The 72,089-nt window shown below is 42.4% G+C and overlaps 2 protein-coding genes across 7 annotated transcripts; one reads left to right on the top strand and one right to left on the bottom strand.

The window, feature by feature from the left end:
* The first annotated feature begins 9,909 nt into the window (after positions 1 to 9,909).
* On the top strand, positions 9,910 to 11,496 carry LOC147604151 (uncharacterized). The gene has a single exon (XM_086795384.1). The coding sequence runs from the start codon at positions 9,911 to 9,913 to the stop codon at positions 11,273 to 11,275; it is 1,365 nt and encodes a 454-aa protein (XP_086651510.1). The 5' UTR covers position 9,910; the 3' UTR covers positions 11,276 to 11,496.
* A 43,804-nt stretch (positions 11,497 to 55,300) lies between these two features.
* On the bottom strand, positions 55,301 to 68,059 carry LOC147604150 (uncharacterized). Of its 6 annotated transcripts, none has more exons than XR_015265470.1 (4): positions 65,770 to 68,053; positions 64,859 to 64,972; positions 56,047 to 58,522; positions 55,301 to 55,949 (listed from the first exon to the last, which is right to left on the bottom strand). XR_015265470.1 is itself a non-coding variant. In XM_086795627.1 (3 exons), exons 1-3 carry the CDS (start codon positions 67,306 to 67,308, stop codon positions 56,138 to 56,140), a joined length of 4,038 nt encoding a protein of 1,345 aa, XP_086651753.1. In that variant the 5' UTR covers positions 67,309 to 68,059; the 3' UTR covers positions 55,301 to 56,137. The 6 variants fall into 6 exon arrangements, 2 of the variants coding, with proteins under 2 accessions (XP_086651753.1, XP_086651754.1); XR_015265469.1 differs by having other exon boundaries at positions 56,063 to 58,522; XR_015265471.1 differs by having other exon boundaries at positions 56,047 to 58,504.
* Positions 68,060 to 72,089: the final 4,030 nt, after the last annotated feature.

The raw sequence follows: 72,089 nt of genomic DNA, 5'->3' as shown, positions 1-72,089 counted from the left end.
AAATGTAATATTCTAGGTACACTTGTGAAGTTTAGTTTTTAGGGAGTCTTTTGACATTGCATGGACTAGTTATAGTCCAAGTACCATCATTTATAAATCCATTCACTTAATTAGTTTTTATCACTAGATATTTGTATTTCTTTACCACTACTCGTTCTTCCTAAACCTTCTGCTAATCCTTGTGAGATGAAGGACCTTCAACCAAGGTCTCAATGTTGGTTATGTGTGTATGATTTGGCTTCCTTAAAGTTTTGAGCTTTTATAAGAGAACTAAATTGTGATTTTTCTCCCACAAGGTTGAAAACCAAGTAAGCATTAATGCATGTATTAATAGGGTAGATATTTACTTTTGGCAGAGCTAGGCATTTGGATTTAGGGTATATTAGTCTTCTTCTTGTTCAAGGAAGAAGAATAATGTGATCATGATGATGATAAAAATGGCAGTGTATCTTCCCAAGGAAAAAGTGTATCTTCCCAAGGGTCAACAACCATTCACCCTCGCATGGAGCACACCATGGCTACATCCACATGGACTATATCCAACATGTGAGGTACCTTCATAGGTTGCCACAACAACTATAAGATCCCTCCTCTTATGCCAAAAATTTAAATGAGGTATTTTTTTTTTCTCTAAGATGCACATTCTAGTGAGATAATGTGTTTTTTTTAAGAAGGTGTTTGAGATAATAAAAGAATACACGGTATGTAGACAAAGCTTATAAATTAGATGATCCTAAGGCAAGGAAGTTACGTGATGTGGTGTTAATGGAATAACCACTCTATTAGTAGAAAGTGTGGATAGCTTCTACCAACTACCTCATGTTGAAGAGTCTACACCCCTTCCATAATCACAACGGAGGCCTAGCATAAAGAACCTCTACGTCGCCTATCACTTTTCATGTTCCCTGACAATATGTGTGTGACCGGGGCCTACCCAAAGCTTCTACCACTTTGCACTGCATATGGTTTGCAGATTGGTCCCAAACTATACCACTTGACCTCGGCCACCACCAATTTCATGGTGTACCCTAGACCATCCAAACCTTCCACTATGACAACAACTTCACCACCGAACGGGTGATGCGAGGATGATGCATTCATTGTTAAAAAGGGGATTATATAGGTAAATATGGTTTTACTTGCCTAACCTACCATAAGGCGCTATGTCATCTTACCTACTCAAACGGGCACTTATCCTTTGTAATACGACACTGAAACATATAAAGTGGCCTTACCATGATGTCAAATAGGGAAAGTCTAAAGACTTACTGTACATATTGGCTTAAAACTAGTAATAGAGGCCATACCATCTTTAAGTTTGGCCAACCTACCATTAAAAACTAGTCATTTGTATGTAAGTCCTTTTTTTTTTAAATGAGCTCCTCTTATTCCCTCTTCTTCCTTGTTTTCATACTATTGGATTCTTATATGTTTGTTTGAATAGGTGTAATTTTAGGTTGTGAATATAGGTTTCCCTCTTCCCTTACCTTCTTCATTCCCCACCTTTTGTGAGAGACAACCATCATGAAGGACCATCTCTTCTTGCCTCCATCTAGGCATTGAGAGCTCTACCTTTACCCCATTGGCAAAGGAGAATTCCGATGAGTGAGGATGCAATGGTGGATGAGCTAGCGCACCCACATTGGGAAGTTACATTTGCGGCTCTAAGGCAAGACCTAATGACACATGCTTCGACATGGCTAAGGTAAGAACTTGACTTGAACATGGCCCAAGAAGAACAAGAACAAGCTTACGACTTCATGTAAACTAAAGCACTAGCGCCTCAATTGGAAAGGAGGAGGACCTTATCGATGGTGGGACCCATTGTACAAAATTACTGGGGCAATTCTCGAAATTCTTCTCCACCAAGAAGCTAGTCAAAATAGTTATCTGTCACAACCCAAACTCAAGGCCAACATCCCCTCTATGCAACAAAGATATTGGATTATAAGATGCAAAGGCTTCATAAATTAGAAAGAGCAAAAATTGATTTTAAAAAAAACAAGGGTAAGAAAAGTGGAAAAGAAGAGGTTATAGATGTAGAGTGTTCAAGGCTAGAGACTTGAGTAGACAACCCTTTCTCCCAATCATCAAAGCATGTAAGATGATGCATCTATCATCCTTCCATGGTAGATTGGACTAGATTTATTGCTAAAAAAGATGTTCCAAAACTATCACAAATAAAATAATATTGGAATATTTCTTGGTAATTATTTTAAAGTGTGTCAAACAAGCATTCAAGTTATCTTTAGTACATATTCACCTAGACTACTATCTTGGGCATTATTTAATATCTGCTAAATGAATGCATTAATTAATACCTAAGGTTGAGTCTTAGGTAAATATGTAGCTCGTAATGTACCTTTGAAAAAGGTACCTCTTCCACATGTCCTGAGCCGCCTCACTCTCCTAGAGCAACCACCAATGCTACCCATGCACCCCCTAACATCTCCTCTACCTTATCTCTTGCCCCTTCTTGCACCTTTAACCTCACCTCCATATATTTTTTTTCCCTTGACAACCACAAGTGCCCCATACTTGCTGCCAAAACACATGCACAAAAGGGAAATGTCAATAAATAGAGAGGTCATCCACCCCTACATAACATAAATTACACATACGCATAGCCAAAAATACATGTGGCACAAAGAGAGTGAGAGGGGTACATGCTCAACCAAGCATGTAAGAGTCTGACAATCTCCTCAATCGATGTGTGTGTGTGTGTGTGTGTGTGTGAGAGAGAGAGAGAGAGAGAGAGAGAGAGAGAGAGAGAGAGAGAGATGGTGGTGTGGCCACATAAATAAACAGACCCTTTGCAATACCTTTAACCTAGTTGCAAAAGAGAGGGAAAAAGAGATGGATTTTGTATACCTTTAAGCAACATGATCATGTATGAAGAGAGAGAGGGAGAGAGAGAGAACTCTTCTTTGTGATGGTGCCGACCCCACAGATAAAAGAAACATGGTTGAGGGTGTATAACCTTTTGTTAACCAATCCATTGGTTAACATGGTTTTGCTCGCTCGATCTATTGTAAGGTGGTTTACCATCTTACCCGCACCACGAATAGGCACATAACTTTTGTAAGACGATGATCAAACATATAAAGCAACCTTACCACCATGAGCTTAATGTCAAACAGGGAAAGTCTACGGATTTAGTGTACATAGTTGCTTAAGACTAGTAATAGGGCAGACCATTTTTAGGTTTGGCCGGCCTAGTATGAAAACTAGTCACTTGTATATAAGTCATTTTTTCCAATAAGCAATACACAATCATTCCCTTGCAATAGTTTGCCTATGAGCTCTCCTTCTTCCCTCTTCTTGCTTTCTTGTATGTTTTTGAATTCATGCTTGCTTGATGGATGCATGCTTGAGTAGGTTTAATTGTAGAGAGCTCTCCTTCCTCCCTCTTCCATTAGCTTCTTCTTCTCATGCTTTCTGTGAGAGAGAACCATCATCAAGGATCATCTCTTCTTGCCTCCATCTAGGCATTGAGATCTCTCCCTTCACACACATGGTAAAGAGCATTCCAATGTGACAACAACGAAGTGAGCTAACACGCCCTAGAAAGTTGCAATTGTGTCTCTAAGAAGGCAAAACCTAACGACACATGCTTCGGCAATACTAAGGTAATCTCTTGACTTGAACATATTTGGCATTGCTATGTCGGAGACTAGCCTGGGGTTTAGCTTTGTTTTTCATTTATTCCAAGCTATTGGGATTACCCAATATTGCCCGATGTTGATTAGAAGGTCACACTCCAAAAAACATACGGTTTTGGAGCCTTGGATGTGTTTGTTTGTTGTATTTAATTTTAATTTTAATTTTATTTTACATTAGGGCATTCTATTTCATCTATTGGTAGGCAAAACCCTAGTTTTTTGTTGGTGATGCATAAAATTAGAGCCCAAGAGGCTTAGATTTCATTGTTTTTTTATCTAAGAATTAGCTTAGCAATTATGATTAGGAGTGGATTCCACTCCAAAAGCATAAGCATTGAGCTCCATTAGTTTGAATTAGAGTGAAATTGTCATTTTTAATTCATGCATTTTGTATTTTTTCATATAATTGGTTTATGCATTGTTGGAATCAGTAGAGTAGAAGCATGCTAAGCCATAAAAAACAATCAAAAAACACTTAATTAGTTGCATATTATAACCAGTAACTAGCTTTAGGACACTTAATCTCACCCCATCAAGTCCAAAGAATCACAAAAAGCACCAAAAACTAGGCCAAACACCAACTCTCGAGAGTAGGGGAGACGAGCCCATACTCTCGCGCGCAATGAGACGTGAGCCTATATATATGAGCCATGAGCTGTGAGCCTAAACACATGAACCTACAGACATGAGGCAAATGTGAGCCTAGAGGTAGGTATAATATAGTGTGGATCAATTATTATAGCCATAAAGAACCGTACGGACACCTATACCCATGTCCTTAAAAGATATTCTTTTAAAAAAGTTTATGTTTATTGACCTGGCACTTACTGCATTTCAGCACATAAGTCTGGACGTCCTTAAACAAACTAGGCCAATAACTGTCTTTTTACTAGTGCATAGGTCTTCTGAATCCCAGGATGACCCTTACTTGGACTATCATGACTTTCTTTAAGAATTTGGGCCCGAAAGTCACCAATAGTTGGTACACATATTCTACCCTTGTACAGTAAGTACCCCATCAATGGAGTAATTAGCATATTTCTCCCCCCGACGAAGTTTATCACTCCCCTTTGAAGTCGTGGTAGCAGTCAAAGGTGATGAAGGGCCTACGTCAGAACTCTCCGGCTCCAAACTATACCCAGAAGACACGGCTAGTCGCTCCGGACTAACTCTCGCTTCGCTTCTCGTTGCACCTTCGGCCAGTCTCTCCGGACTAGTAATACGTGCCAACGAGGGAGGTGGTCGTGTTTGTGAAGAAGTGCGTATGCGTACAGCGCGCCAGACCTCTGTAAAAGATGGATCGTGCTCACATAAACCACGTAGTGACTCCAAGAAATCATTCTTGAAGACTGTGAAACTAAGTTCATTAATCTGTGGCATGAGACTAAGTGCATCTGCCACTATGTTATACTTACCTTTTTGGTAAAGTATCTGAAGGTCAAACTCCTGTAGAATCTCCGCCCACCGAGCTTTTCTACCCTTCAGTTCATTTTGACTTGAAAGCCATTTCAGACTTTCATGGTCCGTCCAGACCTCAAAAGTAGTACCATATAAATAGTGTCTCCACTTTTTCAGTGCATGAACTATCGCTAGTAACTCTCGCTCATAAGCCGAGTAGTTACGCTGCGCACGATCTAACTTTTTACTCTCAAATGCAATTGGACGTCCCCTTTGCATAAGTACGGCCCCAATGGCCTCATTACTAGCATCTATTTCCAAAACAAACGGCTCATTTGGATCGACAATAGTCAAAATAGGTGCAACTGCTATACGGTCACCTTGAGCTTATCAAAGCTCTTCTGTTGGGCTTCCCCCCAACTAATGTTTTTAGTCTTTGACCGTAACTGGTCAGTCAATGGGACTGCAATCTTTGCATAGTCCTTTACATACTGTCGGTAGAACCCCGACATGCCAAGAAAAATCTACAGTTCCTCGAGATTCTTCGGCGCTGGCCATTTAAGAATAGCCTCTACTTTTTCTGGCTCCATCCGCGTACCATCGGCGGATATAATATGGCCAAGGTAGTGAATTTCTGTTTCAAAAATTCACATTTGCTCTTCTTTGCAAATAGTTTATGCTTTCGCAACAACTCGAACATTAGACGCAAATGCTCTATATGTTCTTTCTGTGTCTTACTGTACACAAGAATATCATCTAGGAAAACTACTACAAATTTTCCCAGATATGGACGTAAAATGCTGTCCATCAGCGTCATAAACGTCGCAAGAGCATTGGTTAGCCCAAATGGCATAACCAAAAACTTAAAATGCCCGAAACAGGTCCTAAATGCTGTCTTCGCAACATCTTCTTGTTTAATTCTAACCTGATGATACCCAGATCTCAGGTCTATTTTTGTGAAGTATCTCGATCCATAGAGTTGTTGAAACAACTCATCCATGCGTGGAATTGGATACTTATTCTTAATCGTTATCTGATTAAGAGCCCTATAGTCTATGCACATCCGCATAGACCCGTCTTTCTTCTTTACCAGAAGAATAGGCGATGCCCACGGACTTGAACTAGGACGAATGAAGCCTTTGTTCAAATATTCCGTTAATTGTTTTCCCACCTCCTGTGCCTCGGAGTGGCTTAATCTATAAGCAGGTTTACTTATAGGTTTTGATCCTGGCCTAACTTCGATGCCATGGGCTACTTCTCTAGATGGTGGTAAACCATTTGGTAAATCATCAGGAAAAACATCCTGAAATTCCTCTAATAAATTCATTAAAGTATCTACGTACTTTTTCTTTAATGTCTCATTCACCCTGGATTTTTTCTTGTTTGAATCACATGCATGCCAAACAGGGTTTTCAAACAGTGGGTCTCGTCCAAGGTTATTTTGTTTTCCTTGTTTGTCTACGCAAACATCATTTATCGTTTCATCTACGGAAATAGAATTCAAAAGAGGGTAACAAGCATATACCTCTGCTATCTGGTCTCTGCGGACCGCTGTACACAGCTCCATGGAGGAAATAAGTGGTGTGGCAGGGACAATACGGTCGCCCTGCAGGGTAATGACTCTACCTCCGTGCTCAAAACATAGCGTATTATGTAAGTAATTCCGAGCTAGACTAGGGCCCAAGCCATACAGCCACTCCCTGCCTAGATATACGTCTGCTCTAGCTAAGTGCATGACCTGAAAGTCAAGCGGAGCCTCGTAGTCCTGCATAGATAATGGGACCCCCAATACTACGGTATTCCATACGGTTTTATCATATCCGTTGGCTAGGCCAACAGTATACTCATGATGATCACTCTGGGTCTCAGTCAACCCCAACTTCTTGACTAACGAGTAGTTCAAGAAGTTGTGGGTAGCTCCATCATCAATAAAAACTGTGACTCTACGGCCACCTATGGTGCCATACATGCGCACCATGTCATGCGGACCTACCTACAGTAGGCTGCCACATCGCTGGTGTCACTGAACAAGCGTGATGCTCATCACAATGACACACTGTCACCTCTCTGAACTCTGTGGAACTGAGAGGGAGTCTCTGTACTGTATGTAACTGCCTAGAAGATTTACCATCTTTTTTGGGCTCGTTGCCACTCGTGCTGGCTTTAGGCTTTGGACACTCAGCCTTTGCCCTACTTCATTACAATTAAAGCAGCGATTTTCCTTTCGCGCTTTAATATACTGCTCTTTCTTTTGGATTTCGCTGTCTCTTTTCTTCTTGGATGGTCGCGGTTTTTTAGACCAATGACCACCCTGTCCTTCCTGGTCCGTCCTATCCCCTTGTTTATCACTGCGGAACCCTTTTCTTTTGAGGCCTGACCTCCTCTTTTCACTACCCTCGGCCTTGCTCGAACCACCACGCGCACTACGGCGCTTGATGTCATCAAATATTTGCGCATACTTAATTGCCTCTGCTAAGTCTTTAGGTTGTAAGGGCTCTACGTACTCAAGGTAATCATCTTTGAGGCCTCTCTTAAAGCCTCGCAATGTCTGGAATGCATCGATTCCCTTTAGCTTGAGTACTATCTCCCTATAGTCTGAGATGTACTGAGTTAGGGATTTGTTCTCCATCGAGCACTTGTCCCATAACTCCCAGCTTCTCTCTGCCTCATTAACAGGCAAAAATTCTTTTTGAAACATCATTTCAAACTCCGTCCAAGTGGCAGGATGAGTTGTCAAACTCATCCACCACTTGTACGCTTTGCCGGTTAACGAGAGGCTAGCCTCTACGGGCTGTATATGGCTAGGCTGCTATCGCAACACGTGCAAATCTGACCACTTCGCTAGAAACATATTGACCGAGTCCTTGTTTCTCTCCTTCTCCTCGCCACCAAAACTAGGCGGCTTTAAGTCTTTTAATAACGACGAAGCTGTCTCGCTACGGACGGCCCCGCAGGTGCATCGGGTTGTACTCCTGCAACCGCTGGCGAGGCTACGCTCACCCGTGCCGCAGGAGCTCGGCTACCACGAGGAGTCGGAGTACTAGTCGAGGCGGCTGTCAGTGCATCTAACCGTGTGGAGATGCTCTGTAGCATCGTGACTAAATCAGCCTGGACTTTACCCATATTATTTAGTTTTGGCATTAAGATATTTAAACAGTCCACTAGAGAGCTCCGTCTCTGTCAGGACATCAGCAGGGTCCAATAGGTCATAATCGTCGTCGTCATAATCCAAGAGGTCCTCCTCGGTCCCCTCGGCGATGTTGGTGTTCATATCCTCTGGCTCGTCGGCCAGAAAGGGGTCATCTGCCAATGTGGCCGCTCTGCGGGCTCGCTAGGTCCTAAAGCGGGGTCAATAGACGAGGAGGGCGCTGGCGGATCACGCGTGATCGACGAGCGCGCTCCGGACCGAACAACGGTCGGGCATGTACGGCCTGACAATTCGGTTGGGGTCAAACCCGCGACCCGACTGAGGACAAGAGATCGGAAAAACCTAGAGAAGTAAAAGGCGGTGGGGACACACTACGCATAGCAGACATCTTTAATTCTTGCAAAAAATAATGCGAGAACTCAAAAATTACAAAAAAGAACGCTAATAAAATGAGCAGTGGTGGAGAGAGAATAGTCACCCCCCTTTACGGTCGCCTGTCGATTTGTGTTGCGCTGCAAGCCTCCAGACAGCGCCGCTTCTCCAGGATGCTCTGATCCGAGAGAAAAAAATGCCTGCAACTCATAACAAAAATAAATTTTGTTCGGGAAGTTGTGCCTGAAACACTCGGATTATCCCTTGCCGGGATTATCCCTCCTCCCCAGCCGAGAGAGAGGATCCGTTTGAATTTATTTCATTTTTAATAAATTAAAAATGAACAATTAAAATATATAAAAAAATAAATGTTTTTTTCTCCTCTCGTGGCTGTTTGCTGCGTTGGTCGGCCAGCTGCTCTGGTGGCTGCCGCCTGGCTGGCCGTTTTGTTGGCTGGCCGCCGCCGCCCCGGGCTGGCCGTCCCTAGTTGGCCGCCTGGCTGGCCACGCAGGCCGGGTATGGCCTGGCTGGCCACGTAGGCCGGGTATGGCCTAGCTGGCCACGTAGGCCGGGTCTGGCCTGGCTGGCCACGCAGGCCGGGTATGGCCTGGCTGGCCACGTAGGCCGGGTCTGGCCTGGCCGCCCGCAGTCATGTCTCAGTATGCCGTCGCAGCCCTGTCTCAGTATAACGTAGGTCTGGCGCACATAATGGCTCATGCTATCAAGCATGTGTATTGGCATCTCTGTCATCCCATTTAGTTTGCTCCTCTTCAACATAGGAGGGGGTGGGAGATCGACCGTTAAAGTGGAGCTAGTATCACTCTCTGAAACACATGTAGCAGCTACTGGTGTGTTGGCAAAGCCCAATCACCTTTGTGAGAGGCTTCTTTTATATTGATTGATTAAAGCATCTATCTCGTTCTTGATAATTACGCGTGAAATTCTAACATATTTGTTTTTGTGTTGATGCGAGCAATTATAATCTATTTTTCTTACTGTGGTCTTATGGTGTTTCAAATATATTTACTGTATGTTTTATGAATATGGATTGACTAACAAAGGCTTATGTGATTTTCAAACGTAAAGTGAAAATAGTGAAGCTTTATTTCTTCAATATGTAGGTCGTTGTGCATCAATAAATACGCTACCGTAATCTACATCTCCCATATACTACATGTTTTATATCTACACGAGAAACCATAAGCAAGTTGCCTGAGCATTCTAGTTGACTGAATAATACCTAGATCACTCTTGCTTGCTTGGGCACTCTTTCTCGAATATTAAGGGCCATGACGCGGATGTGACTTGTCCGCCCTCGCGTTCTTTCTGTATGAAAGCACTGCAGAACAAAAAAGGTTTTCAGAAGGGTTTAGGCGGTGCATTTCTCTCACGCATACTCTCAGCTCTCGCGATGGCGCTCCAAGCCGTAGTGCGGGCTCGCCCAGCCCTAAGGCCCGCATCATCTTCTCTGTATCAAAGATTAGGGCTAGGATTTCGCGCCATATCCAGCTCTGAGGCAAAGCTGTGGGACTACTTGCGTTACTCGACGGCGGCATCTCCATCGCCAGCCGCCCCTGCTTCGGACTACATCGCGGGTCGGGCGGACGCTGCCGGAACGGCGAAATATGCCCAGAAGATCGGCACGGGGGCAGCGCCGGGCCACTTCCGGAGTCTGAGGGTGGGCGGTAGCGTGGGTGACCTGGTGCTGTCGTCGATAGGTATGGGCACCTTTGGGGGCTCCGACTCTGACAGTGTGGACCGGGAGTACATCGAGTCCATCACCAGAGGCTTGGGAATGGGCATCAATCTCATCGACTGTGCATCCAACTATCGCAACATGCGTAGCGAGCTCGCTGTCGGTAAGTGCCTCTCCATGGCCATCAAGCAGGGCATCATTAACCGAAATGAGGTGGTTGTCTGCTCCAAAGCTGGTTTCCTCTCCTTCGATTACCGTGAGGATATTGACCCTTACACTTACGTTGATAATACATACATTAACACTAACCTCTTCACCCGAGATGAGTTTGTTGGAGGATGCCATTGCCTCTCCCCTAACTTTCTCAAGAACCAGGTGGATATCAGTAGAAGGAACTTTGGGCTGGACACCATTGATATCTACTTTGTGCACAACCCTGAAACTCAGCTGAATGTTGTCCCCAGAAATACTGTCCTCAGCAGAATCAAAGCTGCATTTAATGCCATGGAGGAATGCTGTTCAGCGGGGAAAATCACAGCATACGGCGTCGCCACGTGGAATGCATTTCGCGTCAACCCAAGTGGAAAGCAGCACCTGCCACTTGAAGAGCTTGTATCATACGCCAAGGAGATTGCAGGGGAAAATCACCATTTCAAGGTAGTACAGGCTCCATATAATGGGAAGCTTCAAGAAGTTGCTAATCAAGCAACCCAGGTTGTTAGGGGCAAAAAGCTACCTTTGCTGCATGCTGCGCATCATCTTGGCCTTTCTGTGGTTGCATCATCTAGCTTGGATCAGGGACATCTCTGCAAGAATCTGAACCCGGACATTCGCAACAAGTGCCCTGAGGTCGGGGAGCAGCGTACTGATGCACAGTCGGCACTTCAATTTGTGCGAACAACGCCTGGAGTAATGTCAGCATTGGTAGGCATGCGCAGTGTGATGCACCTTGAGGAGAACGGAGCTCTTATCAGGGTTCCTGCAAATGCTCGCAGCTGATGCATCATTAGCTGAGCATGCATTCAGACTTGGTTTCTATTTTTGCACTCTTGTGGGCCGTGGCTGTGCATGCACTCCTCCTCGTCATGCATTATCAATAGCTTTTCTGTGAAGCCTCATAGCTGAGCTTGTAAAACTCCCTGCTCATATAGAAGCCGCCTAGGATGTCTCTAGCTAAAGCAACTCATTCATCTATGAGAACAGTGTTACGTTATCATCTTTCTTCTTATGCCATGTTTGTTAATTTTTGTGAGTTACCTTGTCGATTATGTTGCAGGCTGCTTGTGTGTGTTTAATGCTTTAAAGCTGTGTACTGCAGGTGCCTTCTGGATGTTAAGTCTGAGCATAATTATTGATGCCAAGTTTGAGCTAAATTTTGAACTTTTTTGAAACATCATTGCTGCCTATAGGTGGAGTTTACAAGAGGCTAAATCTCTGCAAATTTCCAACTAGCAACATTTGAAGCTTTCTACTCGGCAGAAGCATTGGATGTTGTGTGGCTTAATGGTGTGCTTCTTATTATGAATGCTTTGGACATCAGCAACAATCTTAATTTTTGGGATATACAGCATGCTTGTGTGTGGAATATTTGTGAAAACATGACCCTAGAACACTGAGAATGCTTGATGGATCACCATACTTTATTTGAGTTTCTAGGAGAAGAGTACATTAGAGAGCAGCCTTTTCTTTTTCCTCTTCTTTTAGGGGGTTCTGGAGGTCGAGCTCGATGGTGAGTTCACTACCTAAGGTATACCCTATTTGCACTCACGGATCTTGCCGGTCGAGCTCGGTGGTGAGCTCACTACCTAAGGTATAACCTATTTGCTGGTTGAGCTCGGTGATGAGCGCACTATCTAAGGTATACCCTATGTGCACTCTAGAGTAACTTCTGCACATTTCTAAGTTCTAACTGAAGGAAGCATGGGCTCAGTTAGCAAGTGTAGAGCTCCTAGTGTTGTGATTGTGTTAACAAAGATAGAAGTACAATTGAAGACGAGTAAACACAAAGCACACACTACTAGAAACCCTAATGCTAGTCCTTGTATTATGTCAATGAATGAAAATACAACCAAATGTTTTTCAAGTATAAAAGCTGATCAAATTCCTGATCTCTGATAATCCTTAGCCCAAGGAGGGTGTAGCATGCAATAGGTTGATCGTTGTAATGCGCAACAAAGAGAAGAGAGAGTCAACACAGTATTGGCTCCCCATTGTTAGCACATTCATCCCCAGTTTTTGCTCATTTTTGGTTCCCATTTGGTCCCTTTTGTATGGCCCTTATTGTGGTCTGGCCACCCCTTTTTCTCCCATTTTTCTGGGATTTTTCCCAGCCTTTTTGGTATTTTACTAGTCGGCCAGCATACATGCTCCAGTCGGCTAGTATTAGCATCCCCAGTTGGCCAGCATACCTCACCTATAAATAGGAGGTGCTGGCCTCTCACTATTCATTCAGTCTTGTACATATTTGCTCCCTCACTTATGAGACTTCTAGTGTCTCTTGCTTGGGACTGTTTTGCTTCAGTATATTCAGCATAGTTTGCTCCATCTCTCTCTCTCTCTCTCTTGCACTCTTTATTCAGCACACTCTAGTGCTCCTTTGCTTCTGCTCTGTACACTCTTTCATGGTATCATCGCTCCCGGTTTAGCAATCTCTTTGCTGCCCTAGATTCAGCCCTGTTTTCAGCACCCTCTTCTTTGCGTTTTTTCTCAGATTTGCAGCCCCTTTGCTGCTACGTTTTCTGGACAGCACCTGTTGGTCTCCTACAGATTGGCTTCATCGACACAGCCATCAGGTACTCTTTGATCAGCGTTTTCTTTTTCCACGTGGAGTTTGGACACCAGGTGGCCTGTTTTTTCAGGACAGCAGTCTTTTTTGTGCTGCGTTTTCCTCTCCAGTGGTCTTTTCCCTCTGCAGAGGGGGTCTGTGGTGTTTCGGGCTTTGGTGGCACTCTTGGTACCTATGGAGGACACTTCTTCTTCTGAGTTTGTGCATATTTCTTAAGATTGAGCCCAAGCTTTTGTGATGGCTGCACCGTCTTCTCTTCATATGTTCTTTGAGTCTGCAAAGTTGGATGGTTCCAACTACACCCTATGGAAGGTGACGGGCATGGATCTTTGGGATTGGCTTGTTACATTGGCCAATGCCACCCCTTCCACCCTTGCTTTGGGTGGTGCGACTCAGGCATAGATTGATCTTTGGCAGTTGAATGATCGAGGTGTTTTTTCCTTTCTGATGTTGAACTGTCAGGATTCTGTTCTCTCATGTGCGTACCGTAGATGCTGCACATGAAGTTTGAAGGCTTTTGCAGATCTCTACGAGATTAAGTCTCCGGGTCGGATTTTGGCGTTGGAAAAGCAACTTATGAACTTATCAGTTTCTGCCTTTCCATCTTTATCTGCTTTCATCTCGAAGATGAAAGATCTTTGGGACGAGCTTGTTGTTTGTGGCAAGGACATCTCTACAGAGGACATAGGACATGACTATTTGGCTTCTCTCCAAGCTTCCCGAGTGGTTTGATGCATACTTTCAGTCTCTTGTTTCTTCTCCTCGTCCTGTTCCAGTTACTTGGGAGGAAGTTCTCCCCTCTGTTATGCAGATTGAGTCTCACTTTGAGGAGCGGATTGGCCCCTCTGGTGGCCCTGATATGGAGCTTTGGCAGCGCGAGACAAAGGGAAGAATCAACAAAAGAAAGGGAAAGGGAGTTCTTGTCCAAAGGGAGTTCTGACAAGAACTCCAAGGATTCCGACAAGGATAAAGACAACAACAAATCTTCAAAGAATAAGAACATTGAATGTCATTATTGTGGCAAGAAGGGTCACAAGTCACCCTAATGTCACAAGAAGAAGCGTGATGAAGCAACAAAGAACTCTTCGTCTATGGCGGTGTTTCAACCCAAGAATGATGATGGCATCCTTCTCTTAGCAGGTACTCGGTGTATACTTGCTCTTGTGACTTCTCATTCACGGTCTTGGATTGTGGATAGCGGTGCTACTGCTTATATGTGTCACGTGCATCCCGCACTTGGATGCCACGTAGACATTTCTGTACAGAAGGTGCAGGACCTGGGATGGTGAAGTGGTCCCATGTGAGCCCAGTCCGGGACGAGTCAGCCAGGGATCCATCTCAGTTGGCGGAGGTCAGGTGTGCATTGTCCTGCACATGCGTCCAAGGTCAGGTGTGCACTGTCCTGCACATGAAGCATTGCCAGTCCGCGCTGTGAGTCTCCCTCTGGAATGATGTCAGATGTGGATCTGGTTTGCAACTGGATGTCAGGCCTCTGTAGGCATGTAGGTTTGCATGTAGAGATGGGGCCAGCCCACAGGGCTACCCCATTGCGAAGTTTTGCACTTGCATTCTTAGTATGGGCATGGGGGAGGTGTAGAACCACCCCCAAGGGGCCAGGAGGGCCCAAGCTTTGCCCACCAGCCAAGGCATGGGCTGGAGGGGCTGTCAGCCAGCTGTACTGCTGCTGGACAGGCAGCCAACTGGGTCTAATACCCTACCCAGCTAGTCGGCCAGGTGTAGGGAGCAGTCCCACACCCATGCGTTGATTGCCCAGCAGCCAGGATGCTGCTCCAGAAGCATGCGTAGGCTGGACAGCAGGGTGGCATAGTGTGAAAGCATTTATTATTAGTGTTCAAGCATTTTATTGGAAAATATCTAGTCGTGGGGCTTCATGAAACAGGCCGACTGGATGCTATGTGGGGTATAAAAGCCCAGCTAAGATCTCAATGATCTCATCTCATAATTCACCAAGTGCTCCAAGCAAACAAGGGCCAGGACAGCCAAGAACATTGCTAAAGCAAAGGGGTGAAGGACTGAAGGTCAAGGGCAGGTTTTCCAGCCAAGAAAAGGTCAAGTACTTTGTATTTGTTTTCAGATTTACATCATTCTAATAAAGCAAATACACCATCCGTGGTGGGGGCCCTACAGAGGGTAATTGGGACCCAATACTGTGTCCTCTCCATCTTCCCCTTCTCTCTCTATTTTTCTGCACATCGTCTTTCAGTTTTGTGCGTTAATTCCGTCGCGAAAAGAGTGCTGATTTCTGAGTTTTGAAGTACCGATCCTTCTTCGAAGCTTCCGCATATTACAATGGTATCAGAGCTCACTTCAAGGACAAAGATTCGGCAAAGAAAACCAGAAAATTTTTTCGCTCGTGTGGTTGGTTTTTAGACGCCGGTGGACAACCCCTTTCGGAGTGACTCCTGTCCCTCGAAGGACGGTTGGTTTTTAGCCTCCGGAAGCCTCCAGAAGTCTCCCACACAGATAGTGGATGGTCAGATTGCGTTCCAGAAAGGAATTACATTTTCCCGCTATGGCGAACTTCGGCGATGAGAGAGAACCAGAACCATGGGACCAGAGTGCACCAGGGAGCCCAGCCAGGGCACCCGGCTTGAGTGTCACAGACATGTTCCAGCAGATGATGCGAGCAATTGCAGACCAGACAACCAAGTTGCGGCTTTTGGCTTTGGAGGAGCGTTCTCGCTCTCCAGCGTCGCGTTTTCCATCTCCTCCTCCCTCTCCTTTCGTATCCCAGATACCAGATCCTTGTCACAGGGACCCTCTCGCGGGGTCACAGCCGCAGCCAAGCTCCTTGCTTGAGATGCAGATGCGTGCATTGGAGATTCGACAACGAGAAGACGACGCCATGCGACAAGTGGAACACGAGCGTTACCTCAGAGCTTTGGATGCCAGATTGACACCGGCGGCGCCCTCGAATCATTTTCCCGAGAAAATGAATTTCAGTAAGTATAATGGTAAACTCGATCCCACTACTCTGTATTCATGGTTACATCAATTTGAAGCTTACTTTGCCGCAGTTAGGAAAACAGATATTGACAAAGTGATCTTAGCTAGTTGGTATTTGGAAGGTGAGGCCATTCCTTGGTGGACTCAGTGGGCTCATGCCCACACCAGAGCAGGTATGGCAGCTTATGGGTGGGACGAGTTCGTCCGTGACCTTAAGCAGCGGTTTCTACCGCCCCACTACCTTGAGCGACTCGAAGACGAGTTCAGGGGAGCGCGTCAGAATGCGCAACCAGTCCTTCAGTTTGCCAATAGAATTTCGACCTTGTGTCTACAATTAGGCTTATCTGATTTGGACAAGAAAGGGCAGTTTTTGTATGGCGTGGACACGCAAATCCAATGGGAGGTGCGTATGTTTAGGCCAGCCACCTTTGAGGACGCACTCTCGCTTGCGCAGAGTGCAGAAATGAAACACAATGGTGGCAAGCCCAAGACTTCCCAGCCGGCTTCTCCCAAGGCTAACGCCTCGGGGGGCAAAAGCCAGAACCAGACGGGGTCTTCCCCAGGACAGAGCCCGGGAGCCTCTGGCTCCAAGAACTCGAACAATGCGTCTAAGCTTACTCTAGACCAGAAAGCGGAGGCAGGCAAGACAGGTGGCAAGTTGAGTGCTGAGGAGCTTGCTCAGTACAGGAAGGAGGGTAGATGTTACTTTTGTCACACAAAAGGACATACTTCTCGGGATTGTCCGAAGAAGCCTCCAAAGGCCGCCGCCGCCTCCACAGCTTCCGTGGTGAGCACAGCTCCCACACAGACCCCAGCGGCTACCCCTAGTTCTTCAACCCCCAGTGCTTCAGTTGGAGCAATTATTAGCCGGGAGCTCGAAGATAAGCAGAAGGGCGTCCATGACCAGGAGTATGAGCGCAACGAATTGCTGAAGTCCTTTGGCTACATAGGTGGCCAGAGAGTCGTTGTCTTGTTTGACAGCGGCAGTACGGAGGATGTGATCACGGAAGAGGCTGCTAGGCGTGCCCGTTTCGAGCTAACTCCGGTGGACAAACAAGTTGAGGGTTTTAGCACAGGTATGACAACGAGCGTCAAGTATGAAGCTCTAGGTGCTAAGTTAGTAATTCAGGGCATAGAGTTTGTGCGTGACTTTATGGTTGCCCCTCTTGTAGAAGCAGACATAATTTTGGGTATCCAGTGGTTTCACAAGTTTCTTCCTGATGTCAAGTGGGACAAGCACACGTTCCAGATTGATCGGAATGTGTCAAACACCCCGGTGACCATTAAGTGTGAGCCAGGTATTCCAAACTTTCCGCTCATAAGCCACTTGCAGGCTAAGCGAGCAGTCAAGAAAGGCGCACAGTGTGCGATGATTTACATCCAGACAGCCCAGACGGTGGCCAGTGCTTCCGAGAAGTACTCGGTTCTCCATGAAAAGTTCCAGAAGATTTTTCTTCGGGACAGTCTCCCTCCCTAGCTTCCCCCGTCCAGACCGGAGGATCACAAGATTGACCTCCTCCTTGGCTCGGAACCCCCGAGCAAGTTTCCGTATCGCCTTTCTAAGGCAATGGAATCGGAATTGGACCGCCAACTCCAAGAATTGTTGCAAGCTGGCTTCATCCGCCCCAGCGTGTCGCCATTTGCAGCACCGATCTTATTTGTCAAGAAGAAAGATGGGTCTTCTCGGTTGTGTGTCGATTATCGTGCACTCAACAAGCTGACTATCAAGAGCAGATTCCCGATGCCTCGAATTGACTATATTCTCGAGAGGTTGAATGGAGCTAAGGTGTTCTCCAAACTGGATTTAAAGAGTGGGTACCACCAGGTTCGGATTGTTGAGGGGGACATTCCCAAGACAGCTTTCCGTATAGAACGGGCCCACTATGAATTTGTGGTCATGCCATTTGGTTTGACGAACGCCCCAGCTACAATTAACCGCATGATGATGCGTATTTTCCGGGAGTTGATTGGAGTGTGTGTTCATATTTCTGGACGACATACTTATATTTTCAGCTACAGTTGAGCAGCATGACATTGATGTGGAGAAAGTCCTTAAGTTGCTGGAAAGCAACGAGCTCTATGTCAATGAAAAAAAGTCAGAATTTTATCTGTTCCAGGTACATTACTTGGGATATATAATCAGTGCCGAAGGCATTCGACTTGATCCGGCTAAAGTGGCCGAGATTGTTAACTGGGAAGTACCTCAGACTGCTTATGACATTAGATCATTTGTAGGTATATGCCAGGCATATTCCACCCACATTGACAAGTTTTCTGATCTCTCGGCAGACCTCACCGATCTGCTAAAGGGAGTGAAAACAAGGAGGCAAAAGATTCGAATGACTCCACGAGCGTTGGAGGCATTCCAAAATCTCAAGGTGGCTTTGTCAGAAGCGCCTTGTTTAGCCCTTGCCTCGTGGGACGAACCATTTCAAGTGATCACCGATGCGAGTAACATCGCAATTGGAGGTGTATTGCGACAGAATGGTCATCCAGTAGCTTACATGTCTCGTAAGTTACTGCCTGCCGAAAAGAACTACTCAGTCTATGATCGTGAACTCCCAGGAGTTATACAGGCCTTGAAACATTGGAAACATTTCCTGTATGGCCGTGACTTCGAGGTCCGCACTGACCATCAGACATTGCGCTGGATTCAGACGATGCCAAGTGCACAGTGGAGTGATCGACAACACCGCTGGAGTCAGATATTCCAGCAGTTCGGTGGCATGATTGAGTACCTTCCAGGAAAGGCCAACCCAGTGGCCGATGCTTTGAGCAGGAAGGGACAAGTATCTGCGATTCAGACCACTAGACTTGACCTTGTTGGTATAGGACTAGAAGACATGAAGCACATGTACGCGGATTCCGAGGAATTCGGTACACAGTGGGAACAGGCATTGGATACCACAGGACCATGCCATTTTCTGATACGCGATGGTTGGCTTTTCTACAAAGGCCGACTATGTGTCATGAAGTCATTCCGGGCATCTCTTCTCCATGATGCCCATGACGCCATTACAGGTGGTCATAGGGGCATGAATTCGACTCTGGAGAAATTAGAACGGCAATACTATTGGCCAAAGATGAGGCGTGATGTGTTTACATATGTACAACGCTGTGACATTTGTCAAAAGGTGAAAGCTCCTCGTGAAAAGAAGATAGGGTTGTTACAGCCTTTGCCAATTCCTGAGGGTCCTTTCCAAGACATTTCGATGGACTTTGTCACGAATCTGCCTCCCAGTCCGAGTAAGCGTAATACACAGTGTTTAACTATTGTTGACAGGTTCAGCAAATTTGTGATGCTTATTCCTTGCAGGGCCAATGTGACCGCCGAGGATGTTGCCCAGCTATTCATTCGGCATTGGTACCCGATTGGTGGGATTCCTAGGACCATAGTGTCAGACCGAGATGCCAAGTTTACCAGTCATTTTTGGAGGGCATTGTTTGATAATTTTGGTACTAAGTTGAATTTTTCCAGTGCATTCCACCCACAGACAGATGGCCAGACAGAGATATACAACCAGTTAGCCTTTGATGTGCTGAAGTGTTATGTCCACGATCAGCAAGGTAAGTGGGAATCGTTTTTGCCTTTAGTTCAAGCTGTTTTGAATGACTTTTTTTCTTCAGCTATTGGCAGGACTCCATATGAGGCAGCGTTTGGAAGGCCTTTCCAGTCGTTGTTAACCAGGACTTCGTCTTCAGTACCGGAGGCGAACAGAGTGACGGAGACTTACCAGGAGATCATAGAGTCCGTTAAAGACAGATTGGCTAAAGCGCAAGAGGCCTATACACTCGACAGGCCAATAAAGACCGAAGGGACATGAAGTTTTCGGAAGGAGATTGGGTGTATCTTCGGATAATGAAGCAAAGATTGAAGCAGGTGGGCAAGCGATGCCCAAAGTTGTCTTTCAGGAGCTTCGGACCATTTCCCATCCGGAAAAAGATTAATGAGGTGTCTATGCAGTTAAAGCTACCTCCGAGTTGGACTATGCACGATGTATTCCATGTCAGTTGGTTAAAGCCATATGCAGGTCCACCCCCTTCAGAGGTCAAAGACGAAGCGGAACCAGACATCATGGATGAAGCAGAAGTAATGGTTCCAGAACAGATCCTTCTGCACCGTTTCAAACATGGCTCAGGCCGAAGACTACGACAGTTTCTCACAAAGTTTCAGGACCGAGGAACTCATGAAGCGGTATGGCTCGACAAAGAATTTTTCGAAGACTATCCGGCATTATTGACGGATTATTTGGAGGCTATGCAGCTTCCGTCAAGTTAAGCAGAAGGGGATGTCACGTGCATCCCGCACTTGGATGCCACGTAGACATTTCTGTACAGAAGGTGCAGGACCTGGGATGGTGAACTGGTCCCATGTGAGCCCTGTCCGGGACGAGTCAGCCAGGGATCCATCTCAGTTGTCCGAGGTCAGGTGTGCATTGTCCTGCACATGCGTCCAAGGTCAGGTGTGCACTGTCCTGCACATGAAGCAGTGCCAGTCCGCGTTGTGAGTCTCCCTCTGGAATGATGTCAGATGTTCTGTGGATCTGGTTTGCAACTGGATGTCAGGCCTCTGTAGGCATGTAGGTTTGCATGTAGAGATGGGGCCAGCCCATAGGGCTACCCCAGTGCGAAGTTTTGCACTTGCATTCTTAGTATGGGCATGGGGGAGGTGTAGAACCACCCCCAAGGGGCTAGGAGGGCCCAAGCTTTGCCCACTAGCCAAGGCATGGGCTGTACTGGCTGTCGGCCAGCTGTACTGCTGCTGGACAGGCAGCCGACTGGGTCTAATACCCTACCCAGCTAGTCGGCCAGGTGTAGGGAGCAGTCCCACACCCATGCGTTGATTGCCCAGCAGCCAGGATGCTGCCCCAGAAGCATGCGCAGGCTGGACAGCAGGATGGCATAGTGTGAAAGCATTTATTATTAGTGTGCAAGCTTTTTATTGGAAAATATCTAGTCGTGGGGCTTCACGAAACAGGCCGACTGGATGCTATGTGGGGTATAAAAGCCCAGCCAAGATCTCAATGATCTCATCTCATAATTCACCAAGTGCTCCAAGCAAACAAGGGCCAGGACAGCCAAGAACATTGCTAAAGCAAAGGGGTGAAGGACTGAAGGTCAAGGGCAGGTTTTCCAGCCAAGAAAAGGTCAAGTACTTTGTATTTGTTTTCAGATTTACATCATTCTAATAAAGCAAATACACCATCCGTGGTGGGGGCCCTACAGAGGGTAATTGGGACCCAATACTGTGTCCTCTCCATCTTCCCCTTCTCTCTCTATTTTTCTGCACATCGTCTTTCAGTTTTGTGCGTTAATTCCGTCGCGAAAAGAGTGCTGATTTCTGAGTTTTGAAGTACCGATCCTTCTCCGAAGCTTCCGCATATTACAATATGACACCCCATCGAGATTGGTTCGAGGACTTCACTGCCAAGTCAGGCGAGATCACTCTGGGTGATTCTTCTTCCGTGCTAGTGCATGGTCATGGCACCATCCCCATCTTCCACTCCGAGGACAAGAGGTACCTCTCTGACATTCTGTATATTCCAGATTTGGCTTTTAACCTTTTGTCAGTGAGTGCTCTTATAGCTCAGGGTGCGGAGGTGATCTTTTCTCGTTATGAGATTACCATTCGTGATAAGGTGATTGGTAGCATCTTGGCTCAGGGAGTACACGATAGTGGTCTCTACAAGTTGACCGCTCTGCTTTCTTCTGGTGCTTCTTCTGCTCTTTGGCATGCTCGGTTTGGCCATTTGAGTTATCAGCTTTTGCAGCGAGCTTCGAAGGATGGGTTGGTTGAGGGATTATTGATCATCAAGGCTTCGTCTTTTGCTTGTTCCTCTTGTTTATAGGGGAAGCAACACCGAGCCGCCTTTTCGAAGGAGGCGACACAGAGATCTTCGACATCACTTGCTCTCATTCATGCAGACTTATGTGGTACTGCGTCTTTGAGTAAGGCGTTGTACATGCTCGTGAAGGTGGATGATTTTTCCAGATATACTTGGGTTTTCTTTTTGAAGACTAAGGATGAGGCTTTTCAGCACTTCTGTGATTGGAGAGCTTAGGTGGAAAAAGAGAGCTTACTACATCATATACTCCATCACAGAATGGAGTCGTCGAGAGGAAGAATAGGGCCATTATAGAGATGGCTCGTGCTATGCTTGAGCATTCTTCATTACCTCGACGTTTTTGGGCTGAGGCGGCTTCCACTGTTGTCTACATTCAAAACAGGTCTCCTACTACTGCTCTTCCAGATAAGCCTCCATATGAGGCTTTCCATGGTGAGAAGCCCTCCGTTGTTCATTTCCGGATATTTGGGTGTGTGGCGTATGTTCATGTGCCTAAGGAGCATCGCTCCAAGTTGGACTTGAAGTCTTAGCGCATGACTTTTCTTGGATACAGCATTGTGTCCAAGGCATGTCGTCTTTATGATCCTTGGGCTGGCAAAGTTGTTGTGAGCCGTGATGTGGTGTTCGACGAGACTCCTACATCTTCAGAGGGGGGTGGGGAGCTTCTTCTTCCTCCACCTCTGTCTCCGCTACCTTCTCCTACTCCTCCTCCCGCTGCTTCTGTTTCGCCTTCAGCTGTGGATTCTTAGTCAGATGATGATGACTCTGCTCCTCCTCCACAGCGAGTTCGAGCAGATCTGTGCCTGGATGGTATTATTAGACAGTTCGGGATTCTGGGTTACATGAGCTTTCTTCTACTCCTTCGCTTGGTTCTCTCCGACGTTCTTCCAGAGTTACAGGGAAACAAATTCATGAGGACAACATGTTTGTTAACTATGCTCTTATGTCCTCTATCATTAATGGTCCTTTTGATCCCACTTTTGTGGACGAGGCTCTTTCACATGAGCCTTGGTGTTGTGCTATGCAGGCAGAGCTGGATGCTATCGAACGGAATGGCACTTGGATTTTGGTGCCTCGGCCACTGCAGCGTAAGGTGATTGGTGTGCGTTGGATCTTCAAATGGAAGTTCCGAGCTGATTGCAGCTTGGACAAGCACAAGGCGAGGTTGGTGGCTAAGAGTTATTCTCAGCGCCTTGGAGTCGACTTCGATGAGACCTTGGCTCTGACGGCCCGGATGACCATCATTCGCATTGTTCTTGCTCTCGCAGGTTATCATAGATGGCCCATTTTCTAGATGGACGTCAAGTCAGCTTTCCTTAATGGAGAGCTTACACAGGAGGTTTATGTTGATCAGCTGCCGAGATTTGTTGTTCCAGGCAAACAGGATCATGGGTACCGGTTGAAGAAGGCTTTATATGGTCTGAAGCAGGCTTGGTACCAGCGGATTGATGAGTTCTTTCAGAAGCTCGGCCTGCACTGTTCTCATGTAGATTCAAACCTCTATATCCTCCTTGAGAGGGGGTTGATTATTATCATTGTGGTCTATGTTGATGACCTCATCTTTATAGGTTCTTATTCTATGAGGATTCGTTCTGTTATGGATGCTTTGGAGATTGAGTTTGAGATGACGGATGTTGGCCTCTTGCATTATTTTCTCGGCTTTGAGATTTGGCAGACCTCGAAGGGCATTTTCTTCTCTCAACAAAAGTACACACGGGAGATTATCGACAGATTTCATATGACTGGGTGCAGACCAGTGTTGTTCCGGCCTTTCGACCGTTGGCTAGTGAAGGCCTCCGAACCTCCGTCGTGAGGAGGGTTCGTGAAACGTTCCTCCTCGTCCAAGACCATGGGCACAAGCTCCTCCCAGGTAATGGTGCTGAGCCTACCACTCGTAATCAAAGAGGAGTAGAAAGCGGAATACTGAGCAGGCAAGTGGGACCGCAAAGTAATGGCCATGTCTTCACATGATATCTTCTTCCCAGCCTGGAGGACTTCCTGCTGAAGGTCCTGCAGCTTGTTAATGTGTTCCCGCATTGTTGATGACTTTGCAGGGTTCATAACCCGCATCTGCACTTCCAAGGAGATCCTCTTCATGGGTGATACCCTGTTATAAAGAGAAGCCAAGTGTTGCCATATGCCTCTGGCCAGCGTCATGTGCTTTACGTGATTGATTACTTGTGGTAGGAAAATAAATGACCGGACCCTGGCGTTGACACGATCCCACATTTGTGCCTGTGCCTCTCGGTCCTTCTTCATCGACAGTAACTCCCCTTCCTCTGCTTCCGGCCGTGGAACCCCGATGACGATGAAATCAGCAAGGTCATATGACTCCACAGACTCCATCATAACCTTCCAGATGCCGTAATTGTTCCCGTCCAACTGACGGTCCACTGGGAACGTGGGGAGAGTCGGGATCTTCACATGCTTCTCAGCCATCTCTAACAAATCTGCCATCGTGGCGATGTAACTGAAAAGGGTTGGGTGGGTGGGAAAAAAAAACTTTAAACCTGCAAGTGGCTGTCCAGCAACTTAGCCCGCCTTCCTCTTGCAACTTCTCTTCCTGACCAGTCCAAACAGTCCACCAATCAGCAACGTAACTATCCCCCTCTTGCTCAGAAAACTCTCGGTTCTTGTAAAATAACCAACCATCTTGGATGGTATAGTGACCCGGTTTTGATTGAAGGGCCAATCTTTATTGAGCCCGAATTCCAAAGAATCCTCGTACTATGTCTTCATATTGTCGAGATCTTTTCCCCGCGCAGCGGACTCTTGTAAATTTTGGATGGTGCCTTTATGACGTAGAGCATCGGCAGCGGGGTTATTCTTGCCAAGAATGTATTCAATCATACCTCCAAATTGTTGGAAGATTGGAGACTAGCTATAATTAGGATTAGGGTTTCTGTGCTTTTTGTTTGCTTGTTTTCCATTGTTCTTCTTGCTCTGTTAACACAATTACAGCACTAGGAGCTTTGCAGTTGGTATCAGAGCATGTAAGTCTATCAAGATGGAGTTGATGATTCGAAGCCTTGTGAATAGACTCTCATGGAGTCAAGATCCCATGTAAGTCTATCAAGATGGAGTTGATGATTCAAAGCTTTGTGAATAGACTCTCATGGAGTCAAGATCCCACTTTGGTTTTTGTTAAGTTGGGCAAATAACTTGAACTTTTTATTGGTGTATCTTTTTTCTGTATTAGTGGACATGTAGATTTCTTTTGAAGTCTTTGTCCCAGTTGCAGCCTGCTGGTTTGTAGTAAATCTTTCTATCAAAAGTTGTGCAATTTGCCCAACCAGCAACTGTGTGTGTGTGTGCAATTTGCCCAATCAGAAACTGTACTATTGGTTGCTGATGGCATGAGTGGGGATGTCATAGCACTCAGTCTATGCTATGCATGGTCGTCTTGAGTGACTTTACCTTGGTTGTGGTTCAGCCTATAGGTGGTGGGAACTTGAGTGACTTTACCTTGGGCTTGGTTCAGGTTGGAAGGTGGAAATTGGTGTGACAACATCTTGTAGTGATTTTTGAAGGCACTACTGGGAACCATTCGTTATGATGATTGCTACTCCTCATCAATTTGATCATTATTTGATGTGAGGTGTCTCCGACTCCTGTATGTCATTGTACTGCCTGTTTTTTATTTACTTACCTTGCCCTTGGGTTGTGTGCAATGGTGTGTAAAATTCTTTAAGGCCTTGCATGAGGTGCTTCCCTTCATTTTCCACCATCATTTGTCGGATCGATTCGCCCTTGAAATATAAGTAGTAAGGTGTGTGTTTTACCACTATATAGAAAGACATGTAATAGTTCATTTGATTGTAATCTTTATGCCATCAATGATTAATCTTTGTTTTCCATATAATCCTCTTAAGTCCTTTCTAAAACTCTTTGAGGCGTAGAATTTCAAGTTCTTGTGGATTTTGCAAGCATATTGGGATTTTCAGAGCTGTGTCAAATTTGTTAATTTTTTTTCAGGACTATAGTCTATCTCAAGGTTGGGCAGATGTATGTGGCTTAAGGAGTAAAGAGTTTCATATTGTTAACTTTCCTTGAAATAAAAATGGTGTTGTGGTTTGTATTGTATACATAATGCCATGTGGAGTTGGGTGAAAGTTTTCATTCTGTTGAAGGCAATCTTTTTTCTCAATAGTAGTAAGTTTTCATTCTCTCGAAGGCAATCTTTATTTTCAATAGTAGTTTTTCAAGTACTTGTCTTTATTGTATTGCGCCTAATAAATTGTATTTATCATTTAAAAAAGTCACTAGCTTGGTAGTGTATGTTGCTACATATTAGAAACATCTTTCAGCCTATCTGGACATCTTGTATACTTTGTTATTAAGTCTTCAAAAAAGAAGATTTTATTGATTTTGGGTGTAGTTTTCCAAGGGTATGTCTTTGCTTTAGGATAGTGCAGACAATTGCATGGACAATTTTTTTTTTGGTCATTCTTGGGTGGTTGAGTTATTATTGATCGAGTAAATAATTTGCTTATGAAATGCTAATGTCAACTCCAGTTATGTAAGCTCTACAAAAACTTGTTTCTCTACATGGATTCAATATAAATATTATATTTGTATTAGTACCCAGTAACGTCGATAAATTTGTATTGAATTTTCTTGTGAATAGGTGATCCCCTGTGAAAGAGTCATTGAACAATCACCACAATACACTCCAGTCATGTAAGCTCTACAAAAACTTCTTTCTCTACATGGATTCAATATACGTATTATATTGTGTATAGTACCCAGCAACTTTGATAAATTTTCTCGTGAATTGGTGATCCCCTGATAAATTTGGATTGAATTTTCTTATGAATAGGTGATCCCCTGTGAAAGAGTCGTTGAACTATCACCACAATCCTTGCACATTACATAATTTTTTGGATTTTCAAGGATGATGAGATGCCTTCATAGACTTTTTGGGTCTCCTCTGGTACTTCATCTTCACTGCGGTTGGGCACCTGGTAGAAACTATGAAATCCATGCAATTGGATCTTTATTTGCCATAGGAATTGGAAGAACTGATTGTGTTGCAACCTTTCTTGATGGCAAGGCTGGTCACAGTCAAATTTGGTAGTGAGAGAGGTGCTTTCAATATGGGATGCCCAAATTACTGGAAGGCTCAATAGCAACGTTGTTCGTGCTAAAATGATAATGAGAGGTGGTGTCAACATGGGATACTCAATCACTAGAAGAGGCTTCTGCAAAGTTGGTAGAGGCTAGAGTAGTGATCACCATTGTGGGAGAAACAAAGGTCACTATGTGAGCATTTGTGGTTTGGGAAATCAGCTATGCCATGTAGGGAACCTGTAAGAGGTAGTGAGACATTCACCAAGGTAGGAAACCTCGGTTGCACTCTCACAAGACATGATAAATTAACTGAGTAAGCGCCATGCCTGATGAAGTCATAGATGGTAGCTTTGCCAAGATCTGATGGGTCTATTCATAGGTGTGAGGCACGCAATCGGTTCTCATCGGGTTGTCCTGTTGCCAAGAAGTTCAGGAGTAACATGACACCAAGGTCTTTCACAGTAAAGATGATTGGCTGAATCGATAGCGTTTGGCAACTGTGGGTCAGCAATCTCTTGGATGTTGATGCCGGTTGAGGGAATGGTCTTTGTCTTCAATCAAGCATGTAAATTCTATACGAGTTGGACCATACATGCACAGCTATTTGGCAAGCGAAAAGGTGTGGGATACCAGCTCCTTTTTGGAGACATTGATCTCCTACAAGTTTGAAATTATTACTATTGGGAGCATTGTTCTAACATCATATGTTTTGAAACGTTGCTCACACTCTGCGTATCATATTTCACATGGCAAGGGTTGGATATTTTCCCAAAGCCATGATGATTAACAACTTGAAGCACATCCTGATGCTTTTAAGAGTTGGAAAATTTCATGCACAGAGATTTGCTTATGCCAGATTTCCTCTTGTGCATGAAGCTTCACCTCTTGTAGCTTGTTCGTGCATTTATTCTTCTTGAAGCACCTGTAATTGCTTTCAATTGAAGCTCGTGCAGGTATGCACCATGCTATACACAATGCAACCCTAAACCTTAATTTGTTATGATCAACTTGTAGCTCTATGAAAGGGCTACAATTTTTCTTTATACAGCAATGAAACCCGAGGTCCTAGGCAGAAGCCATGAAGCTCAATGTTCCCTTTTCCCTTTGCCTTGGACACTGCAAGATATAGGCTCCTCGAGGTTAGTATTGTAGTTTGCTATAGTTTTACCAAGGGTGTTGGTTTCCCAAGAATTTGGTCCTTGGCCACCTCTTCCCCTATGGAATCATGACCACCACCCGGGAGGGGTTATGGGATCCCCACCTCAGCATACATCTTTACCACATCATGCAAGGTGGGGTTAGGCCACATCAACACATAAGCAAGTATCACATCAACACACATAAGCACCACCTCAATGCTCGCATGCCTCTCCACGAGCAAATGGCATGGCAGGGTTCTCCTTAGCATATAGCTCTACAAATGTCATGCAAGGGAGGGTCAAACCATATCAACATTGAGCAAGTACCATGACATAAAGTTACATAGGAAAAACTAATGACATGGTAGGGAAGCAAATGGTATGGTAGGGTTCTCTAACATTTCAAGGTTGCTAGCAACCCTTGAGATAATCTTTGCCAATTTATGGCTCGTTGGCCATACTTTTGCCCCTTATTTTGGATTTATATGTCTAACCTCCACAACTTGGCCTAGCCTTCAGTCCTAATTGCATCTTCAAGTTGCCCCCAACATGATGTTATCATGTTTAAGCTTTTCTACTCTTCTTCTATCTATTCTCTTGTGTTTGCTTGGACTTTGCCATGGGTAACTCTCCCTTTGTTTGGGGATGCGACATCGTCCATTCGGCCAAAAAGTGATGTAAAAAAACAAAATTGAGTTTTTCCCTAAAATGATTTGTTCACCCTTACAAAAGTTCTCTCATACCCCTCCCTATGACAAAAAATCCCTTTCTACACCTGTACAAATTTTAAACTTCCTAATCTCCTACCAAGCCTCCATTTGGTCCTAAGCTTCTGCCCTCCTTGGCTTCTCCAATCTCTTTTTCTTCAAGTTCTCCCTCCATAGCATTCCCTTGGAGTTCTACTCGAAGGAGGGGGAGATTTATTCCTTGCAAGCTTATAACCCTTCTCATAGTCCAACTAGTCCATTGCAACCTTGTCGTTACTCTTTCTAGGGCTCCGTATCTTTATTTAGTAAGGAAATCCAAGTGTAAATATTTTGGTAAGGAAATCCATTATTTAGGTCATATTGTCTCCATAGAAGGTACACGGATGGATCCTGACAAGGTGGATGCTATTGTCAGATGGCTTGAACCTAGAAATCTCAAGGAATTATAGATTTTTCTAGGTATGTTGGGGTTCTATCAATAGTATATAAAGGACTACGTGAAGATCCCAATCTTGTTAATCGATGAGTTGAGGAAAAAAGATAAAACTATTTGTTGGGAGAATCCTCAACGAAGAAGTTTTGAGAAGCTCAAGGTGGCCATCGCGACGACACCAGTATTGAGTATCGTGGATCCACCTCAACCCTACGGGTGAGAGAAGCTTAGGGAAGAGAAGAATAACAGAATCCATATTAGATTCATGGTGAAATGGTTATGTTAGTTTATTCGTGGGAGAGTATTGCTATGGCATAAACGGCATTCTCTCAAAGCTCTTGGACTATTAGGAATCAAGATTTGTTAGTGTTCTTATGGCTCTTGGGATTTTATTAAAAAATCCATGGATCCTTAGATCTTGATTTGGTTTGAATTTCCTAGCATGAGATTTGATTTATATCCATTTTTGAAGACCATAAACTTGACTAGCCTAAACCATAGGGAAGGTGGAGTGGTGTGAGTCGAAATATTTCATCTCTTAAACCCTAGCTAGAAATTATCATTTCTTTCATCAAGATTGATTTTCACAAATGATATGATAGGGTGGAGTGGAAAATTTTCACCCACAAAGATGCAACTTTTGACTCCAATTTCATACAATTGGTTAGTTTCCTCCTTTATGGAGTAACAATCAAAGTGCAAGTGAATTGGAATCTAGCTCAAGCTTTATTTCAAATTATGTGATTAGACAAGGTTATCCTTAGTCTCCCTTGATTTTTATTGTTTTGGGAGACTCTTTGGGATGGTTTGTATTAGAACATGTTGGCTTAGGCGTGAGGGTATGTGAATGGTTGGTACAAGAACCAATTGGCTTGTGCATCATTGAGGATATTCTTATATTTATTTTGAGGAAAGAAGACTCTAATAGACAAGCCCACCTTAGATTTTGGGATTCTTCTTTATGTAGGAGCTCATGACAACATGCATAGGAAGAGAATAAAGCTAAGACTGATGATGAAAGTGGTAAATGAACTTTATGTAGGAGCGCATGAAGGAAAGAAAAAGCTAAGAGGATAATGAAGGTGTATATTCTAGGATGGTGATGAGCTTTATAGAGTCAAATATAAGTAAGAAGTATCTTACATGACAAAGGCTCTCTTGTTTTTAATTTATGCACTATTTCACTATGAACATGAGGCAATAATTTGCTTGTTCTCTTAAACTATGTTTCTTTTAAATATTTTTAACCATGTAATAATATAGTTTAAGAGAGGCCAAATCTAGGTTTACATATTAATTAAAGATTGATATGAGAATCTATCTAGGTTTATAGAGTTGAATTAGATCTTGGTATGATAATCTTTCTACTAGTGAGTTAAAAGTGAAAGAGATCTCAATCATGGAAGTGAATCAAAGCTTGGTATGAGAATCTATCTAGGTTTATAGAGATGAATAGAGCTTGTTATTAGAGTTTATATTTCTACTAGTGAGTTAGAAGTCAAATGAGAGATCTCGATCTTGGAAGTGAATTTTAGCAAACCGCTTTTGGTGAATATGTGGACATTAGAACTGTAGTTGGTAAAGTTTAGTTATAATGGGACAATTGGTTAAGGAAATGGTACTATAGCAATGCCATTTTGTACAACTCTCTATTATGAGAGCGCTTACTTTTAGCTTTGGCATTTAAGTTCTTTGGACTATTGCTAAACTTGCAAATTATTTTAAAGTATCACCTTCTCTACTTCAGTTATATGAGGGAGTTATTCTTATTAAATAATAATTCTACATAAACCATTTGCTTTAGAATATTAGAGATGATTTTGTGTGGATAATTTAGAGGGGTAGATGTTTTTGTATTAAGAAAGAAACACTATAATTGTCTTTTTAGTTATAGTAGTTATTTTGTTACCAACCAAGGTAATAACGACTATTAGGCTAAAATCTTTTCATGAGAATATTTCTTCGTTTGGGTTTATGAGGAATTAGTTTCACAAACATCCCCTCCTTTAGAAGCAAAGAGTGTATGTAAATAGATAGATTTGCAATAGTTTTCATGCTTTATTTGTGGAAGCATATACTTCAAATTGACCTATCCATATTTTGCAAGATCACAGAGAAAATGAATTCAACATGCTAAGTCTTGCATGGTGGCAATGATTTCTTGTTGATGTTATGAAAGGTTGGTTGTGTTAATTAAGAGGGTGAAAGGTATAGGTATATAAATGTAAGTTAAGTCATCTCTAAACCATCCATGGTGTCTAAACTAGACACTATCTAGAGCAAAAGCATAGTCAAACACAAAGCGAATTCCTCTCATAAAGGGGGCTTTACAATAAAGAGCAAGCCATTGCCACAATGATGAGGGTGGAGCATTGATTTCCACCCCCCCAACACTCAATGTCCATGTGCACGTGAAATACCTCCTCATTCTCCCATGTCAAGTTGGTGAAGATCTTGCTCTTTAATAAATCTCTCCCGATAGCCTTTGTGAAGATATTCTCTTTGTGGTCAATGAGCACGATGACCAATAGACTAACTCAACCTCTTCATCCATGATGACCAATGAGAAATAGACTAGCTTAACTTCTCCATCCATGATGAGAACGATGAGAAATAGACTTGCCCAACCTCTCCATACATGATCCTGCTCCAATAAATTTCCTTGAGAGCCATTGTGAAGATATTCTCTTTGTGGGTCGATGCACGATGAGCAATAGACTAGCTGAACCTCTCCAGTAATGAAACAAAGTGATACTGAATCTCAATGTGCTTTATACAAGCATAGAACACTAGGTTCTTTGTAATTGTCATGCAGCTTTGGTTATCACACAATTAACACCATATTAGAGGATTTGAAAAAATCCCAATTTCCATTTTGCAAGATTGTAAAAAAGGGACCATGGAGAACCTCTTTAAGTTTTTGTCAAAAGCCCCTCAGGTGACATATCATTGGAAAGAGCTTAAAGAGTAGGTTCTAAATGCACATTCTTCGACAAATTTCAAGTTTATATGCATAAGACACACCAAAAAGTAGATTGAAAAGAAAACTCCTTTCAAAAATTATCCTCAAATAAACTGCTTCACTAGGTTCTTTGTAATTTTCATATCAATAGACACATAACTGAGGGCAATTTCAATCCAAGCAAGAGGGAATGTTACATATAACATGTACTCTCTCTCTCTCTCTCTCTCTCTCTCTCTCTCTCTCTCTCTATGGTGCATTGGGGATGCCTAGTGTGTTATGTTGAGAAACATGAGTACCATGTGCATGGCTATAGTGATGAAGGTGAGTTATGCTAAGGTGGGTGAAGCCTAAGTGCACACATGATGATGAGAAATTGAATAAATTAAGATTTAAAATCAAGTTCAGTGTTAGGTTACAAGATTGAGACTTGTACTTGTAGCAAGACTTGAGAGCTTGCTTGATTTGATTGTGGTGGGTATATCTTTGTTACCATATTATAGTAGTGATGTGTGTGAACACACTTAGGACCGCCGGGGCACTTTTTCCCTCACTAGGAGGTTTTTTCCCCCGTGCATTGTATATACGCCCATTATCTTCTAGGGCTTGTTATCTTTCATTTTTGGCACTCATAACACACTACTGTGTTGTGCTCAAGCTTCCTCATCTTCTTGAAGTTGTGTGTGCATTCCTGCAACCCTAATTCCAACAATTGGTATCAGAGCAGGCTTCCTCCTCCCGGGCAGCATCACCGGCACCTGCCGCTTCATCTCCTCCGATTGCGACGAGGTTTCACGAGCTGCAGGCAAAATCGTCCTACTGTGCAGATTTTCTGTCAAGATTAAAATTTGCAGGACAGGTGCCCATTCGTCTGTTTTGGGCTGTGCTACATAGCACAGGTCGATTTTATACAGGTTTACCTCTTACAGACAGCATTTACATCTAGTAGTACAGTCATTGGCCATGGCTGACAACAATGATGTATTCCGCATGTTGGCTGCTGAGGATAAGTTGGATGGCACCAACTATCCATTGTGGGCATATATGATGCGACATGTATTGGTAGCAAAGGGGTTATGGAACATTGTGCAGGGTATTGATGCACGTCCTATTGTGGCTGGGAATGCTGCAAACACATCAGAAACAGGTACTGTTGATGATGGTGCAGGCACAAGTGCTGTAGCAGCTGTTCGAGAACCACCACTTTCAGCAGAGCAGATTCGTTGGGATGGTAGAGATGCACAGGCTCATGCCTTGATTGCGCTGTCTGTCAAACGTACCATTATCCCACATATTCGCTCCTGCAGGACTTCTAAGGATGCTTGGGATGTACTTGCCACATTGTATCAGGCAAGAAATGAGGCTCGTGTTGCTTACCTCCGAAAACAGTTGGAGAGTGAGCATATGAACGAAGGTGATTCTATGGATAGCTTTTTGACAAAGATCAAGGATTTCAAAGAGCAGCTCATTTCTGCAGATGAAATCCTGTCAGACAGTTCACTTGTGCAGACTGTTTTGAATGGTCTACCAGATTCTTATCAGGGTTTTGCTTCCACTCTTCGCTTGATGATGAAAGGCAATCCCAATGCCTTATCATTTGAGGAGTTAGTTTCTGTTTTGCTGCAAGAAGACCAGTCAAGGCAAAACAGGAATATTATGCGTGTCGCAGATCAAGCTTTCGTTGCTAGTCAGAGAAGCGGGAAAGGTAAAGCTGGCTTTTCTTCTAGTAAGCAGAAATCTGCAAATGCTGCGCAACCAAAGAAGGAAGACAAAGATGAGAAGAAGGGTGACAAACAGAAGACATTTTGCAAGTACTGTAAGGGAAATGATCATGTCATCAAAGCGTGTCCTAAGCTGGCTACGAAAGAGGCTAAGAAGAAAGAGGCTGGTATGGCTGTTGTTGCAGATGCCTCTCCTTCTAACAATGAATCTGCTAATGTTGTTCAAGATACAGAATGGGCATTCAATGCGCAGTGCAGTTATGACCCATCTTTGCATGACACATGTATGTCTGCAGTAGATTCAGATGTATGGTACTTTGACAGTGGTGCCACTAAGCATATCACCTCGCAGCGCAGTTTATTCACTTTCCTTGAGTCTGCTCCCACAGGGAATACTGTCACTTGTGCCAATAACTCCTCTTATCCCGTTGAAGGAGTTGGACAGATTATGCTGAATGTTGCAAATTGCAACACCTTTACACTTTTTGATGCATTGTATGTGCCAGGGATCAAAAAGAATCTGCTGTCAGTCTCCGCATTTGCCAAAACAGGTTTGGTTGTAAAATTTGTGGATGACAGATGTACTGTTCATGATCTCTCTTGTGGTGACATCATTGTAGCATCTGGTTCACTATGTCGAGGGCTGTATAAGCTCAATATGGATGGCAAATGTGTAGAGGATTCAGCATGTGCTATTATGGATACGCAGGCTATTTCAAATGCAAAACTGTGGCATGCACGTTTTGGTCATCTGAATTTTGCAAGTTTGCTGCGCCTGCAGAAATCTGAAATGGTGTCTTCTTTGCCTAAGCTTGAGGCACCTGTCAAGCATGTTTGTGAGGGCTGCATATTGGGTAAAATGCAGCGTGCTTCCTTTCCCAAAGATGGATCGGTGAGAGCTGAACGCAGATTGCAGCTTGTTCACAGTGATGTTTGTGGTCCCATGCAAACTCCATCATTTGGAAACTACCTTTACTTTGTGACTTTCATTGATGATTTTACCAGGCATGCATGGGTATATCCTTTGAAGGCAAAGTCCGAAGTGTTTTTGTGCTTCAAACAGTTTTTGGTTATGGCTGAAAATGTGTCAGAAAGTAAGATGGGCACCCTCCGTTCAGATCGAGGGGGGGAGTATATGTCTTCAGAATTTAATGCATTTCTGGCTGAGCGTGGGATAAAACACCAATGTACAGTGCCGTATACACCACAGCAAAATGGTGTGGCTGAGAGAAAAAACAGGTCTCTTATGGAAATGGCAAGATGTATGGTTAAGAGTCAAAGTCTACCACATGGTTTTTGGCTTGAGGCTGTCATGTGTGCCACTTATGTACTAAACAGGTGTCCCACCAAAGCATTACAGGTTGTCACTCCATATGAGGCTTGGCATAGCCGCAAGCCATCTGTTGGCCATTTACGTGTTTTTGGTTGCCTGGCATATGCATTAGTGCCTGTGCAACATCGCAGAAAATTGGATGACAAAGCTGTCAAATGTATTTTTGTTGGATATAGTGCTGAGAGCAAAGGCTATCGTTTGTATCATCCACAGACAAAGCGCATTTTGGTTAGCCGTGATGTTGTATTTGTGGAAGATGCAGTTCAGCCCTTGGTTTCATGTACTAAGGAGACAGATATCAGCTCACGTGATGTCTATGATACATTGTTGCCTCTTTTCAGTGGTGCACAGTCAAGTGCAATACCTCATGAGGCAGTTTTTCAGCCTATGCAGGTTTTAAATGATGGCACAGATCAGCCTATATCTGATGCAGATGTGCATGATGCACTTGAGGATGAGAGACAAGAGATTGAGGGCTCTAGGAACATGCCTAGATGGCTGGTGCAGACTTTGCATGACAGCAAGTTGGATGCCCCTTTGTCTAGTCGCACTCGTTCTGGCTCTCATGGTGCCTCTTATGCGTCAGATTGTTATGCATTGGCTGTTTCTAGTATGTGCGATGAAAGTGAGCCTGTTTCATTTGATGAGGCACAAAGTTCAGAAAATTGGATGGCTGCTATGCAAGCAGAATACGATGCTATTATGAAGAATAGTACATGGTCTTTATGTGACTTGCCCCCTGGCAAGAAGGCCATTGGCACTAAGTGGGTATACAAATTGAAGCGTAAGCCTGATGGCACAGTGGATCGCCATAAGGCTAGGCTTGTTGCAAAAGGTTATGCTCAAGAGAAGGGCATTGATTTTGATGAGACTTTTGCTCCCACATGTCGTATGACCACTGTTCGTAGCATCTGTGCATTAGCAGCTCATAATGGTTGGAATGTACATCAGCTGGACATAAAGACTGCGTTCTTAAATGGAGATTTGCATGAGGAGGTGTATGTATCGCAGCCTCGTGGTTTTGTTCAAAGAGGGCAGGAAAACAAAGTGTGCAGGTTAAAAAAGGCTTTATATGGTTTAAAGCAAGCTCCACGAGCTTGGTATGAAAAAATACATGCATATTTGACTGCACATGGGTTTCAGAATAGTCCAACAGAAAGCACTTTGTATGTTAAACGTGTGGATGGTGTACATCTAATCATTGCTCTCTATGTCGATGACATGCTGCTCACAGGACCAAATGAGAGTCATATTGCTGATTTTAAGGCTGATTTGAATGCCTCTTTTGAGATGTCAGATTTGGGGCATTTGCATCATTATTTGGGGATACAATTTAAGCAGTGTGATGGAGGTATTGCTTTGTGTCAGACAAAGTATATTGAAACATTGTTGCGGAGATTTGGCCTTGAAGACTGCAAGCCTATTGCTACTCCAATGGAGACAGGTTTGAAGTTGAGTCTTCATGATGCTGGAGATCACTTTGATGTCACACTCTATCAGACAGCTGTTGGTTGCCTCATTTATGTATGCATTACGAGGCCAGACATTCAGTTTGCAGTCTCACAGGTGAGCAGATTTATGCATAGCCCAGGCATTAAGCATTGGCAGGCAGTGAAGCGTATCTTTCGCTATTTGAGTGGTACTCGGCATCTTGGGTTGTTTTATCCCAAGGGGGGATCATTGCTGCCAGATTTACATGTTTTTTCAGATTCTGACTGGGCTGGTTGTTATGACACACGCGTGTCCACGAGTGGTTTTTGCTTCATGCTTGGAAGCTCATGCATATCATGGTTGAGCAAGAAGCAGCCTACTGTGGCCACTTCTAGTTGTGAAGCTGAGTACAGGGCAGCTTTCACAGCTACGGTTGAGTGTGTGTGGCTCAGACGCCTTATGGCTGATTTGGGTGTTGGGCAGCCATCTGCCACCACCATCTTCACTGACAGTCAGAGCGCATTGGCAGTTGCGCGGAACCCAGTGTTCCATGCTCGTACGAAGCACATTGAGGTGCACTACCATTATGTCAGGGAGAGACTCTCTGCAGGAGAGATCAGTTTGGCTTATGTGCCAACACAGGATAACCTTGCAGACCTTTTCACAAAGGCTCTGCCTCGTGAGAAGTTCGAAGCTTTTCGCAAAGCTTTGGGCTTACTCCCTTTTGTGGATTCGTCCACATAGCTAGACACTTCCCTATACATGAGTGCTAGCTCTTGTTCACCGCATCACTCCAGGGGGGATTTGTTACCATATTATAGTAGTGATGTGTGTGAACACACTTAGGACCGCCGGGGCACTTTTTCCCTCACTAGGAGGTTTTTTCCCCCGTGCATTGTATATACGCCCATTATCTTCTAGGGCTTGTTATCTTTCATTTTTGGCACTCATAACACACTACTGTGTTGTGCTCAAGCTTCCTCATCTTCTTGAAGTTGTGTGTGCATTCCTGCAACCCTAATTCCAACAATCTTGGCTTTGTTAGCTCATGTGGGACAATTTCTTCTTGCTCATGTGACATCTTGTTAGACTTACACTCACTCCCTACCATCCTTATGCTCTATGGCACCATATTTCTCAACACCTCCCCTTTGGTGCTATATTCTTAGGCTATTGGCAAGGTGGTTGGGGATGTGAGGTTTACAAATCCAATACCACTCCTTGGGTGCTTGATTTGCTACTCTCAGGTGGTAAGGTTTAGTTACAACATGTCATCACCTTCCCTTAGTGCCAACATAGCTACTTAAGGTGGTAAGGTGTGGTGGGAACAACATAAATTAGATGAGATCGGTGTCTACTTATATGGTGACCTCTTTTTACAACATGTAGGCTGAAAAAATAGGCTTGGGTACTAAGTTTTGTTGATGTAGCTATTAAAAGAGTCTGTTATTTGGCAATCTCCTCTTTTCTTGATGAAGACTTCATGTAGTTGGCTTCTTGATTCTTGAATCTGCATTCTTCTTCTCTATGTCCCAACTTCTTGCAATGGTCACACTTTGGCTTGTGCTCGAGTTTGCATTTTCTTTGGTAATGTCCAAACCTTCCACAATGAAATAATTTCTTGGTGGTTTTCTTAAAGAGTGCGTATTACAGTTGTGCTTGCTTCCTTGCTTTAGCTCCTTTTCTTCTTTAAGAAGAGAGGATACATATCTTTCAAATGTTGGTTCTAGCAATTTTTCTAGTGTAGTCACCAATACATTGTACTCTTTTGGCATGCTTTTTAAGAGAATGGCTAATGCATCTTTATCTCCTAGCTTGGCATTTATGCCATCTAGTTGTATCATTATGCTTTTCATCTTGCTATAACAAATTATGCTAGTGACTCACTGAAATTCATTTCAAGCCCATAGAATTCATTTCTTGATTCTTAACTTTGGCCCCAAACACTTGACTCAACTCTTCCCATGCATCTTTAGTGGGTTCCCTGAAGTCTATGTGATAGATAGGGTGAGATCCTAGGTGTAGTGAAAGCGTGCTCATCCTTTTCTACCCATTCATCTCATTAGGATTAGTAGGTGCATTGTCTTTAATGCATTTTCATAGCTTTTTATGTATTAAAAAGGTACTTCATTTATGTATCCTAGGTATGGAACCCTTTCCTATTAAAATTTTTAACTTAATTTATTGTGCTTGTTTTCCATTTGAGGTGGGCTTACCTAACTTCAACTTAGGCAGCGTCTTTACCTCTTACAATTTGGCAATAAAAATGAGTTGAAGAATATGAAAAAAAATGCAATGCAAGAAGGTGAGATACAAATAATGATTCCCCAAAAATAAAACAACCCTAATTAATGATTTATAAGCTCAATTTTTGATGACTATTGTTAATTGATTGTTAATGACATTGATTAAGTGCTTGATGAGTTCATTAGCAAGGCTAAAAGTTGGAGAATCAAATTGAGCACATAAGGTGAAGTTTGAAGGGAAAAATAATGTAGGGAGAATAGCCTTGAGGGGATGAAGAGGATTAAGTTCAAAAAATCAGCTGCTTGAAAATCATGAATCTAATATGAGATTATCACTTGGTTTTTCATGGATTTTGGCTTGCCTAGTCAATGAAGAAGATTGAGATTCAAGTTATAGGGTCCTTGTGCTATGTGTGTAATACACCCCTAATAGGGTTGGCCCTAATTCTATGCAAAATGGGAGGATGGATCAAAAGACCAATCGTGGAAGAAATGCTAAAATTGGGCCACAGAGAGCAAAAATGGTAGAACCCTTAGATGTGCATGGACGCTTAATGAGTAGATAATGTGCCTAGAAGGGCTTGGCCAATTGTGGTAAGGATAAGGAGAATGAAGCTCTGAAAATTTTGGCCACCACAAGGAGAATGAGAGGATAAGGTTGGATTAAGCGAATATTTGTGATCTTATTGAAGTGATTATTACTAATAAAATTAAAATAAATGACCTGAGCTTAAAATGGAGAGACTCATGAGGAGAGGGGAGGCTCTAATACCATGTTGAGAAACATGAGTACCATGAGTATAGCTATGGTGATGAAGGTGAGCTACGCTAAGGTGGGTGAAGCTTGAGTGCACTTATAATGATGAGAAATTGAATTAATTAATCTTTAGACTCAGTTTAGTTAGGTTACAATATTGAGACTTGTTCTCATAAAAATACTTGAAAGCTCACTTAATTTGATTGCTTGAAAGTGACCCCTTTTATATAAGGTGGGTACATCTTGGCTTTGTATTTAGATGAGGTCTATCGTCCTTCTTCCGAGTGAGTCCTTTCGAGCGAACAAAAAAATCGAGCGGAGAATGGCAAAGGAGACCCCAAAAAGAAGGGGGAATTGAGAAATGGTCCTTGATTGTTTCGTTGAATTTCTTTCAATCAAAATCAATTCGTGACATCCAAAATTAATGGATACATACTAAATGAAGAGAGTACAAACAAACACATGTACAATTGTAAGTGAATTCATCATAAAATTGAGCAGCTTAAAAAATGACCCGTGAGAAGGCTCATGAACAGAAACAATCACATGAAACCTTTGAAGTAGCAAACAAAACTATGGATGGCAATGTCCAGAAACTCAATGGTAGGCAATCACGCAGATTCACACTCATCATCATCAATAAACAAATGGCGAACATGGCATCACTCGGTATGTTTTGTCTCAAATCTTGGGTCTCCAACCATTGTCCTTGCCATCACCTCCGCATATTGGGGAAGTTGACTTCGCATCGAAATCAAAACAAAAACAGGTTCAAGGCATTACAAACAAGTTAGAACATTCCAATCCCACACCTTAATAGAGCTACGGCCAATCCATTATCCCTACATACACAAATTTGACTAGAAACCTGGCATCATTGATAAGGCTATGACAACACAACTACGATGATCATTAAGTGAGATAACAATCATTGGAATCTACAACTAGAGTTGTAGATTCCAACTAGAGTTGTAGATAACAATCATTGGAATCTACAACTAGAGTTGTAACATCCATAATCATTGGGACCACAATGCAAACTTGATGTGAAATCCACAGCCAAAAACTAAGAAGAAAACCCAAACAAAAAGTCACCCCACCAAAACTAAGAAAAAGGTGCAGATGCTCACTAGTCGTATGGATTATCTCCCACACGCATGTCAATCTCATCATTAGTAGCAACATGTGAACTACTAGCCTCTACATGCCTTCCCTGCTTCCAAGCAAGTAGCAGGGGCAGCACATATGATCACTATCCATCGAGGCACACACGTGGCCTGTCTTCAAACATGCCTTGAGAATAGGGGAAGTACCACATCCCAACTCAAGGAAAATACCAACATGATGGCATAATAACTTAAGAAAGCAAGCCATAAATGTGAAACTCCTCTCCAAGGCTCCCCTGGTAGGATCCCTACTGCGTGAAATCTCAGGAAAATAGTGGTAAGCCACTGAATCCAAAGGCCGCATATGTAGAGCCTCAAAGAATGGTGAACTCTCCAAGAAAAACAAAGGAGGCACCATCCCTCATCTACAGACCACAAAGAGCATAGATGAAGCGCACTGTAAATCAATAAAGCCAAACACTCAAACAAAAGAAAATGCTTGATTGCACATTAAGCACAAAGTTGCAAGTGAAACTCGCAATAGTACCTCTATTCGGAATCCACCACTCTCATGGTGACCATACGGGGAGTGATGCATGACAACAATCCACCGCCATATCTCGAGATCTGATATATGGCAGTACTGATCGACCCAACCAATAGTCTCCCCTATAACCCATTGCAAAAACAATCATTGCATTAAAACCCTTTTCAAATCAAACAATTCAAACCAAGTAGAAAGGTAGAATGTTCATGGAATACCTCCCATGGATGCCATAATCAGTATAGCCACCCTGAATCAGAGAGTGTTGATACATCCAATGAAACTCCATATCGCACATGATAGTGTCCCAAGGAGGCCTAGACATGGCATCGAGTAGAATACCTCCGAAGGGGAGGTCCGGAAGCACAAAACTCTCCTTCCTAGCAAACTCTTAACCCTGCGGTAGCAGACACCTCTGCATATGCTCATGAATAATCGTGTATGTTGGATTTTTCATTCCTTCTAAAAAATCCCTACCAATAGCGATGTAGTCACACCAACCAGAGCCAAACACTTGGGATCATCCCCCAAGAAATCCTCTCTAAGCGTACGATCTAACTGATATATGTAAATGGTCATTTGCTTTGAAATGACCTTGTTTATATTAACACCTCTGGACTCACCGACACCTAAACCCAAAAGAATTATTTCAAATAAGTGTGGCTACAAGAAAGATTAAACAAGAGCTGACATGCCATAAATGACACTCACCATGTCCGGATGCTAAATTTTCAGACCCCCCAACATTCTCATTCTCATTGACTGCTTTTGCATTCCCTTTCCACCACGACCTTTGGACAACTAAGTTAGAGGTATTTGCCAAGAAATACTCACAAAGTATGCATAAAAGTCAAGCATATTTTTCTTACCTCCATCCAATTAATTCATTTGCCTTCTCCACAAAATGACTCTGGGCTGCTCTTTTGAAACCTTTGCAGGGAGCTCCTTCTCCCTCTCCAACATGTGACCCCTCTCTAGGTCTATCCACCGTGGATAATTTTTGATCTCCCACTTCTTCAGGAGTCCATGCATGGGTGGAGGGTACATAGTAGTGGCAACATTTGCAATCACCAACCACTGCTTTTCTCTAACTGGCATAGTGTACAAATGACCCTCATCTTTCAAGAAAACAAAGTATCTGTATATATTTACATGCACACAAATCACATTAGCTTTCTTCCACTTGTGGCAATAAACTTAGAACAAGAAAAGATTCCATTGCACTCACCAAAAAGATTATACACACATAACACCATCTGGATCAAATCAAGCTTCTTCAGCGCAGTCGCATCACCCTTTTTGTCCTTTGTCTCTCCACGAGTCTCCAAAGGAATCTCAATCTTCACCTCATAGTAGTTGCACAACAAACAATCTTTGGGGACCACAGCACCACTAGGAGCTTCTTGACAATCTCTCAACAGCTCTTCAACTCTATGCAATATTTTCTCCAGAGTCACTTCTCAAGCCAACTACACAACAAAAACAAATATGTACACAACCACATCTCAAAACGAGAACTCATGAAAAGAAAATGGATGAATCCAATACAAAAGTGTGCCATGAGCCAAGCCAAAGTGCAAAATAAGGCTACAACTTACTATATGTATACGTGATATCCTCAAGCAAGGTTGAACATAGTTTTAGTGGTCTTGTTCACCTCTAGCAAAGACAAACAATAGATTTTAGACTCGATGGGAACATCACAAAAGGCAAGCAGGTTTTACTTCTCCAATGTGGCATAGCTATCTGCTCCCCATTTTAGAGACCATACTTTGGAACACCAGTCATCACCATGCTTAGGGTCAATTATATTGAGAATCTAACACAAACAAAAAACAGGATACAAGGACACACGAAAAAAGCACCCGCTCAAAAATTGTCCTCTTTTTATAAAAGTTTTGCAATCAAACTTTTCCAACCACACGTTAATCATGCTTTCCTCCAAAAAGGTAGTGACGACTTTTCTTTACCTTCCCAATTCTATCACCATATCTTGAGGCCAATTCCTATGTCTCCTTCTCCTCCAATTTATTGATCTCACCATCAGACAATGTCAATCTTGCTTGCTCGAGCTTCTTGTTTAATGATTGTGAGATTTGAACCTAAAACATCGACAAAGATTTAAAGTATGCAACAAAGAAGAAAACCTAACCATTAATAAATGATGGAATCATAGCAACCTCTCACATTGTATACAAGCTTTCCAAGATATCTCCGAGTAAGAGGGTACCATGGCTTTGCACCCTTAGTGTATTTCCCTCTAATCTGTGCTATCAATCTCCTATCTCTATCATGTATTTAAGTAGTCCTCATGATTTGTAGCACAAATGTTTGCACAATTCACTATCTCATCTCGCAAAGTTGTCCCAACCAAACCATGTGTATTCAAACTAGAAACAAAATAAAATTGTCTCATTGATGACCAAGACCCAAAAATAAACTTTTTGCAAAAGTTCTCATCCATATGTTAGAAGACATAAGGACATGGCCCATACATAGACTCAAAGACAGCCATTTTAGACCCATTGAGTGAACTTCTAACTATATGCATAGTTAACAAATAAATAAAGACAAACATATACTCACTAGTTATTCACTCCAAGCTCGATAGAAGTGCAATCTCACTGGTACACTGGCTACTCTCTTTCTCTCTCTCTTAAGGGCTGCCCATGAAGAATACCGGCTGTTGGGGACTGTTTTGGAGGCTTCCATCACGAAGAAATACTGAAGGCAAGGGTATTTAATCATTTATTATGATTTCTAGCCATTGTACTTGCTGTACCAGCTCTATCAAGTTTATAAAACGAGAACATATGTTAATCGAAAGGTGAAATTGAACTGGAGAAAAACACATCTATACACACACACACACACACACACACACACACACACTTAAGGATATATATATATATATATATATATATATATATATTCTACCAAGTTTATAGCTAGAACATATGTTAATTGAAAGCTGAAATTGAATTGGAGAAGAAACCTTTAGATGCTGGGCTAGGTCTTGGTAGCTCCCTTCATATGCTAGTGGCTCTCTATGCATGCTAAGAGATGCCAATAGCTCTACATAAGCCTTGCTATAGGCCTTTCCCTACAAAATTCAACAACTGTTGGCTTCCTTCAAGGCTATGCTATAAATGAATCCATGCAAAAAAAAATGTGGCGATGGGAGGGTGTGTCAGCGCCCTCCCGACACATCCTCCTAGCGCCATGTTTGTTTTCCGTGGATTCATTTATAGCGCAGCCTTATGGGTAGTGAGAGGAACCGGCAATCATGTAGCAGCAAACAGCTCCAAAATGGCAAGCTTGAGGCCCTCATCAAGTAACATTTTTTTTCTTGCATGGAAAGGCCTATAGCATGGTCTTGTAGCCAGCAAAATAACCAAAATAAAATGCAAATAGGCTTCAACAATATAGGCGAATTGGCCATGGAATTAGAGTCAAGAATTTTTAGAAAACAGAAATTAAATCCCTCTTGAGGAGGCCGCGCCGGTGCAGCCTCCTGCGAGTAAGAAAAATCTCATGTGCTAGTTAGGACTCAAAGCTGTAGGCTCTAGTTACCTCTTGGTGCTAGTTTGCTTTAAGAGCTATTGGTGCTAGTTAGTAATCAGTGCTGCATGTGCTAAGTAGTACTCAGAGCTATAGGTGCTAGTTAGTACTCTCTAGAATTGTTTGAGAAGATAGGTTTGGATGACAATAGATACAAAGTCCACTACAATCCAAAGGACACATGGATGATAAGATGTACTCTCTAGAATTTAGTCAAGTTTAAGAAGATAGGTTTGGATTTGCCTTCCCATGTGATTGTATCACATGACTCCTAAGAAAAGACACTTGTTATGTTGGGTCTCTGTCCTAAAAACACTTTTCTCAATATGCCCTCCAATATTTGATACCTGCAGGAACTCCATACAAAGACATGGAAGAACTTCAAGCACCATTCCAAAAATGCATGACAGTCTTTCCAACAATAGACATGACAAAACTCGTTTATTGGGTGATGTTCCAAATATTTCGCATATACTAGGGCTTTCTCACCAAACTTTTCTTCTACAACCTTTAGTAAGAACCCATTTAGGTCAAGCACTATAGCCCTTTTCTCCTATTCTAGGAGACACATCACATATTGAGGTTTAGGCATAGGCAGGGTCTCAAGGAGAATAGTTTCTCTAGATGGATGCACACAATTAAGCTTGCTTAAGGCTATTTCCCTCTTCATCCTCCAGGCTTCGTGAATTTACCTGCGCAACTGGTGGACCTTACACGCCCTCAGTCTGACTTGTATTCTTAATCTCATGTGATTCTCATACGCAATTTGATATTTAGTCAAAGCGATAGACATGGTCCCAATCTCTGAACCTATAACTAGAAAACACATAACATACCTTGCACAAAAAATTGAAAAAAGCAGGCAACTCTATTAAGATGTAACAAAATTAAGAGGAATATAGAGATGTAGTGAAAAATGTATTCATGTAGGGAAATAACAGAGTTTCAATTACGATAACTTTTGCATTATAAAGATATTGACATGCGAGATGAACGGAGAGCAACAAATATAGTTCAAGCAAAAACTTCAATACCTGGGGTTTAGAATTGCTTAAACTAACTAGCACCTTTTGAGGTTAGATAAGAACACCTGTTTATACTAATTAACAACAGTTACTCATGTAGAAGTCAGCTTAATAACACTGAAAGATGTTGAAAGCTAGAACCTTATGAGAGTTTGGTGTGTTTGAAAAACACTGAAAGCTAAGTATGGACTTAGCACTTGCATGAATCGTTTGCTTACATTTGAGAGCCCTGCATTCGTTTCCTAACTAGCATGCACATGCAAAGAACTTTGGGTGGTAATAACTGTGCGTGCATGACAAGATGACTAGCATAAGTGCTTCTTCATTATGAAGATGGAAGCCACATCCTACAAATGTTGTTCTAAGAGTTGGCCAGTGCTGCATGTTGCTGCCTTTGGAGGTGTAGGCACAACAAATGCTTGTTCTTTGCTCTTCACTCCATGAAGAATCTCAAGCAAAAGCTCATAATGTCCTTGGAGCACCTGCACAAGGCTGGATTGCACCACAACTTGAGCCTGCAAAATAGAAATACAAGATGCCATTTCAATATTGGGTATACTACATTTTTGTCAACAACACACTAGGACTCAAGCAAGCACCCACTTGAAAACTAACAACAACAGAACTTTCTCTATCTTTGTGTCCCTCCAATGGATTGGGATCATATCCTAGAAGCAACAATGTTGTTTTTGCATTTGCAATGATAGCCTACACTCGATTTGGCGCACGTTCACCTTCCCCTCAGTTTGAGGCAAGTGGCTCAATTCTTCTTCCGCTACAGACAGCTGTCCTCTAAAAACTTTAGCAGCTTTGCTCATTTTCTCATTGCTCCTCTTCTCTATCTTTTCTTTTTCCAAAGCTTTTGTGACATCATCAAGCTCAACTCTAGCTTTGTGCAGATTCTTCTCTACATGCTCCACAAGCTTTTCAACTTCAAGTGTGATGGAGTTTAGGAAATGCCTCCTTTGGTGGGGTTCAGAGTGCACAAATGTGGGAGCCTCCTCGTTCTCTACGAATGAAGGTGTAGTGTTGTTTGGCTTCTTGTGGCAATCATGGCCCACCTCATCTTTTGAATGGCTCGACACCTGACCCTTATAGAGGGGTCACCATCTAATTTCTTATCTGCCATTTCAACAAGCGGTTCTCAAAGTAGCCTTTCTCCTTTAGCTCGACATTAACTTGTGCTACAAAGCATGCCCAATTGAAATTCATTTGCTTCCCAAAATTTTGAGCAACTACACAAACTCCTTTACGTAACCCCGAGCAAAACGAATTGAAATATCCTTATTGGTAAGCTCTCTATGGTACACCTTATAATGAATTTGCATCAGTTCTTTGTACACCTTGTCACAAAATAGCACTACACTTGATGTGATATTCACCATCCTCCGTGGGATGCTTGAATACGCTTAGCCACTCACGCTCTGTCAAATTTGAGTCCTTGAGGGTTTTTGGATCAAAACCCTATAAGCTTATTCCATACTCCTTATTAAATTCCTTTTTCCACATGCAGAACCTATTTTGAGTTGGGTAATTAATCTTTGGCGCTACCCAACGCCCTACACATGAATAAAAAATAGAACATTAAAGTGCTACACCCAAATGAAAAGTAGGCAACCAAAATTCTCTTGCATTTATAATTAGCATACAAAGCTTTGACATAAGCTGTATAATATATGCTAACTACCACTCAAAGCTGCCTAAATAGCCTTAACATGATTTGAGTGCATGATTTGAGTGCACCCTAACTACACACTCCCTCTCTTTTTGTTTCTCTCTCTCTCTCTCTCTCTCTCTCTCTCTCTCTCTCTCTCTCTAATAGGAGTTAATTCATTTATGCATGCATATGTATGTGAAAACATATAAAGAGAGAGATAAAGGACAAAGTCTTGGAGAAGAACAGTGGGCCAATAAAAGTTCTCTTGCATTTATAGCTTCCCTATTGTCATATAATAGAAGCAGTATAATCAATGCTAACTGGCACTCAAAGCTACCTTGTTAAGCATAAATAGCTTAACAAGCTTTGAGTGCGTGCGCACACACACACAGACACACTCCTTCTCTATCATCTAAAGTAAAATCATTTATTCATGTAGCTACGAGTGAAAATAGAGGAAAAGAGAGAGAAAACAAGACGCACTAGAGGAGTGGCCGAATGATCATCTCCTCTTTTCTGTAGAAGAAATCCTTTTGGTATTGGGCCTATTCTTTGGTGGTGGGGGCTCGCTGAGCGTCATTCTTCCTTTCTTCTTCTTTTGCCTTGTAGCTGCACCTAGTTGTAGTCGTTATCTGTTTTGACCTCCTCTTTAGTATGTTTTCTCGGTGGTGTAGCTCTTGTTTGAGGTTCTGGCATACTTTTGCACCTACGTTTTACTGTATTGGAGCCTAGCATTGCATGCAATAATTACTTCAAGTGGAGTGCTCTCATGTAAAAGTGACATATCACACCTTTTTAAAAAATCCTCCGAAAATCTATAAAAATCTACCTTGGAGTATGCTAATAATAAGTCCTACTTTTATATGCTTATTAACATAAAAAGTGCATCGCATTAACATGCTTATACCCAAATATAACGGAATGAATACATGACTTAGGATTGGGTCCTTTGAAAATGTTTTGTCATTGAGGTTTGTAACAAAAAGTTTTTTTAGCGAATTCCTTCATTGAGGTTTGTTGACCAAAAAACCCACTCCAAGGAGTGGCATGGATGAGTTCAAAGACCTATTCATTGCTCCAAAACTTCAAAAAGGCTTGTATGCTATAGACTATGGACCTTCAAATGCTCTAGAGATAAATCATTTTTTTTCGAAGGTACAGGAAATCTTTAGAAACACACACAGGAAATCTTTAGAAACACACACACACACACACACATAGAGGAAATGCTCTAGAGATAAATCATTGCTGCCCTTCTTATTCAAAAGGAGTGGTTGATAATTTATTATCTTAGACATCTCCTTTTGACATCACCCTTTAGAAGAGAGAGAGGGGGGGAAGGGGGGGAGGTTTTTGTGGTGTTGACGAAAATTGAAATAAAAATTTCTAGATTTTAATCACCAAAGCACATAAGGGTTGCATAGAATTGTAAGAAATGGGCTTTTTATTTGTTTTGTGTGTGTGTGTGTATGTCAAGACTTGAAAATCTCTCTTTGTGTGTGTATGTTAAGACTTTAAAAAACCTCAAAAGGATTTGATCCAATATTGATAGATGATACTAGAAAAACTATTATAAATCCTTTGAATGGCATTATAAAACCCCAATAAAGATTTGATCCGATATTGATAGAAAAACTATTATAAATCCTTTGAATAGCATTATAAAACCCCAATAAAGATTTGATCCGATATTGATAGATCATACTAGGTTTGTCCAACTAAAGGTAACAGTTTTGAGGGCATATATATAAGAGAATTGTAGGTAGTCTGAAGGTAAAACTAATTGTTTTGCACAACCAATGCTATTTACATTAGATACAATATGGGATTATGTCAGCCCCCAATGAGCATACATGAGGTCTATCCAAGTGCAAGGTGATTAGGTTGTGCAACCAATGGAAGCTTATATATGGTAAAAGAGGAGGATTGGCTCGCCTCTATATAGGTGCAAAGTTGATAGCTTCAAAGATTAAATCAATTGATCTCCCCATAACCTATAAGACATACGTTTAAATGTTTGCTATTCTTATATGCCTGCATAAGTAGAAGCACAAAAAGCTTAGAAGCTAGACCAACTACACCATTGTGTAGCTATTGGCATTTCAAGGGTTGGTGGCTAGTAGGTCACCTTGGGATGGTTTAGGGGGTAGAAGCAGGAGCTTATCGTATCATGGCTAAAGCCATGAAACACTAAAAATCTACGATTTTAAAAAATTATATATCCATTCTTGCACTACACTACTGTTTCTCTAAGGAGTCATGGTAGACACTCACTTAGAAAGAAATATGGGTTCACCTCAATGGGTGAACAAGGTTAGATAAGTAGACCAAAGCAATGAAAAAAGAATATACTCCCCATACCTCTTAAAAGGTTTTATCAATTGAAAGCACTAATGCTTTGTTATAATATTGCAAATCTTTTGTAAAGATGAGAGCCCAAAATTGCAAGATAAAAGTTACTAAGAAAGTGTTATTATCTTTCTTAAAAGCTAGTTTATCATGGTTTGTAATGCCAGACTATACCTCAAGATGAGTAATAAGTATAAAATTTATCAAAGTTGGAGCCTGGAGTTGCAAAGCAAACAATATCACCTTCATCCAAAGCTTGCTAATCATGGTTTATAATACCTGAGTGTACTTGAATGTAGTAGGAATTGTTGTAAATTTAGCCATGAACTCATATGTTAAACCAAAATTTTTTAAGATCTTTATGCTATGGTGTTGTAATTTGAAAACAAGTAACCTGGCCTTATTAGCATAATTGATCAATCAAAGAACCTAGGTGATCAAACCTGGATGGCAGTAATTGTGTGTGTGTGTGTGTGTGTGTGTGTGTGTGTGTGTGTGTGTGTGTGTGTGTGCACGCGCGCGCGCGCGCGTGTGTGTGTGAAGACTTGGAAAACCCCTAAAAAATTTGGTCTAATAGAACCATTTAAATAGCATAGCAAAGGAATATCCTTTGAAATAATGTAGATATTCTTGCTTTAAAATGTCAATCTGTTGTCATAAAAAAAGAACAAGTTAGTAAGGACACACTTAATCCCATGGGAAAACAAGCTTCACCATGGTGGTGATGTTATTTTTATCCACACTAAAAAAGATAAATTAACAAGGTGGAGCAAGCACACAAGACCAACACATGTTGATATACATCTCTTTGTGAAGATATAATTGAATCACATAGAATATCACACAAGTACAGTTCATTAAAATATCACACAAGTACAATTCATGATTGTAATTGTGTCAAGCAAGGTCCTTAGTATGATTAAGAGAGTTTCTTAGTATGACTCAGGCAGCACTAGTATTGGGTAATTTAGCAAAGTGGTAATACGATCATGTCCATCAAACAACCTTAAAATGGATCAAAATCAGATGGAATATGGAACCATAGTATGACTAAGGCTTCGCTTAAATAACCTTGACAAATGTAGCACTAGCACAGGTCTAACATAGAGAAAGGCTATGGACTCCAAAGCCATATGGAACCATGTTAAGAAGAATCCATATAAAGCTAACCAATTTTGTGACATTACGTACCCAAACATCATCCGATGGTGACAAACTTTGCAAGCATGTGGGGGTCAAACATCGTCCAATGGTGATGAACTTTGCAGGCATGTGAGGATAGCTAGCACAGTTCGATGATCTCAAGCATGTATGCCAACAATGAAGACTCCATGTGAACAAGGAAACAACCTCATCTATCCGAGTGCGAGTTGATCAGGTTGGTAATCAAGTTGCGCATCCATTCTTTAATTATGATCATGGAAGCATATGGTAGATTGAGCTCCCCATAATCTTGACATACCACTTCAACGTTTTCTATTCTTATATATGTGTATAGCAGAAGCACAAAAAGCTCGCGGGAAGCTAGACCACAACTGCACCATTGCTTGTGGCTAGCTATTAACGTTCTTGCTGCAAGGGTTGGTGGCCATTAAACGGTCATCTTGCGATGGTCTGAGTGGTAGATTAAGCATTTGACTACCCCACCACGCCTTGTGGCGATTAGAAGGTGCATGCAGACGACAGAGAGACGTGGGAGCTTATCATACATTCCTACATTCCTACGTTTCGCTTCTTAATGTCTTTTACATACCGCAACAACACGCGAGTTGAGTACTAGTTCACATTAAGAAACCAACATGGTGCACAAAAAACTTGTTCACATGTTTTAATTTAAAGAATGACTATATATATATATATATATATATATATACACGAGTCTCTCTCTCTCTCTCTCTCTCTCTCTCTCTCTCACACACACACACACACACACACACACACACACATTAGGATCTTTTCTTGAGAAGAGGTGTTCATGTTAGAGAATTTAAAGTGTCACTTGAAGATATTTGGAAGCCTATACGCTAGCTTTATTTTATCCATTAGTTGGTGCATATATTGTAAAATGTTTAAAAAGTTTGTTTGACATCCCTTTCAAAAAAAAAAAAGAGAGAGAGATCAAGAGAGCCAAATCTACAGTAATCAGTAATTGTTTGTGAGGGAGAGAAACTTAGGGGGAAGTGAACAATTTTGACAACTTAAGATATTTAAAATGATCATCACTTTGTCTACTAGGAGAGATATTATTATCCTCATTAGCTAACCAAGGTGTCAATGATAACCAAGATCAAGGTTGTAGCTAATTGAATGAGAAGATTATTGGTTGGGTCACTTGTGTGTGATGCTATGTGAAACCACCGATATGAGAACTACTTGCATATTGGTAATAGATTGCCTTAAGGGCAAAAAAGAGTGTAGGTTAGAGTAACTTTAAAAAATATATTTTTTTCTTTGGTAATTGACACAAGGATTACTAGATAAGAATCAATGTTTGGGTATCAAGGCCCAAAGATTTTTGCCAAACAACAGGTTGTTGAAAGCTATCATCAGGTTGTTGTATGAATGAGATAATTTAAAGTTCAACCACAAACTTTGTGTGATTTAGGGGTAAACCAAAGAACTACAAAGGATGGATATATTGAAATGTTGTCATTAGTCGTGTTTGAAATGTTGTGTTAAGAGTGTTATCTTAACGTGCTTTGAGACTCCTCGATTGTGTAAGCATCATTCAAAAAGGTCAACTAAGAGCTAAGGTTCTTGAATGAGGTGTGGATTAAATTATCCTAATCTTGCTTAGACGATGACAATCCACAATTTGGCATGGACTCCAATGAAGGTGAGGAGGACGAAGAAGGTGAAACCCCACACGTCATCTTACACACCACCACAGTTATGATAGGGGAAGAAAACGATTAAAAGCCACTACAGAGTGAAAAATTACATCCACCGAAGAGTGTTAGCTATGATGAGGATCAAGTAAAAAGTTGAAACTAGGCTTCACAGATGCCTCCACCACTAACAATGAAGGGCTTACTCAACCATTTGCAAGAATACATTAAGGTAATTGAATAATATTGGATGCAAAGGGAGTCATGAAAGGATTGGAAAGCTTAAGAAAATAGATACACCAAACCACCCCCCAGCTTCGGAGAGACAGATGCACGCACCACCATAGACCACCTTGCACACAAACCACCACCATGCACGTCCCATACCACACGTGATACCAGTTGGCAAGCTTGGCATCTCTATAACCACCCCTAGCGCTAGTTTAGATCCAGACCCAGACAAGGTTGGCTTAACAGACCCAGTCATGAGCCCACTCCTTTGTTATAGAGTACTTTGACACTATTATGAGCCATGCTTTTATGAGTCAATAGACTCTCACAATAGCCAACTGCTAACGCTCATTCAACATCAACCACGTTACAACTCCTGAATGATGGCAGGGCTTGAAATGTGTAAGCATCAGAAGCCTCTGCTTAGTTCTTGTGAAGAATCCACAAGCTCTAAAAGGCATGTCCTATTGACAGGCATGTCAACTATGAAAAAGCAAAAAAACATCCACTTGAAGCAGTCATGACAATTTAAAAACCACCTGGCAAGAAAGTGAAAACTGTCCGTCCTCTCATCCTGATGAAAACATTCAATGGATTGCCCCCTTGCACCAAATCCTTCGATCTACCACAATTACATCTAGCAAATTTAAGAGACTTAACAAACATGCACAATGAGCTGAATGTCATCTATTTCTTGCACTGTAGTCAAACCTTAGAATTTCATTGCGTTGTATATTGAAGTGCCATTGGTCACAAAAAAAAGAAGAAATTAGGAAAAAACAATCGGCAGACACCTTAACAGAACAGTATGATACTTCTACAATGTTGGCTTTAACATTTACTAAATTACCATTATATTCCAACACCAACAAGATGGATATAATGTTACATGAGTATCCAAATTTTATCTCCGGGTGGACAAGAGTGACATTAAACTTACTTTGGACAGACTACAAATCATGTAACCCCGCAAATGTGGCCCTGGGAACTACAATGCAACATAAAGGCTCGCTAAAAGTTTTTTCTTCAATCATGTGTGTGATGCAAATATGCGAACTTGTTTTCTTCTTCCGTGTTTTCCAAGTCTTCCTTAGTTAAATAATGAGTAAGATTGCAATGAATCCTTGTCTGCAAGTTCAAATTTGATGTCAGTTGTATTTTTTCTTGGATCATTACTTGTTCCTTGCCATAGTCAGGTTTGAAGAACAGAACTTCCCTTGACCCCTAAGGGGCATAACTTGCACAAGGGAGACGGAGGCTCCCATGCACAAGGCAGGCGCTCACAAGGATGTACCATTTGAAAATGAAAGGTTTTTCATACTTCAGTTTAAAAAAAGTAATGGCTTACTTTGCCAAGCAAACCTTTGGATTTTTTGTTTGTTGATTCACTACAACAATTCAATGGACATAATTTGCTTTAAACATTGATTTGTTCTAAAGATAGCTTACTCGCACATGGTTGACTGGGCAGAAGAAGACCTGAAAGCACACAAGTACATGTATACCAATTTTAAGAATGCCATTGATTCTGCCTCTAGCGGGGAAAGCTACCAATGCCCTGGGAGCTGCCTTGCACAGAAAATCAGATCTACCCACAAGCACAATCAAAGAGACAGGTCATCCAAAGGGACAAAAAAGAACCCTTCGATATGTGGATCCTATAAAAGGAAGGTGCATCTTCCAAGTCATTCGGGGGTTTTGAAGGGTTGGGGAAGAGAAGAGAAAGAGAGAGGGAGAGAGACGGAGAAGGGGAGGGAGGGGGAGAGAGGGAGGGGGGGTCGGGGGGTGGGCGGGGGCCCCTTTACATGGTCTTAATCTGCTACAATGACAGTAGGATGCTTGGCCTCGACTGACAATGGGCTTTGTCAAAGTCATGGCAGATGTGGCAAGTAAGAGATTCAATTGCTTTACTTGGCACAATTTCCAAAGCCTATTAATAACTGGCAGCTGTCAGTTAGTCTCAGAAACACGCAGTTCGATTTCAACAGCTCCTGAAGGCGCTGGAAAGACATCATCCCTGCATGTCAAGCAGCCTTAGCAAACTCTTGTGCACTGCCACACCTTGTACCGACACCACTACCAAGATCAATGCATACATCTTTGATGTCCTGCAAATCTTCATTAGGACTACAATTCCTCCAAGCAAGTTATTGTGTTGGAGAGTCTCCCTCAAGCCTAGGCCACGGAAACCTTGTCTCTTCCCTTGCAGAATATACTGCTCATATCACCACAATGCATAGATCAAGGAAAGACGGCATGATGTATAGACCCAAGAAAAAATAATACAAAGCAGGACCATAAGGAGAGCTGTAGAGAAACCAGATCCTCAAGTAAAATTCATCGTTTTCCACAATTAAAACAAATCGGGGTACACTTTCATCCACCAGACCCAATGTCAGGCATCCCATAGTATGTACATTGCATATTGCTGCTGTAAAATGGCTACTTTACAAGAGACAGCTTTCCTCTGGATGAAAAATGTTAGCAATCATTGCCCCAGTTTGCTCAATCACATTGCTATGTATTACATATGCACACATGCCATTCTCAACATGAGCAACTTACTTACCATGCTTTTGAAGATTGAAGATCATGGTCAATCGACCATACAGACTCACCATGATTTTCAACATAGAAGATCATGATACATCGACCATACTGACTCATCATGATTTTCAAGATAAAGATCGTGATATATCAACCATGCCAAAATCCCCTTTCAACCATAGGCATGATGGATCATGGAAAGTGTGTAGTTACTGTTTTGTAAGCCAGAGCCTTCTTTTAAGATTGGCTTTGCCAAAAAACCCTGGCACCTGAAGTAAAAACAGGACAAGGAGCGCTAAGAATCAGCTTCACAACCAAAAGGAAGCTGATTTAGATGAAGCTTCAAGAAGGCAGCACAAAACTGTCTGCATTTTCCTGTCTAGGCAACCCAACAACATTGAAGATGAATTCTGGTACTTTCATCAAAACTGCACAACAGAAAGCTGTGTTACTAAGTGACAAATTGAATCATCATTAAACAAATCAACTGTTTCAACTGGGAAGGTAAAGATCAGCTGAGAGTACTTGACCAGGGACTGACATGATCTGCAATCCTAACTCAGGTTGGCTTAGCCACATAGAACAAAGACCAATTATAGGAATCAAACTGGCATTTCTATAAGCCTCGCCGTGGCACATACAACTCACGCTTGCTGCGCTTTTGCTTCATGTCTGTATATGCCTGAACCACCACTTCTAACCCTTCATCATTATTATTAGCACCACTGTCATGTAGCATGCTCGACGAGTGTGCTCCATGTGACCCCTGTGGAGAGCCATGGAAACCAACATCAAAACCTCCGAATGTACTCATAGTGGGTGTTTTGCTCGTAACGGCGGCCGGAGAAGGTTTGAGTACACCCCTGTTGTCTAAAACTCTGGGAGGAGGTCCCAAAATGGATTCTTTATAGTTGTTCTGTGGACCTAATCTTTCCCATACACTCTTTCTTGCAGGGATCTCATTAGAAGAGTGATCTTGCATCACTTCAGAGGCAGCCTTATTTCTCCGCTGCCGATCACTATCCTGACGACCATGATTTCTTGACCCCTTATCCCAATTGATATCTTTAGAAAATGGCTTTTCAGCTTTGAAGCTTGCTGCGGCAACAAAACCAGCACCACTGTGACTGTTAGCTCTGTAGAGTGGACTGGCCAAACCACCCTCTCTACCTCCTTCCACCTTCATTTGCAAATAATCATCTGTATCAGGAAAATCATCCACAATATCCCCCCACTTTTCCAGCAGGGGTGTAGTGCAAAATGCACTCCCCTTTAATGGCAAAGGACTCAATTGAGACTGTGGAATTTGTGTTGAGCCCTTTCGTGTAGAATCAGATTGAGACCTTTTCAAGCTTTCCTGGAAATTATCCTGACTGCCTGTGTGATCTTCAACAACATTCCATCTCATATCTAATCCTTGAAAGTCTGGTTTAGAATTACCTGATGCATGATGAGCAGGAGAACCAAACATGACTTGTGGCCTGTTGAAGTCTTTAATCATGGCCTGAAAAGGTGAACCAGACTCTTTGATATTGTTCCTAATTTGAGATTCCCTGTTCTTTTTGCCCCCTTCAGCACTAGTAGCAACCTTTTGTTTCCCCTTTATATCAGATTGTGATCTTGAAACATCCAACTGTGCAATTTGGAAACTAGCCTGCATGTCCATTGAAAGGTTGTCAGGATCATCAGTGGACTGCCCTCTCATGTAAGGAATGCCGAGTGGAGTGGCAACAGACTGCTCTCTCCTGTAAGAAGTGCGGAGTGAAGCAGCCTTTCTTGGACTTGAAGTGCTAGAACTGTGTAACAATGAGCTTGGCATCCTACCATCACCAACATGTTCTTCAGCATGCCTTGATTTGTCAATGCGAGTGCTTTGGCCACTGTGCCCAGCATTACTGCTAAAATGTACGGGTGTAGAAGGATTCTTTTGCAACCATGAGGTAGATTTGCGGACAATTGTATTGTTATCTGCTTGCTCAAAAAACCTGCCCTTTCCTTCAACACTGCTATCAAACCCCTTGTCAGGTTTTCCTCGAGATTGAAAAGATTCTGTAGGAAAAGAAGCTTGTGACCAGCTACTTCTATCTGCTTGCGACGAAAAACCTTTGTCATTGCCTTTTGAAAGTGTCTCACCAAAACCAGCCTGCCTTTTGCTGACGGCTGGTGAAGTACCAAAAAATGACATGGGATCCTGAAAAGGATGGCTGAGCAGAGGGCTGATGCCTGGACTTTTGCTCGATCCAAAGCCTGAACTGCTATCGAAAGTTGCCAAACTCATCTGCTCATTTTGCTTCTTTCCTCTTGTCAAGTCCGATGCACCTGAAAATTTAATGTGTCTCAGTTTCTTCTGTGTGTCAAAAGTGACCTTAATACCCATGCCAGGTGTAGTTTGTTCAACTTGAGACTCCACATAATGTACATAACGCTCTCCAGAAGTGTTCCTTACCACTTTCAGTGTACCCTCATCTTTTACTAAATTAGGTGACCCAACAAAAGGAAAGTGAGGCTCTGAAACTGAACTTGTGGAGCTATCAGGTGAACTATTCATCACATAGGTTGCAGACTGGTGATAGGAAAAATCTGATTCCCCCATGTTGTTTTGCTCATGCGAACCTGCAGCAAGAAAATCTCGGGCAACAGGGGGGCGATAGATGGACACAGAGCATTGTTGTTTGCCTCGACTGGTTTTTCCATGTTCTTTTTCTCCTGTGGTTTTTCCATGTTCTTTTGCTCCCGAGGATGAATCCTCCCCTTGTGTTGAAAAAGGTGGCCTACCTTGCTCATTGCTTTCATGGGGAGCATTTCTAAGTTGTGGAGACCCATTCTTAGCTTGAGGCAGCACAGCTTTCTTGTTTCTTGTGGCATGCTTCTGCTGTGACTCCATGTGTCTGTCAGGTCCATGGTCATTCAGTCCTCTTTGTATGAAATTTTTGGCTGAGTCAGTTCTGAGCTGCCTTTTTTCTACTAAGCTGGCTTTATGTTCCTGGAAATACAAATTTACCTGACAGAAGCTGATGTGTGATGTCAAAAGGAAGTAAAAATATGAAGGATCAAGCCCTTCCTGAAGTAAAATAACAAAGAGCTACAGCAAAAATGAATCTAGATAGAAGACTTCTCAATTTAGCCATGCACAAGCATCCCAGGCCATACAGCCCTTGAATGAAGAAAAGACCTCATCATCATGTGATCATTAGAGCTTACTACATTTCAAGTTTCAACTAATAATTCAGGAGCCCTCCCACACCTAGTGTTTGGGAATAGTGACTACACTATCTAGAGATCTACAAATGAAAAGTTCAGGTTACTTCTCAAACTCCATGTAGAACACTTGCGCCTTCAAGTAAAAGGTGTGGCTGAGAATGACGACGTCAAATCACAGCCTAGTGACCTATTGTACCTTCTCAGCTAGCACTTTGCCTACAGAGAAACGCTTTGTGAGTTAAGTTGTCATGTGCATGACATGCTCATGTCCATTCTCAGGGCTATTCTAGAAGGGGCAGCCAGAAAAAGACCATTAGAGCTAGGAATTGGAGCACAAGATACAGAAGTGGACAGTGTGGACTTGGAGCAAGGCCTGGAGGGCATGAAGAGGATGTCCTGTCAGCTGCGTTAGAAGAAAGGAAGGCTGTCGGCTGCTCACAGAGGTGGTCGGCTGAACCAGAGGACAGGGCGGCAGGCGCATCATAACAAGTGAAGAAACCCAGGCGGACAGCGCATAAAGGCAATTAATGTCCAGTCAACTGGCCGACCATAAGTCAGCCAATTCTCCATAAAGTCCAAGAGACTATACATGGTGACAAACTGGCTCATCATCAGCAGTGCAACATTTGTACGTTATTAGAACCCAGTAAGATGACATTTGTCGTACGCCGTGACCCCATTGTACATCCTCAATCCAGGATAAGTCAAGCACGAGCTACATAGGTCATTCCTCAGCCTTAGCGGGTCAGTGAGTCAATCAAGTCCCTTAACCCACTTGGAGAGAATCATTCATGCATGTAGCCTTAGGGTTTGAATCTAAAACACTCTACATTTTGCATAATGTGCATTCATATGTCTGTGCATCATTTAGAACATCTCAGAAGCCTTAGAAAATTTACTAGGATTTATCTGGTATTTTTTCAATATTTTATGGTATTTATTTAGCATTTAATGTCATTTATAAACATAAAGTTTATTAAATTATGACCAACCAACTTGACCAGTCCCTAGTTAGTATAAATAGGCTTGCATAGAGCTTAGTTCTCCCATTCAGTCTTCAGAAGCTAGGCGCCTTCATCCTCAGCCTTAGGAGCATCCCCGCCTTCAGCCTAGACTAATCCAATCCCTTCTAGAGCTTCTGCGTTAGCTTCTCAACCCTCTTGAAGCTTGCGTTTTTTGCTTTCCAATTCAACGCAGCCCTTCAGTAGTCTTACACAGCAGCCCAGCAGCTCTATAGTCCATTGCAGATCTAGGCGCAGCCAATCAGATCATAGGCGTAGCCAGACAGCACCTTAACAGGCCCAAACAGCATAGAATCTTTGCGTTTCTGCACATAACAGAGCCGGCTGCAGTTCAATCCAGACCAGCCTGCGTTTTCAGTCCAGTATCAGTTCTACAGCAGTACCCCGTCTTCTGTGCATCATCCATACATGCTACAGTCATCTGGTGAAGATAACATATCATTCATAAGCATTTTCAGCATATTTACATAGCTTAGAACAGTCCACTGCAGTCCTTTCTCAACCTCAGGTGTGCAGCCCTTCCTCATGCCCGTGGGAAGAGTGCATAGGCTCGAGATCAGTTCATTGAGGTGTTTCTACAGCTGTGTACAGTTCAGCCAGGCTTCCGATCCTCCGAGATCTTGCGTTTGGCTTATCTACAGTCCATAGTCATTCTCTCTGAAGTTATAAAGCAAATACTATCTCGTTAACGGGATAGGGGGCTCTTCAGTGGGTAGTTTGGGACCCAATCTGGTGTACAGTTCTCATCTCTCTCTCTCATATCTCTTTAAAGTTTGAAGTATTAAAGTGGATTGCTAAACTCACGAAACTTAGGATACAGAAGACGGTGTGAGCATTTGTGTGACACAATCCTTCCAATACAAAGACTTCCGCTGCATATTACAAGGAGAAAGCATGTGCACGAAAGAAACCGGCAATTGATGCATCTTACTTCAGTAGACATGGGAAAGATGTACACTTGGGAGATGGACGGTAGTATGGAGGACTTGGGAGCTTTGCATTTTCCCAAGATTTGCAGCCTATGGGTGCAAGCTTTGGCAAGCAGCAAACCTTGGGAGCAGCTTGGGATCCCTGCAAGAAAGAAAGAGTAGATGCAGCTGTTGCAAGGTTCTTTTATCATGATCATGTAGCATTCAATGTTGCTAGGTCTCCATATTTCATTGAAATGGTCCAGGAGATCGCACGGTATGGCCCAACATACAAGCCTCCTTCGTATGAGATACTACGCACCACCTTGTTGCAAAAGGAGAAAGTTGTAATTGAATGTGCTTTAGAGTGTGTGCATGAAAGTTGGGCATCACTTATTGCAGATGGCTCGAGTGACACTCGAAAAAGGTCCATTCATGGCATGGTTGCTTATTCTCGAGAAAGAATGCAATTCATTTTCCTCACATGATGCTTCTGGGACTGGAAAAACTGCAGATCAGCTTGTGGAAGAGTGGGCCGAAGGTATTGAGAAGGTTGGACCAGAGAATGTTATTCAGTTCTTAGCTGATGGTGAGGAAACAAATAGAGCAGCTGGTTTTAAGCTTGAAGATAGGTATCCGCATATCACATTTAGTTCATGCTTTGCTCATTGTTGGAGCTACTTATTGAAGGATGTTGGCAGCTTGCCATGGGTTGATTCACACATTCAAAAAGACAAGGAGATAATAAACTTCATTCAAAACCATCAGTTTATTTTGAATGAATTCCGCAAGAGATTACCCAAAAAGGATCTCTTGAAGTACTCAGAGACACGCTTTGGTTATAACTTTCTCATGATGAAAAGGTTATCCAAAGTGCACTTGCCTTTGAAGCAGTTGGTTGTATGCAATGAGTGGATGGGATGGGCTCTTTCTTGGTCAAGAGCCGGCATAGAGGTTGCAAGAACCATACAAGACTTCACATTTTGGGATGAAGTCAACACTATCAATGCTATGATGAAGCCGATCATGCGCTTGATGCGGATTGCAGATGGACGGGAGCCATGCATTGACAAGGTTTATGAGGGGGCTGACCGAATGATTGAGAAAATAGGGGAAATGGACTTGTTTGATGAGAAATATGCAGAGGTTCGAGAATTATGTGAAGCACGATGGAATAGTTATCATTCTCCTATGTATGCTGCTGCGTATGTCTTGGATCCCAAGTTCCAAGGATGTGGACAAGAGGCCGATGATGAGGTGATGGATGGTTGGGAGACTGCTTTCTAGGCAGGTTCGTGATGCAGATAAACAAAGATTGGTGAAAGACCAACTTGGATTTTATCGCAGCAAGTTGGGAAGGTTTGGATCGGCTGATACACACAGAGATAGGTTTAAGATAGGGGCTGCTTTATGGTGGGAGGATTATGAGGCTCGTACACCACACTTCAATCATTGGCAGTAAGGATCTTGTCTCAAGGTGCAAGCTCCTCTCCGATTGAGCAACTATGGAGTGTGTTTGGCCATGTTGCATCAAAGAAGAGGAACAAATTTGGGATAAAACAAGTCAATGACTTGATTTTTGTAAGTGCTAATTTGTGCTTGCTTGGGGATATGGCTTCTCCCAAACCAGAGAAGTTTATATTGCTTGATAAGGAGTCCTCGGATCATGAACTTGCAAATCTTGGTCCGGATGGGGTTGAAGATTTGGATGCTGCAAATGTTGGTCTTGATGATATGGCTTTCTTGGATGACATAGATGATAGTCTCCTTGATGGCATCACTGGCAGTAGCCATGTATGACATCTTACTATTTGCATGTCACCTTGAGGCTTGAACTCTGGACTTGGTTTGTTTCTTTTATCTAGGCCGTGGGCCACATTTTGTGCTTTTTGTCACTTATGTCATGTATGATGTCACATGTGGGCTAATTTATTTTGACTTGTGAGATCTGTTCAATGTTAGTATCTAGCTATGCAAATTGTGTGGTGCACTAATTTGATTATATCAATGAGCATTGTATGTTAAGATTTATTGTCATTTCTAGGAATTATCTAGGTCGTTTCCTGTTTTTGTTCACCCTCGTTCCTATTCCCCCCTTTTTCCATTCCCGTTCTCCTCGTGGTGCTTTCGTTCCATTCCCGTTCCCGTTCCGTTGCTACTGTGACACCATATTGTCATGTCAGGCTCCATATGCCACACAGACACACCATGTTAGGCTACACCAGCCATACATGTATGTCATGTCATGCTCCACATGCCACACATGAACAGTAGAAAAATAGAAGCTGTAAGGAATTATGTGACACAAGAGCTTGTATTATGAGAATACTTACTAGTTATAGCATAACTAAGTCTTACAATACCTTTGTCATGAAAATGAATTTAATGTACAACGTATTGCTAAAAAAACAAGTTAGCAAGCCTAGCTCACATTCTCCTCAGGGTGTGCAAACATACATGTATTGATACCACTATTTTTTAATTTCCACTATTTACCCCTTATTATAAGTATGTACCCCATTAAAATATGGAGTATATATCATTTATTGAACTTGAACCCATAAAATTATGGGGTGTGTGCATATAATAGATAGACCCTTTTACATTTTCTATTGAAACTCCATAAACAGGAGATAGTTACAGCTTGAGGTCATACCCAAAGAGGTACTGGGATGGACGACCACGAAAGGGCCGGGTCTTACTGTGACGGTGAGGATGGAACTACAAGAGGACATAGGAAGGTATGAGTATACATCAAGAGCGGATATGTAGCATGTGGAAGCTTACAGACGAGGATTATACTTTGATAAATACTTTCAGCCCTTTGTTCTTAATGATGTATAGCACAATGTAATGAGAAAAGAATGCAGAGAGAGAAGAGAGACAATACAATGTGTTGGGTCCCAAATACCCTATGAAGGGCCCCCACCACGTATCGTGTATTTGCTTTATTGAATGAGTAGAATGACATACTGCTGGCTGTAAATGACCAGGACTGAACTGACTTGGAGACCTTCACTTGGCTGAGAGCCTGAAGATCACCCTTGATCTTCAACTTCCACCTTGCCCTTGGCTCCTCTTGGCTGTCTATGCACTTGAACCATGGCTCTTGCAGAATATATGGGATGATTGATGCAAAAGACTGAATATCCCTTATATAGGCACTCCCATATGCTGATCGGTTTGTGCTATAAGCTGCTCTTGCTGCTGGCAGACAGCCCTCTTGATGGCGGACAGGGTTCCATAGGGCTGGCCTATGGCTAGCCCCTGTACCCATGGACTCTTGTAGCTCTTGGGTTGGCAGCCTGGCCCTTTGGTGAGCCATGGGCTGCCATAAGACTGGCAGCCTGAGCAAAGCCCGGTCCACCTCTACATCACTCCCGAGGGCTACACAAGACGTGCGGACATCACGTGTGGGACATGCACACCTGACCATGACCCTCTACAGTGGATCCCTGGCTGACTTGTCCCAGACAAGGGCTCACAAAGGGCCACTTACCACTCCATGATATGCACCTAGACAGCATTGACATATTGCTGGGTTTTTCCACAAGAGCCTTGATGTACTTGTTCAGTTGATTCTTCTAAGGCCTCTAAAGTGAGATGTGGCATATTGTCCACTAAGAAGTCAGTACATTAAATAGCTTCAGGCCCAATAGTAAAACTTCCTAAAAAAGATAAGAGAGGATGACAAAGATACTATGCATGAAGGTCTATACTCAGATTCCTGAGACAATGCTGGTAAGCAAGTTGAAGTTGTTCAGTTGATTCTTGTGAGGCCTCCAAAAAGCATGAGATGTGGTATATTGACCACTTAGAAGTTGGTACCTTAGATAGCTTCGGACCAAATAGTAAAAGTCCCTTCAAAAGATCAGCCAGATCTTTCTTTGTACTCCTAAAAACATAAACAAAGTATACTGGCTCCTATCCATATTATAGTCCATGATATATAAGCATATACCAATGGGAAGTTCAGGTTCTTCCAGAATTAACACACACTAAAAACTGCAATCTTAACTTCATGAGAGTCCACTCACAAAGCTTCAAATCATGAACTCCCTCCTGCATGTATCCCACCCACCTCATCAACGTGCAACTTACAAGTAGCATATAAAATAATTTATTTACTCAGCATAAGAATAACAGGCTAAGTGAAGAACACTTTTTTTAAATAAAAATTTGTCATATTCGAGTATAAAGACTTGCCTTATTATCTGAACCTTTTCCACCCAACTGAGCCAAACCTCCAGCTTGTTGAGCTTGGATCTGCCTTTCGACTTGCTCTCTGTCATACTGTTCTCTATCATGCTGAATTTTTACCTGAGATCATTAAAGACAATGTAAAAGCATTTCAGAACTTAAAACCCTTTCAAACATCTCCTTTGATACAAATTAAAAAAGATTACAGTTTTGCAACTTTAAGAGTTTCTATGCCCTTTGGTTGATTTGGTGCACTATCGTGTGTAATCTGGATATCAACAGGAATACCCCATGGAAAACCTAATACCTCTTTATCCCACAGATCATGGTGAAGAGGCTAGCCTTATACCAATAAGAGGACATAAGAATTTGGCCGACGGTTGAAGAAGTATGTTAGCTTAAAACAGACTTGTCACCAACTAAGACCCATTGTAAAAATAGAAAAAATAAAGAAAATTTCCTCAAAAATGAGTAAATGCTCACATAAGATGAAGAGTTGACTATGTACAAGGTTTATTAGTAAAAAACTATGTGTATTACTAAAAAAATGAGATAAATCTTCTCACGAACAAAGTGATATTGTATCTCTATGTGCTTGGTCCGGGCATGGAAGATTGGGTTCCACACAAAGAAATTAATGCTAATCACAACTCTACTAGTCGTTGCCTCTCAAAGATGCCAGTAGATTTTGGGAAAAAAACAAGAACGTGATAACCTTGACTTTATAAGCATTTACTTCAAAAGCTTCATGCAATCTACTCCATCCTGCACAGCATACTACATGTTTTGGCTTTCCTCTAGCATGCTAGTCCTGGTTTAGAAGGCATGTCCAACTTAAATGTTCATGAGAACTAATGTACTACAAGCCCATGAAAGTTGCAATTTGAACTGCCTAATCTTACTTTTCACACACTCACAATTTCTCGTACAAACTGGTGATGTATATTGATTTTCTTGCGTTGCTGAGAAGAAGGTTGAATACAGGAAGGGCTGCTGGCAGAGTCCTCACCGCCACTACTGTTTGCATCCTCAGTAGCAATCTGGCCATCAGTTCCCTGTAGATTCCATCCACTTCCAGCTGTGCTATCCATACTACTGCCTCCATCCTTGTTGGTACTGTACCCATGCTGCAGCTGCCCTTCGCTGCTTGTTGCCTCATTTATTTCTGTTTGTGCAAGCAGATCAACTTCAGTCTTGAAATCAATCCCATGGTTTTTAGTTTCTGTACAAGCTTGTTGGACTGGAGATCCAGTAGCTTCCGAAGAAGGGCAAGGTGAGCTGCAGATGTTGGCTGCATCTACTGCAAAGGTTAGTTCTGCTGCCAAAAGGCAGTCCTCATCAACAACAGTTGTACATTCTTCCTCGAAAAGCCCAACCTCAAAGACCTCCACACTATCTAACACAACTGATTTCATTTCTATTGATGTATCTTGCAGCTTGTTCAAAGCTACCTTTTTTTGAGTAACACTCTCCTGTTCAGGGGCATTTTTAAGATCTGAATCACAGATCTGTTGCCTTGTCACAAGCTCACTAAGATCTCCAGGAGGTTCAACAATTTTTGCTTCCTGTGGTGTTTTCAGCAAACTGATGGAAATGGAACTGTCGATCTTGCTTTCAGTACTAGAATTTGCCTCTGTACCATTTGTAGCCTGATTAGTATCAATAGCTACCTTCAGGCAAGATCCTTTGTCAGCTTCCACGTGAGTTTTGGATCCTATTGTCTCATCTTTCTGGACCTCATCATCAGTCCCCAGCACGGGAGATAATCCTTGTGAAATTGAGCTGTCGTTTTCATGCTGTGAAGGAAAAGAATCCTTATTGTGCTCAGTTTCAATAGCATTTGGTTCTTCAGATATAGCCACAGAATATGAACCAGCAGTTATAAAATCTTCATTTCCAAAACCTGACTCTGCTTCTTCACAGGTCACACCATCAGAAACCATGTCTTTACAACCTGCAACATCAGAACCCGTATAACCATCCACAGGCAGAACTTCGTCTCTGGCTTCCACAAAACGTTCTGGCACCATCTCCATGACAGGGTTATGGCTCTCTACCATGTGTGCATTGCCCAAAGAATCGTCAGAATTATGATTATCCTGCTTGCCTGATTCATCAGCTACTTGACTAGCGCTACTCTCTTCTTGTTCTGTGTTATCTTCAAAGCTTGCCAGACAATCAGAAAGCTGTGTGTTTTCTTCACAGTCAGAGAGAGCATGCTGGTGATCATCTTTCTCTCCTTCAATACTAAGGTCATCCACACTTGACACTGGCCGTTCGGTTAGGGTTTCTGCCTCACTACATGTATCTGTAGAGACAGTGATTTTCACATCTGCCGGCTCGTTGACAGAATGTTCCCCTGCCTCCCCACAGTGCAGCATGTTATCTTCAATATCCTGCTTCTTGAAAGCTTTCTGGTCGTTCTTCTCTGCAGCAGGCTCAGCTTCATGGTCCATCAACAAAGTTCCGTCTCTCCCAGGCTCAGTTAAGAGTCAGAACAGCGCTGCGAGTTTTCGTTTTCAGTCAGATCTATGCCTTCCAGGGCTCGCATATGCCTATCTCTATCAGGACTGTTTCTGTCGGGGTTCTTCCAACTGTTTGCCTCAGCTTATAATGTTTGCTTTCTCCTGGTAATTTTCCAACTGCTTTATCCTGGTGATTCCTTTGCTTTTCCAAACGCTTCGATCTGCAGATTCCTGCTTCTGTTAGGGTTTCTTAATGACTGCTTCCTTTAACTTTGCTTCTGTTAGGGTTTCTTGCTGACTGCTTTCCTGTTTCACCCCTGTCGGGGCGTCGGGTGCCTCTTCTCGTAACTTTTCCCTTTTTAATTCCTGGACCTACAACCTCCGACTCAAAACAGCGCGACGAGTCTCTCGGACCAGAACATCAAGAAGTGCAGGAAAAACTTTCAATGAGGAATTCCGCAGAAATTCCACTACCGGCCATGAAGAAAGCTTTGCAAGAGCTGAGATTCAACACACAAACTGCGCGACGAGTCTCTCGCACCCGAACATCAAGAATTTGTGCAGGAAAAACTTTCAATGAGGAATTCCGCAGAAATTCCACTACCGGCCATGAAGAAAGCTTTGCAAGAGCTGAGATTAAAAGCAGGCTAACGTAGATGCAAAGACGAAACTTTTTTCTTTTACTCACAGCCCCGTCAATAAACATGCACCCATAACATTTTTTTGAGTGCCCGTGAGCGTGAATTCTCGAAGTCGTTCAAAGGTTTCATTAAGGTTTTCCAACAAGTTTTCTACTATAACTTTCAATCTTGTTTTATGGGATAAATTTCTTTAATTAGCAACATTTGACACACTGCATTTCCACATGCTCGACCCCTCCACCTCTACGTAACCCCCTCTTTCTGTCTCGTGAGATTGCTTCGCTGCTCTGCAAGCGATGTGCTCCCCTTTCTACACTTCAAAGATATGAAGTCGGGCTTGCTACCCTGTAGGTTGATCTTGGCTGATGTGCTCACTTCAAAAATAGGCACTCAGCCTCTCTACTCGGCCTACAAGGCCCCTCTCTCTCTCTCTCTCTCTCTCTCTCTCTCTCTCTCACATGCACCTTGCCCTCCATCCTTTGATGGACAGAGTCCTGCTCCCTCCCTTTTGCTTCGATGCAAGGACTCGTCCACTTTGCTGCTGCTGCTGAGTCCCACTCAAAGCTCTACGGTTCTCCATACGCTTTGCAGAAGATGTACAAGCACCTATTTGCCGTACCATGGCTTGCACGTGGCAGGCTCTTTATAGCAAGCATAGCAGTAGGTGTAGGAGTAGAAGTAGCATTAGTAACTTCCAATTTAGAACTTTGGACTTGAAGGTATACCTTATGCAAGGTATACCAAGAACCTTTATTAATGCCATGTAAGTGGCATTAATAAATAATATGCATACTGAAGGTTTTGAATATGTATACAAAACAAATTTTATCGTCAAAACTATGCCGTTGGCTGTTTACTCACGATGGGTTTATTTTTTTCATACTTTTCTTTTCTTCCTTCTTTTTGTGAGGTAGGATCATGACTTAAAGACTGTGAGTCGAACCTTGCCCCCTGCACGTAATGCTATTGGCAGTAAAAAAGTAAACGAAGATTATCGTATAATAATCCATGCTTAAGAATGTCAATCTCTTTGGCATGATGCCTTCCAATAGAGAAAGAGTTAAATGATATGGCATTTCATTCCTCGAGAAGAATGGAAGGCTTTAATGAATATTTACACCCCGCTAAGCGCTTGTGCATACAACTAACACGCCACCGCCACAGGGGTTGTGCGCATCTACCGTATCAAACCAAGACCTCTGTCTCGCTAAATCAATTTATATGATTTGTTATATGTTTTGCCTTCGGGAGGAGCTAATTTTGGCAATTTGTAATATATACTACTCTCTTCCTTGTCCAGTCTTGAATGGGTGCTTCCTACCTTGGATCTAATTGTGAATGATGTGCACGTTGTAAAATGAAACCAAGCACTAGCTCTTAAGATATTCACTTGGGCTGATTTTTACCTTTTGGTTGTTTGTGTATTTATTTGCATCGTGTGAAATAACGAAGAAAGCCAAAATGCTTGCAATAGTCTCGATGATGGATGGATGACCATTTCTTGGGTGATCGATGAGATACGAAGAGAACTTGTCTCATCATGAAACAATTGAGTGCCGAGTTACAAAGTCGGATGTTACCTATAGGTGAGAACTGATATGATAAAAATGAATGTGAGACTGCAAAAATCATAGTCTTCCTAATATTGTCTGTTTTGATGGTTAGATACTTTATTGCTTAGTATGTATGCATGTCAAGTACATAAGATGGAGGCTCTTAAGAGGTGATTGGTTGAGCTTAGAACAAGATATGTGGGATCCCACACATCCTACTATGATGGATGTGGTTGTTCTTTCGAAAAGTCATGACATAGTTACAACCAACGTAGAGAGTGGTTGGCCTCTTGCATTTCTTGGGCAAGAGGTTTCATTAATGTTAAATGATCCTCCTACCAACTTCTATTTTGAGCTAGATGGTAGGAAGGTTAGAGTAGCAGTTAGGAGCAGATGTGAAAACTCTATAGAGTACAAGCAATGTATTATGCCCCACATCCTTGAGATTGTGGAGTAGCCACCATCTCAAATTAATAAAACTCTATAGAGTACAAGCAATGTATTATGCCCCACATCCTTGAGATTGTGGAGTAGCCACCATCTCAAATTAATAAAAACATTTTTATCTTTTGTAAATTTTATAATTATATTTTAAATTTTAAATTCTTTTAAAAATGTAATGAAGTAGATTTGGTATGCACATGCACATGGGGGTGGGGCCTAGGCACTTGGGCTTAGGATCATTTACATGTGTACTTTTGGGGGACTTGGTGGGCTATATTAGGCATAGGGCTCATGGACATTGTACCTTTTTTTATCATATTTTACTCTATAGACATCTATGTCTTCTTGGTGCTCATGCCCAAGCTTCCATGGTGACCTTTACCTATGTATTGGACTCCATGTAAACGATGTCTTGTGTTCTCAACTCCGCGTAAACGAGTCATCCCCTCTATCCTTTCTTTCATTGGTATGAGAGCCCATGTCTTTTATCCATTTTCTTGGGTTTTCTTGAACCTACTTGAGTTTTCTTGATTTTCTTGATTAAGAAGATGGTTATGGTGACCTTGAATGGTCAAATTCCCCTTTATTTGTTTGATTACTAAGCTTTTGGGACTATGGGTTTACTAGGGACAAAATTTTAGGGAAGCTGTACCAAATTTCAAAACTTAGGACCAAAATTAGGGAAAAAAATCACTAATCAAGATTAGTATTGCTAATCCAAAATGTTTTACTTATTTCCCTCTTCTTGCTTGATTTTTGGAGTGCCTTGGTGCTTCAATCCTTGGCTAAGGGCTGGCCATAGCTTCGGGTTTTGATTGGGCATGACAAAGGCTTCACACGAAGAGCGTGGTAATGAAGATTTCCATGGTGATTTTTTGCCCATAGCTGCGCACGTTTTCTGCACTTCTTGGAGCATTGGACTTACATTGAAGCTTGGCTAGGTATGATTAAAGCTTAATAACCTTAGCTAGCTTAGCAATGGCCCTCTTCACATTTCTACCTATGAGACTACATTCATGCTGCATGTATTTTTTCTCCACTTCTTGGAGATAATGGCTTGCATTGAAGCTTACTTAAGCTTGGCAATGGCTTAAGCAAGCATAAACATCATGAGGAGGCTTGTAATGGGTGTTTCCTAGATGATTTTGACCGTGAGGATGCTCATGTGGCTGCGAGTGTTTTGGCTCAAATTGGGAGTGAAGATTCACAACATTGACTATACCAAAGCTTGACAATGATCCTCTATGATGTAAGCATCTCATATTTCACTTCAATGCTTCAATGTTTCAATCTTGCATGATTCTTGTATTAGGGGTTCTCATGAAAATTAGGGTTTCTATCATAAATTTTGAAAAATTTCTTGAATAGTCTTCTTCCTCATGCTTAGTTATACTCATACATGTGATCAATTGTTGAGATTTCATGAAAATTTTTAATTCTTTGCATTTCTTGAATTTCATGAGAATTTAGGGTTTTCTTCAATCTTTTTGAGAATCCAAGGCATCAAGCATGATCATTAATCTTTCCTCTTGCCATCCATACCATCATTACATAAAAAAGGTACAGTGTTCATGTGTCATATGCCTAATATATAGCCCAAGGCTCCCAAAAGTACATATGTAAATGACCCTAGACCCAAGTGCCTAGACATTAAGGATTGGATTCATAATTGGGATGCCTATTTTCATGTGGCGAGCTTGACAAAGTGAAGAAAGTGACTTCTCATTTCAAGGGAAGAACTAGATCTTAGTGGTTGAAGGAAGTGCCCAAATATGGTTGGGATTGGCCGAATTTGTCATATGATGTTGTGCAACACTTTGTGACGACTTAAGAGAAAAAGTGCTTTTTAGAGATCTATGCATGATATTTTCACATGAGGAATCTCTATCTAGTTATATGGAGAGATATTGGTACTTTTCCATTTTCGTCCCCGACATCAAAGAGAAGGAAAGTAAAGAGGGTTTTATGCAAAGATTAGGCAAAGATTTTATGCAAGTATCTCAAAGTATTGTGCAAATTGACGAGGACATTAGTCTTGATGAGATCATGGTGTTGGTGGGACTTGTCCACATGCATGCCCAAAGGGTTAATCACAAGGGCAAGTTTGTAGAGCTAATCAAGATAGAAATGAATG

Source organism: Cibotium barometz, chromosome 62 (assembly GCF_041138505.1).
Source record: "Cibotium barometz isolate CiBa-2024 chromosome 62, ASM4113850v1, whole genome shotgun sequence".
Taxonomy (NCBI): Eukaryota; Viridiplantae; Streptophyta; class Polypodiopsida; order Cyatheales; family Cibotiaceae; genus Cibotium; species Cibotium barometz.
This window is presented reverse-complemented; position numbering and strand designations above follow the sequence as displayed.

Coding starts and splice junctions, on each gene's coding strand:
- LOC147604151 (XM_086795384.1), top strand. CDS start 9,911: ATGAAAGCACTGCAGAACAAAAAAGGTTTTCAGAAGGGTTTAGGCGGT.
- LOC147604150 (XM_086795627.1), bottom strand. CDS start 67,308: ATGGACCATGAAGCTGAGCCTGCTGCAGAGAAGAACGACCAGAAAGCT. Junction 64,973..65,769: donor ACCAGTTTGTACGAGAAATT/GTGAGTGTGTGA, acceptor TAATGATCTCAG/GTAAAAATTCAGCATGATAG. Junction 58,523..64,858: donor GAAAAGGTTCAGATAATAAG/GCAAGTCTTTAT, acceptor AGCTTCTGTCAG/GTAAATTTGTATTTCCAGGA.